General features: G+C 50.2%; 3 protein-coding genes across 7 annotated transcripts; all 3 read left to right on the top strand.

Moving 5' to 3' along the window:
• The first annotated feature begins 4,537 nt into the window (after positions 1 to 4,537).
• Positions 4,538 to 8,437, top strand: LYPD5 (LY6/PLAUR domain containing 5). Its single transcript, XM_036743067.1, has 5 exons — positions 4,538 to 4,583; positions 5,808 to 5,945; positions 7,317 to 7,493; positions 7,948 to 8,094; positions 8,190 to 8,437. The coding sequence occupies exons 1-5, from the start codon at positions 4,538 to 4,540 to the stop codon at positions 8,435 to 8,437; spliced, it is 756 nt and encodes a 251-aa protein (XP_036598962.1).
• A 6,912-nt stretch (positions 8,438 to 15,349) lies between these two features.
• On the top strand, positions 15,350 to 31,274 carry KCNN4 (potassium calcium-activated channel subfamily N member 4). Of its 4 annotated transcripts, none has more exons than XR_005009630.1 (10): positions 15,350 to 16,031; positions 21,674 to 21,769; positions 22,774 to 23,189; positions 24,286 to 24,421; positions 24,733 to 24,843; positions 25,059 to 25,177; positions 25,404 to 25,473; positions 25,795 to 25,959; positions 27,544 to 27,598; positions 30,592 to 31,274. XR_005009630.1 is itself a non-coding variant. In XM_036747040.1 (9 exons), the coding sequence occupies exons 1-8, from the start codon at positions 15,879 to 15,881 to the stop codon at positions 25,954 to 25,956; spliced, it is 1,263 nt and encodes a 420-aa protein (XP_036602935.1). In that variant the 5' UTR covers positions 15,350 to 15,878; the 3' UTR covers positions 25,957 to 25,959; positions 27,544 to 27,692. The 4 variants fall into 4 exon arrangements, 2 of the variants coding, with proteins under 2 accessions (XP_036602935.1, XP_036602934.1); XR_005009629.1 differs by having other exon boundaries at positions 30,487 to 30,822; XM_036747040.1 differs by lacking the exon at positions 30,592 to 31,274 and having other exon boundaries at positions 27,544 to 27,692.
• Positions 31,275 to 33,312: 2,038 nt separating this feature from the next.
• On the top strand, positions 33,313 to 50,520 carry SMG9 (SMG9 nonsense mediated mRNA decay factor). Of its 2 annotated transcripts, none has more exons than XM_036747091.1 (14): positions 33,313 to 33,620; positions 35,531 to 35,694; positions 40,048 to 40,122; positions 40,215 to 40,482; positions 42,920 to 43,017; positions 43,647 to 43,759; positions 45,743 to 45,854; positions 46,518 to 46,613; positions 46,770 to 46,855; positions 47,332 to 47,438; positions 47,518 to 47,625; positions 47,703 to 47,831; positions 48,006 to 48,150; positions 49,416 to 50,520. In XM_036747091.1, the coding sequence occupies exons 2-14, from the start codon at positions 35,539 to 35,541 to the stop codon at positions 49,492 to 49,494; spliced, it is 1,572 nt and encodes a 523-aa protein (XP_036602986.1). In that variant the 5' UTR covers positions 33,313 to 33,620; positions 35,531 to 35,538; the 3' UTR covers positions 49,495 to 50,520. The 2 variants fall into 2 exon arrangements, with proteins under 2 accessions (XP_036602986.1, XP_036602987.1); XM_036747092.1 differs by lacking the exon at positions 33,313 to 33,620 and adding an exon at positions 35,223 to 35,247 and having other exon boundaries at positions 49,416 to 50,518.
• The last annotated feature ends 10,428 nt before the right edge of the window (positions 50,521 to 60,948 follow it).

Here is a 60,948-nt window from a genome sequence, read left to right as displayed (position 1 = left end):
GGTTTACAATCTTACTTTAATCAAACATACATATGTCATTCACTTAGTTCAGGGGGAAAAGCCAGCACCCTGAACTTCAGAGCAAACACAAACAGAAATTACAAACAGAGACAATATAAACAGAGCAAACAACACAAATCAGTCTATCCATAGCAAAACATAGTTACCAGAGAAGCACCAATATCTGGGTTTCTTCAAAGCCAGGAAGGCGGGGCTCTTAACAATGGCTGCCCAGAGTCTAGTCAAATCACACAACATTCTTCCAGTGAGTAAGAGGCCCCAAAGCAAAATGCTAACCTCAGAGTATATATACACTTCTTCAGGGGAAGAGCACTTCACACCTCTCATGACCTAACTAGCAAAAGGGTGTAGGCCTTCCTACAAACAAAGGCAAGACTCAGTCAAAGGCACTTGATTGCCTTAGTGCTGAGAAGCACTTCAAAACAAAAGACAACAAAAAGTCCCACTTTGCTTGCCCTTACACTGAGTCAAGTCCTGAACGTGCTGGGTGACCGTGAGCTGGGGCCTTTCCTTCTTGGGGACTCACTTTCACCATCTTCACAGTGACATGGTTGGGCATTGTCAGTACATACATGATAAGGTCCCAGAGTGACATATTAGAAAGCATGTGGGTTCAAAGGCATAGGGCCTAGGTTCTAATCCCAGATCTGTTGCGGACTAGCTGTGTGACTTTGGACAAGACCTGTCTGGGTTTCAGTTTACTTCTTTGTAATAAAATGAGGGTCTTGGACTAGATCATCCAGAGGTCCCTTCCATCTCCAAACCCTGTAATCCTTTGACCAATCTCAGGCAGCTCTGTATAGGTGCTTTGAGATCTTGTGGCCTGAGAAACACAGTTTTGCAGACTGGATGTTAGAAAATTAAACCTCAGCTAAAGAGGGCCCTGAGTATTCTTCACAGGGGGAAACATGAAGCAGGGAAGCAGCGAACATTTGTCAAATAACTGAATGAGTAAATGTGCAAGCTTTGCACAAAGGGGCAGGGAACTCCTTCTGAGTTGCTTTACTTGCCCCAAGCTTGATGTCTCCTCTGTGGCCAGACTCTGACAGTGACTCAGATTTGGAGGCCCTCAGGCTGGGCACCTGGGAAAAAGGAGAGGGGAGGCACTGCTTGGCTTCTGTCAAAGGTGAGAGAGTCTGGCCAGGCCAGGGCCAGGAAGAATGGGGGTCTGGACCCAGGCCCTGTCCCTCCTTGGAGCCCTAAGAGGAACAAGAAAGACAAGAGGCCACCCTGCCTTCAGGCACCAGTGTCCTTCTCAGAAGCCTCGGCCACCCCTGGCTGCAGCTGTGTTGGTCAGCCTGTCCTAAGTCCAAGAGAAGCCACAACAGCCCTGTTGAGTCTAGTCCTCCCTCCAATCTGTGCGATCTTTGGCAGGTCACTAATTTCCCTGGGACTCAGTTTCCCCCTCTGTCAAATTAGGGGGCTGGACTTGAGGACTCTGTGTTCATGGCCCTATCTATGATCCTTGGGTCAGAAGAAAAGCAGCCCCTCTAATCAAGTCAACAGACATTTATTAAGCGCCTACTATGTGCCAGGCACTGTGCTAAGTGCTAGGAACACAAAAAGAAACAAAAGCCAGTCCCTGCTCTTGAGGAATCTGGGAGAGACCACATGCCAACACCTATGGACAGACACAAGACACACTGGAGACCAGCCACGGAGGGAGGCAATACACCAGCATTCAGGGGAGCAGGAGAGTGTCCTAATGAAAGTCAGCTGTAGAAAACCAGGAACTGGACTAGTCATTCCCCTTCTAACCAGTAGCCAGTGTGCTGGGCGGTCCATGGGATCAGAGCTGCTCTGGCCTTGGGTCACACATTGCTTGTTAGGTATATACGTTATCACTGGATCCATGAATTATCATAAACATTGGTTAACATTTAAATAACATTTGGTTAATTTCTAAATGTCATCAGTCACTGACACTCTAAAGCCAAAAGGCTACTCCACCTGTTCTCCAACCCTGCCCAGTCCCTGGAAGCGTCCCTGACTACAATTAAGTCAGAAGTAAACAAGTCCTTATTAGGCCCTTACTTTGTCCAGGCACTGTGCTATGTACTGTGCTAAGACTGCAAGCACAAGCAGAAAGAAAAAAAAAAACAGTCCCTGCCCTCAAGGAACTTCCATTCTCATGTGAGAAGACAGATACAAGTAGGTATGAACATGAAGGCACCAGAGATCAGAGCTCCCAGCATTGAGATGGAGATAGCATGTTCTTGGAGGACCAGGATGTCCACATACCAATGGGCTTCGGGCCTTGGGTTACACAGGGGGCTTTAAAATGCTCATAGTCTCTGCCTTCAAGGAGCTTATGTTCTACTGGGAGGAATAAACATATTAATAGATAAATGTATGATAAATGGCATGATGGGTGAAAAAGGGAGATTCAGACAAAAATAATAACTGGCATTTAGATGGCACATTCTACATGTTGTCTCATTTGACCCTTACAACAACCCTGTGAGGCAGGCGCTGTCATCATCTCCACTTTACAGATGGGGAAGCTGAGGCAGACAGGAGTGAAGTGGTCTGTCAAGGCGACATCTCATCTAAGGCAACATTTGAATTCTCTTGCATCACCTATGCCACCTAGCTGCCACTAGGCAAAGAAGCTTGGAAACTATAAGGATGGAGAGATGCCTTCTTTCGTCTGGGTGAGGAGGGAAAGTCTCTGGCGTGAAGTAGCACTCTGAGCTGAGCCTTGAAGGAAGAGAAGCCTCTCATTGTCCAGCGATGAGGAGAACAGGTGTCCCAGGCAGGGAAGCCAGCCTTCCTGAATGCAGGAGGTAGAAGAAAGTAAGACCAGATGGGAGAATGACAGTCATCCTGTTTGGATGGGACATAGACTAGCACATAAAGTGGAGCCATAAACCACAGCTGGAAAGGTAGATGGCAGTCAGATTGTAGAGGGCATTATGGTCCAGCCTGAGGGGCTGCTATTTTACCATAGAGACCATTGGGAGCCATTGAGGGTTATTGTCTAAAGGCCCTACAGGGTCAAACCTGTGCCTTTGGAGACTCTGGGAAAGGAGCACAGATTCGAGTTAGGTGACTATGGTTATAAGAGTTTCATCAAGGAGTGATGAAGGCCTGAGCTCAGGCTGTGGCCTTAGGAGTGGAGAGAAGGGAATGAATGGGAGAGGGGTGAAGGAAAAAGTGATAGGGTGGACATATGGATTTGCTATGGTCAAGGAGAAAAAGGGAAGAGCAAAAGGTAGCCCTGAGATTTGGAACCCAAATGTCTGGGAGGAGGAAGGTTTCAAGAGAAACAAGAATTCTGGGAAGAGGGCCAGATTTGGGGGCAGAATGATGAGTTCAGTTTGGGACATGTTGCTTTTTGACACCCCACGAGCTGGTAGAGACATAGGACTGGGGCTTGGAGAGAGGTCAGGAACGGGAATATGCATGTGAGAAATGCGGATTCACATCATCTCTTTGCCCAGCCCTGATGCTATATCCCTAGATCTACCTTAGAGTCCCCTGCTTGGTCCTGGTGGAACCCCTAGGAACCCACCACATGGTGACTCAAGGCTCAGCTCCAACCCTTCCAGAAGTAGGGAGGTTCTGGATGGTGATGGAGCCCCTCTGAATAGGGAGGACTCTCTCTTCCATCATGACCCCAACTGGAGGTACCTATCAGGCAGAGAGTCAGGTGAGTGACATAAGTGCCCCCAGACCATCGTGCCTGGGTCCTCCAGGAGCCAATGGCCTGAGTCAAGGATCCAGGCATGTAGACCCTCAAATCCTCACCTCCACTGACTTCAGGGCAGCAAGCCCTGAACCACATTACTCCAGGGAATGGGGCACACACAGAAAAGTTCCCTGGGTCAGCTAGTGATGATGGAGGGCTTCTTGGAGGAGGCAGGACCTCAGGAGGGTACCAAAAATCAGGACCTAGAGACTGACTGGGAGGCTGTGATGATGGGACAAGGAGGGAGGTGTCCAGTGAAATGCCATCTATATGACCTCAGGTGCATCCATGAGGATTACCTAGGAACGTGGTTAAACAGGGCTTTCCTCTCTCTAGTACAGCAGAGGAGGAGACAAAGAGAAAAGATGGAGATGTCAAGAAGGGAAACAGGAGAAGGAGACAGAGACAGGGATGGAAAGAGGTAGAGAGTCAGAAACTGAGAATCAGAGGAGGCCGGAAATTTTGGAAAGCAGAAGAGAGATTGGTTAGGTGATAGGGACTCCCCCTTGGGGGGCAGATATAGAGGGGAGCCCCTATCATCATCTTAGACCTGAGATAGGGAGGGGAGACCCATAAAGACAGAGCTGCTCCCTAGTTCATAATCCCCCCAGGGATCTCCCAGCCCCTCTTGGCTATTCAGCTTGCTCAGAGGCCAAGGTACCAAACCTCACCCCCGGAGCACCCCTGGAGAAGCCCAGCCCTGGGAGCAAAAGGGGAGGGGAGGGGAAGGGTGGAGGATAAAGGAGACAGGAAAGAGGAGGAGAACCTGCTCCCACACCTGAAGGAGCACTCTTGACACATCCCACTGCCAGCATCTCCATCATCATGATCCTTCTCTGGTCTCTGCTCAGCTTCTCCGTGACACTGACGGGTATTGAACGACTCAGGGTGGGGGTGGAGGGAGGGTGGGCAGACAGGTCCCTGAGAGGGCGGGAGCAGGGGGAGAAGAGGGAGCTCGGTTGTCCTCTGTTTCATCCTCTGTTCAATCTAATCCCTCCTCCTCCAGTCACCGTGGGGCCAGGCTCTTGGAGGCAACCAGGCAGGAAGGGAGGGCTCCTGATTTTCCTCTCTGGCAGACATGGTAATAGAGAAATGCCCAGCCCCGGAGTCAGTGGAGCAGGAGGAGCAGGCTCTATCTCTGTGCCCTTCGAGGTCCTTAATCCCCCCTGCAAGCCTTTTTGTGCCCAGCTGGGAGGAAAAGGCAGGCTGAAGGGGTAGGGAGGGAGAGGGCTCCCTGTGCCCAAGACGAGCCTTTCTTGGGCTCAGTGCTCCTCACCTCTGTGTCTGTCTCTCCTTTCTCTCAGCCTCTGTGCCTCCCAGTGTCTCTACATCTTTGTCTCTGCCTCTCTGATGTCTCTGTCTCTGTGTCTCTGTGTCTCTGAGTCTCAATCCCTTTCTGTGTCTATGCCTGTCTTCATGTTTGTCTCATAGTCTTTGGAATTATCTCGGATTCTGTGTTTTTGTATCTCTGCTGGGGGGAGGGGTATGAGCACATACCATTGTGTCCCGGCCCCTGGGCTTCCCTGGAGTCTCTGAGGCTCCTTGAAACAGTTGACAGGATCAGACATTCAGAGCTGGAAGGGAACTCCAAGGCTATCTAACCCAACTCCCTCATTTTACAGATGGGTAAACTGAGGCATGAGGAATTTACTAAGGTCAAACAGAAAATTTCAAAGGCAGGATTGGAACTCAAGGTGTCTGACTCCAGGGCTATATATCTCTCTGTTACTCATCTAGGAAGCAGGCATGGGATGCAACCAAAGAATAGGGATGAGTGTGACAAAGATGTGTATGGTGAAGGTGGATAGGAAAGGTGACTCATCTCTTGTTTGAAATCCCAAAGGGATCTGCCATCAGCCTAAATGAAGAGAGGAAGGGAAAGGCTTAAGAGAAGGGAAGCAGAGAAAAGACTGGATGAGCTGGTGTGGCCAGTTGCCTCTCAGAATCCGGCAAGGAGATAAGATCAGGGATGAGACAGTAACAGCAGGTCATCCCACAGCCAGAATGGTAGTAGGTCTCCCATCTCAGCTGGGGGCTCAGCGGGTGCAGGGCCCTGTCTCCTTCTCCACTCCTTTGCTCATCTTTTGTCTCCCAGTCACCTGGACTCTTGAGTGCTACAGTTTTCAACGTTTCTATACTGGTCCTTTCGACCTCTCTGGCCTCCGGCTGCCCACTGTGACCTGTCGCCCAGGCCAAGAGGCCTGCCTGGAGGCAGTGACTTCCTTGAGTACAGGTAGGGATCGGGGCAGAGGGAAGGGCTGGGGAACTGGGGAAGGGAAAAAAATGGCCAGGGAGGTAATAACCAAATCCTATCATGTAACTTAGAATCACAGATCTTATAATTTGGTTATCCAGAGTTGAAAGGGACCTCAGCAGGCATTCAGCACAACTTGTTCAATATCCATGACAAGTGGTTCTCTAATTGGCTCAAATTCCTCCAGTGACAGGGAGCCCGTTACCTTATGAAACTTGTTGTTCAGTCATTTCAATTGTGTCCTATTCTTTGTGACTCCCTTTGCAGTTTTCTTGGCAGAAACACTGGAGTGGTTTCAGCCATTTCCTTCTCCAGCTCATTTTACAGATGAGGAAACTGAGGCAAACAGGGTTAAGGGACTTGCCTAGGGTCACACAGCTAGTGTCTGAGGCTGGATTTGAACTTGGGTCCTCCTGACTCGAGGCCCGGTGTTCTGTCCACTGCACCACCTAGCTGCCACCTTATGAAGCAGCCCATCCCAATTATTTGTCAAGACATTCTTCAGATGAGCCAAGATCTTCCTGCAAGAGCTATGCTACCCGTAGTCCCACAGCTGGCTCTTCATTCTGTCCTGTGGGGCCCACAAAAAAACAAGACTGGTCAGTCTTTCTTTCTCATGACAACCCTTCAGGACAGCTACCATGTCTCCTCTGAGCTAGAGATACTTATTCCCTTCTCTCCATCTCCATCCTGGTCACCTGCCCTTGGGCATGCTCCTGTTTGTCAATGCCTTTGCTAAAACGTGGCACACAGAATGGGAGATGTTCCTCCAGATGTGGTCAGACCACGGCAGAACACAGGGGACCATCACCAACACCCTAGTCCTGGACACTAGGCTGCTACTGAGGATATACCTTGGCACACATAGAACTTGTAGATTTCCAAGACCCCCAGATCATTTTCAGATGAGCTCCTTAGCTTCATCCCGAACTTGTGGGGTTGACTTTTTTAAAAATTCAAGTATAAGACTTTATATTGAAGCCTATTAAATTCTGAAAAGGAAAATCTCTTAATCCCTTAGAACAGAGAAGGTCAGAGCTGGGAGGCATCTTAAAGATTATCTAGTCCAGTCCTCGGAAGGGCAAGATGGGGAAATTAAGGCCCAGACTGTATTGCTAGAGAGGAGTGATATATAAAGGTCACATGAGTTGGGAGAGAGAGGTGACCTAGCGTGGAAGAAAAACTGGGTCAGTTAAGGTCTGAGAAAAAAGTGAGTCAGAATGGTAGGGCACTAAGACAGCTTTTGGAGAACATGCCTGAGCAGTAGCATTGCAGATCAAACTTGGATATGAGGTGAAGGGTCCATGGCTCAGTTACATCCTTCCTCCTTCCCCTGCTCCCCATCTCCAGGTTACAGAAACTCACTAACCGTGGTGAAAAAGGGCTGCTCTTATGGGCCAGGCTCGGGGGAGATGTCCTCAGGGGGAGACTCACTGCCCCCTGACTACACCATGGTACGACAATGCCAGGAGAACTTGTGCAACCACCAGATCGAGAGCCACAACAGCATCCCCAACCTCAGCCCAGGTGAAGTGAGGCAGGGGACAGGGCAGCCCGGGAGGCCTCCAGAGACCCAGAAGGAGCTCTGAAGCCCTTTTGTTCATCAACAGAGATGCTGACAAACTGAGCTGGAGGACCCCTTAGAAGGGAGACCAGAGGGTGTCAGAGCTGGGAGGGGCCTTAGGACAGGGAATGTCAGGGCTTGGAGGGGCCCTAGAACAGGGAATGTCAGGACTAAGAGGGGCCCTAGGACAGGGAATGTCAGAGCTGGGAAAGACCCTAGAACAGGGAATGTCAGGGCTGGGAGGGCCTGTAGAGATGATATGTAATTCTAGGTGCCTGCAGTAGGCTCTCATTCCCAGGATATTTGATAGACAGAGTTGGGGATACATGTGAGCAAAGCCACCAGTTTCAGGATCCAAGAACCAATGAGGAGGGAGGGGTCTGCCCTGACCTAGCAATGTCCCCTGTACCTCCCCAGTGCCAGATCCCCCTGAGCTCAGTGGCACTGAATGCTGGGCCTGTGTCAGTACCACTGCTGAGGGCTGTGAACTCTACAACGCCCACAAGGTCAAGTGTCATGAGGGCCAGAGTGTTTGCTACGAGGGTCAAGGCTTCCTGACCATTGGTGAGTAGCAATGGGAGAGAGCCAGTGGGGGAGGCCTGGTCCAGGGAGAAGTCTCATTTTTCCTGCTAACCTCTGCCCTCTTCTCCCCTCCCCAGACAATTTCAACAACTCTGTCTACATAAGGACATGCCACGAGCCCACATGCACTTTTACTGGGGCTGCCACTCACTGGTCAGACAACTATCTCAAAGGGAGCTGCTGTAAGGGGAATCTCTGTAACAGCGTCTCCAACATCCCCAAAGCCCCATCGGCCAATATTGCTAAATCCGATGCACCTTCGATCCTGGCCCTGGCCCTGGCCCTGCCCCTGCTCCCAACCATTCCCTTACTGTTAGGGGTCTGAACAAGTCCTGGCTTCCCTCCAAGCTCAGCCTTTCAGTTTGTGTTTAGAGAGCCTTAAAGACTCAGGCACGGGATCTGGGACCTCTGTATGTTACTAGACCAGGCAAGGGAGGCAGGATGGGGCAGCCCTGATTAGGAGCGGAGAAACTTGGAGACTTGCCAGTTTGGAAGAGGCTTCAGAGACTGCTCAATTCAACCTTTCCTTTTCCTGATCCCTCGAAAGCACTCCTGCCGCCTCCAGGTGAATACATGCTGTGACAGGATCTATCTCCCTAGGCAATCTGGCCCACTTTAGGTGCCGATTATTAAAGTGTTTCTTTGCATCGATGTGAAGTCATGGTTTCTGCAGTTTCTCCACCCACCCCACCCTGTCCTCCCTTACCCACCCCCACCCATCCCCCACCCTGTCCTCCCTTACCCACCCCCCACCCACTTCTCAACCCCAGACATATCCCCACTGCTCCTAGTTCTGACAAACAAGACTGTCCAGTACTCTTCTGCTTGACACCCTTCAGATATTTGAAGTCAGCTGTCTATCACCAGCCTACCACCCCAAAGTCTTCCCTTCTGTAGGCTAAACATCTCCAGTTCTTCCCACAGATCCTTGCTGGCTATGTTCCCTGGACCCCCTGAGGGCCTGATTCAACTCAGCAGTATTCTTTCTAGTGGTCATCTCTCAACTCTCTCAGCAACTCACTAAGACTATAAATTGAAGAGAAGGTGGCAATCTGCCTTGGTGGAGGACATTTCCTCCTTGGGAGCTCCCTAGACCAGTAAAATCCCAAGTCCAACTCCTATTCCAAGCAGAGGGGAGCCTGTAGCCTCAAAGCCACATGTGGCCCTCTATGTCCTCAAGTGCAGCCCTTTGACTCAATCCAAACTTCATAGAACAAATACTCTTAATAAAATGATTTGTTCTATGAAGTTTGGATTCAGTAGAAGTGCTGAACTTGAGAACCCAGAGAGCCACATGTGGTCTCAAGGCCCCAGGTTCCCCACCCCATAACTCTTGAGCATTAAAAAATCCACCAAATATAGGCCAATCAAGAACACATCTCATAACTTATCTGGTAAAGTAATGACAAATTAGGATTCAATTTCCAGAATTTTCACTTAGACCAAAAAAAAAATTTAGATTCTTAAGATTTAAATCTGGAAGGAACCTTTGAGGTTATTACCACTTCAACTTACATTTGAGAAAACCAAGGCTCATGGAGAGAATAGAATTTGATCAAGATTATTCAGATAAAGAACAGAATATGTTTTGATGAGGAATATATTTCAGAAATTGTCCTGTAAAGTAATAAGAAATCAGAGTTTGAAATACAAAATTGGGGAGCATGCCTGGGCCCCTAGGCACACTCTCTCCTGAGATTCCTGAGGGATATTGGGGTGCAGTAGGAGTATATCTGTTCTTTCTCTGTCTTTATCTCTCCTGTCTTTTTATCTGCCCCTAACCAGAACTAGGGCTGGCACACCTTGCTTTCTCCATCTGTAAAATGAGGTTCTTTGCAACTCTGATTTTCTGTGATTGAGTGAACTGATGTCCTTCTTACTGACCTATGTGACAGGGCAGCATGCCAAGTCTGCCCCACCTTAGATCTGGGAGTGCCAATAATTATGATTGAATGCTGCACTTCCCATGGGGCATGTGACACCAGGCAATTGGGCTGGCCAGGGAGGGTCAGAGGAGGGAGGCCTGGGGAAGTGGGAAGCATGTGTCAGTGTCAAGGATAAGTGGAGAAAGGCCAAAACAAGCCCAGAGCCTACAGCTTGAGTCAAAGAACATAGAATGTTATAGCTAGGAGAGGCCTGAAGAACATGGAATATCAGAATTAGGAGGGACTTTAGAAAAGAGCTGAAAGAGACCTTAGAACAGAGAATGTCAAAGGTGGCAGGGCCCTAGAGATAATCTAGTCTGTCTTCTCATTTACAGATGAGAAGTTTTAAGCCAAGAGAGAGAAGAGATTTTATTAAGACTGAGGAGCAGAGCCTGGCTCAGAACCCAAGGCTCGTGGCTCTCCAGCCTAAGTTGCTAGGCATCCAGCTAATAGCTTATCGCCTCAGGGGCCCTGACTTCTTAAACCCTGCCCAATCGGGGACCCAAGGATGAGATCAAACCGTGGTCTATGACTACCCTTCCACTCCCCAGCTCACTCAACATCACCCAGTCCCGTTCTACATCAGGACCGGGGACAGAGCTCTTTTTCCGCCTCCCATGGTCTCAGCACCAGGGACAGTGACAGGGTGCTGGTGGGTCTATAGTAGGGCATGACTAGGGAGTGCTCCCCTCGTGTACACACACACACACACACACACACACACACACACACACACATCTCACTTCTCACCTCTCATCCCCGACGGCTGGCGGGGATGAGGAAAGGCGGAAGTAGAGGCAGTAGTCGTCGAAGTATATAATTCCCCCTCCCACCATCACCACCACTCCCATCCTCCCAGAACTAATAGAAAGACCTAAGGAGAGGTAGGAGACCCAGAGAAAGACACAAATTGATAGAGCTGGATAGAGATTCCGACGCCAACAGAAAAAGATAGAGCCACAAAGCGACAGAGATCTACAGAGAGACTTAGAAACATACAGAGACACAAAAGGAAAGAACCACAGAGGCAGAAAAATTGGAACGGAAACAGAAGCAGAGATTGAGACAAAGATGTCTCTGCGTCTCTACGGGTCTGCAGTCCCTCGCACTATCACCAGGTGGCGACAACAGGAGCAGGATTCGAGGAGCTCCGGCACAAGAAGAGGTTACACCGAGGGTGGGGTTGGGGGAGCAGGACACTTTCCCCCCGCCTCTCCACTTTCCGGATGTCTCGGGTCCCCGGCCCGCCCTCTCCTGGAGCCCCGGGCGTCGCGTGATCTTTCTGCACCCCGCTCCTGTCAAACGCTCCTTTGTCCCCAGCCCTGGGTCGCGGCCAGTCCCGGAGATACGGCCGCTTCTGCGCTGGGGAGGCTGGACCCTGGCCAACGGGAAATCCCGGTCCGAGCCTCCGAGGCTCCAAGGCGTCCGGGTCCTCCAGTCCCAGTGTTTCCTCGGAGACCCAGGCGTCCTTGTCACCCTCCCTCCTCCCCCCACAATCATCGGAGACTCGATTGTCCTAGCTCTTAACGCTCTCAGTGACGATGATTGTCCCCATCCTGTCCTCCCTCCTCCTCGCCTCTCCCCAAAGCGACCTAGGTGTTCTCATTCTCTGCAGACGTATTCCCGCCGGGACCCGAGCATCCGAGCCGCTGAGCGGTGGTCTATGATTCAGCCCACCCCAGCCCCACCCCCCAGTGCAGCTAGAGACCCTTTCTTCTCCCCTCTCCCAAGGGGCGAGGCCCAGGCTGAGTCACGGGAAGAGGCTGACTGAGTCACTGCACACACACCCCCCTCAAGTCCTGCCCCTGGAGGAAAGGGGGGAGTCACACCAGAGCCCCGAGGGGGCGCTATAACTGCCTCTGTCTCGCCTGCGTCTCACTGTTGCTATCCAGTTATCTCTGTATCTCTCTCTCTTTAGTCTAGTTCTCTTTTTCCTTGACTGTGTCTCTTATTTCTTTGGCCTCACTATCTCTGCGTGTGTCTACATCCTAGACTCCAAGACCTGGAGTATACACCTGTTCTATGTCTGTTTGGGTCATATGCTTATAGCACCATAGATGTTTAATCCCCTTCGTTGCAGATGAGGAAACGGGTCCAGAGAGATTAAGTGAAGTCACTTGCCCAGAGTCACTCAGTTAACATCTGAGGTAGAATTCAAATCCACCTATTAAAACGACCTGGGCAGCGGGGGAGAGGTGGGGAAGTCTGAGAACATAGAATGTCCGAAAGCTGGAAAGGATCATGGAACATAAAATGTCCGATCTGGAAGGAACCTCAGAATACAGAATTTCAGACTAGGAGGAACCTTCAAACAAGCTATCACTTCCCGCGCTACTCTTCCTTTTTCTCTTTGACTCTTCCTATTCTTTCTCTCTTTGCTTATGTTTCTATTTTTTTTTTCCAGCATCTTTAACTTTTCCTCTCTCTGGGTTTCCCATTGTCTCTCTAGGTGGTCTCTGGATTCATTTCCCTGCAGTTTCATCTGTGTCTCTCTGTGGCCGTTCTCTCCCCCAATTTTTGTGTGTGCCTCAGCTCTGGCTTTCTCCATGGAGGGGCTTATAAGGTGTCAGAGGAAGAGAAACAGAGTCAGAAACAGAGATTTATGTGTATCTAAGCATCTTTGCAGTGCTTCTGAGTAGGTAAGGCTTTGAGCAGGAGTTTCTGTGCCTGTACTTGTGAGTATGTGTGCATATGCGCATGCGGGAGACTGGGCATGTCTGTGTGGCTCCTGAGATCCTGCCCAGTGGGTGGGCATCTCTCCCAACGGATGGGAGATGGGCAGGGGGAGGGCATTTGGGGGGGGGCTGTCATTCTGGGTGTTGTGTTTGTGTGTTGCTGGGTGTGTCCCTCTGTGTGTATCATGTTCCCTGTGCCTGGCTGTATGGGGCTGGTGTGTGTCATTCTGTGTAGGCTGCTATGTGTCATGTTTGTGTGTTGCTGGGTGTGTAGCATGATGGAAAGGGCCTTAAACAGCTAATCAGAAGTCCTGGGTTCTAGTCTCAGTTCTGTCTCTAACTTGCATTGGGAGCTCAAGTAAGTCAGTAAGTCAATCAACAAGCATTTGTTAAGTACCTACTATGTTCCAGGCACTGTGCTAGGTGGGGAATACAAAGATAAAGAATGAAAGCATCCATGCACTTAGAAGCTTACATTCTATTAATGAAGATTACAAATACAAATGTAAGCATATTCAGAAGAAATACAAATAACAACAAGGTAGTTAGTTCTCTGGGTCTCAGTTTCCTCATTTGTAAAGTGAGGATAATAAGAGTTACAGTACCTACACATGTATACTATTGTTATGGAATCATAGAAACTGATCGCTGGATTTGAAACCTTAGACACTTACTGGCTAACTGACCCTGGGCAAGTCACTTAACCTTTTGCCTTGGTTTCCTCATATGTTAAATGAGGTTAATAATAACCTCATTCAAAGGGTTGTTGTGAGGATCAAATGAGATAGCACACATAAAGTTCTTTGAAACCCTTAAATTGCTTATATCAGTCCTGGCTATTATTACTTTTATTATTAAACAGAGTTTAAGGGATCCTTAGAAATCACTTCTTCTAATCCTACTCACCTTAAAGATACAGAAATTGAATCTTAGCTAGTTTAAATATGAACAGGGATTTCATCCAATCCAATCCTTCATTTTACGGGCAAAGAAATTAAGGCACAGAGAAGTGACATTGCCAATGTCACACAGCCAACAAGGGTCCAAAGTGGTACTCAATTCAAGTCTTCTTGATTCCAAGGATAGCAGCATTCCCAAAAGGCTGTCTCTCCACCCCAATCCATTCTGACTGGGTACAGTCTTTTTGGCAGAGGGTGGGGCAGGCTTTTGGTTAAACTTCCTTTCCCCCAGGGCGCCAGCATTTCCTCTCCAATCAGTCCTCCACTGATCAAAACCACCTGGTTTAACTGCTTTTTAGAAGAAGCATGACACCCCCTCCCCTACTGATGCACCCTGAGTCAAAGTCCTGGTCACCTTGTGCTGGTTCCAGCTCTAGATCTAAGATTCCTTCCATTTCTAAGACTCTGAATTCTAAAGTTCCTCCTTGCTCCTAGAAATGATGTCCTATAGAATAATCAATCAACCAATTTGCATTTATTGAAGACGTACTATATGCCAGGTACCACACTAGATATTGAGGGTAAAAAGATGAAAATGAAACTTTTCCTGGAAGTTATCAGGGAGCTTACATTCAAGCAAGGCAGAAAACATGCATACATAAATTTATACAGACTCTTTAAAGGAAGAAGAGAAACAGAGAGGGAGAGGAATGACACAGCAGCTGGGGGATAAGGAGAGGCTTCGTGCAAAAGGTAATGATCAAGCTAAGCCTAGAAGAAAGTAAGGGTTCTAGGAGGTGGAATGAGGAGGGGGAGTGTTCCAGACATGGATGACTGCCATGCAAAGGCACAGAGAGGAAATGGAAAGTTATGTGTGAGAAACAGTAAGTAGGTCATTGTATCTGGACTATAGAATGTGTATATGTGGATGGGGGAGAAGAATGTGTAAAATGAATGCAAAACTAAGAAGGGTCAGCCTGGGAACACCTTCAGGTGCTAAAAAGAGGAGTTGACAATCTATGATATTCTGTGTTCTTTCTCATACTCTGTGTTCTTTGGTTACTCCTCTCTCTGAAATTCTGTTTTAAGGTCCTTTCAGCTTAAGGGATCCCATAGTCAAGAGCAATATCGTGCGTTCTAAGTTTCCTCCCAGCTCTGACATTGTGTGTTCTAAGACTTTTTCCAAGTCTCACATTCTATGTTCTAAGATTATTTCCCAGCCCGACATGATCCTTTCCAGCTCACACATTCTATGTTCTTTGCTCTTGCCTCTGAGCAGTCCTTTTAAATGCAGACTTTTTTCATTCTTTGCTTTTCAGTGCCCAGCACAGTCCTTGGCACATAGTAGTATTAATAAATGCTTGTTGTTTGAATGAGTGATCTGACAGACTATGATCCAAGGTTTTGGTTTTCTTTTCCAGTTCTAACGTTCTATGGTTCTGCCCTTCGGTTGACTCTGAGTTTGTGTGGGCAGTGTGTAGTGGCCGAATATAAAACAAGGCTAAGACATCTTACTCCTCTCTGCTTCCCCCACTCCTTGGCACTTCCCTGGCCAAAGGAGAGAGGGAGGGAGAGAGGGTGTCTGGAGGCGGGTAGGTCACCCTCAGCCCCTCCTTGTCCCCTCCCTCTCTGGCAGCCACCCGCTACAGTTAGGTCAGGCCCCTCCCTCCCTCCCTGCCCTGTAGGTCTCAGCCTCTGACTGGTACAGAGTACAGATACTGCACCCCAGTCACCGGACCGCGGGCATTTGCAGTTGCTTTCCGACCTAGCACCCTCTCTGTCTGGCGCCTTCCTTGATTCTATGCTTTCTCTAGGCTTTCTCCCTAAACTGTCTCTCGACTCTTTCTGACTGTCTCTGAGAGGTCCTTGGGTTCTCTCTGAGATGTCTTTGAGCGGTTTCTGGGCTATCTCTGAAAGGTGTCTGAACAGTCTCTGGGCTCTCTCTGGACTCTTGTTAGGCTCTCTCTGAGTTGTCTCTGAGCACTCTAAGGGCTCTCCCTAAACTTCCTCTGGCTCTTTCTAGAGCCCTCCTGCTCCTGGTCCCCAGCCCCCACATCCCCACCACTATCACCACCCAGCTCCCTCCTGGGCTCCTTGACTGCGCCTCCAGCTCTCTGGCTCCCTCCCGGGCTCTGGGGCTCCCCGCTGGCTCCTTCCCTAGCTCCCCGCTAGCTCCCGTGCCAGCCCTGGCGACGCTCTGCGCACTGGGTGGGGGCAGCGCAGGGCCCTGGGCACGGGGTCCCCCCGGCCGCAAGGCCCCCAGGCCCATGGAGCTGGTACCAGGGCTAGGCGCCCTGAGGAGACGGAAGCGGCTGCTAGAGGAGGAGAAAAGCCTGGCAGGCTGGGCTCTGGCTATGGCTGGAGTGGGAATCGGGATGATGGTGCTGCATGCCGAGATGCTGTGGTTTGGTCAATGCCAGGTAAATGGGGGCCCAGATCCTGGGGCAGGGGCTTGGGCTCAGAACGCTTGGATCCAAGAGCGGGCAAAATGATCAGGCAGCCTACAATCCAGGAGGAAACCCTGGGAGCAGAACATCTGGGCTCCTGAGGGAGTTGGGACTGAAGATTAAGACACCTGGGTACCTGGGCAAGAACAGTAGTCCTCCAGGGAATCCTAACCCCCTTGCGTTGGTTCCTTGAGATGCTAAAGATACTAAACTTGTTTGGGAATGTTTGATCTCCTTATCTAACGGTCTAACTGTGGGGCGGAACCACTGGGCTGGGAACCTCCCTCCAGATTGGGCTTCCCAACTCCCCGTTATCCTCTAACCAGCTGCCTCAATGACTTCCCCCTTCTGGGGCGGGGGGAGGGGATGGTATTCTTCTAGAAGGTCTGGTGCCCGGGTCCCCAAAGGGAATTGGGATACCTGTTTCCCTGAAGGTTAGCCGTTGGGGAATCCTGAAGCTCTGGTACCCTGAAGGGCAAGGACAGGGCATGAAAATGTCTGGATCCCTGAGGGGTCTGCGGATGAGGGACCATGATGCCCCATCAGGGTAGGGTGGGGCTATGCTAGACTATCAAGATATGGGCCCCTGAGAGTTGAGAATTCAGGGTTGGGGAGGAAGCCTGGGCCTCGGAAGGGTGGGGATTGGTGGGATCAGGATGATGTGGTCCAGGGCAGGTGAAGCTGGGACAGGTCCCTGCAAGCCCCAGGTACATTCCATAGTGTCTAGGGCAGGGAAAAAGAGAGGGAGAGACAGGTCAGAGGCTGAACTGGTAAATATTGCTGAAGCAAATAGGAAGTGGGATAAATAGAAAGTAGGGGAGGGGTAGAAAGGCACAGCACTATGTAGGAAAGAATTAGGAAGAGACCTGGGCAAGTGGGAGGAAAGGACTGAATAGAGTTTGGAAGAGGAATTAGAGACTGGGTTTGGGGAGTGTATTGGAAGCAAAACTGGGGACAGAGTTCGGGGAGGGAACTGGAGGGAGAGTGGGTCAGGGAGAGACCTGGGAAGTCAAATCGGGGACAGAGCTGGGGACATTTGACAAAATCTCTCTTGTTATTTTTGTGACTTAGCTAGTGAGACGCAGAAACAACAGCATGCTTATGTAAACTTCGAATTGGTTCGATGACCAGCTCCAGATTAATGGATCAATGTCAACCTAGAGGGAGGTCTACACTAGAGTTCTGTCCTTGGCCCTGTTCTATTTCATCACTGACTTGGATGGAATCCTAAATGGCACGCTTATCAAATGTGTTGATGGTGTGATACTGAAATAGCTAGCCAACACACTGGATGACAAAGTCAGGATCTGAAAAGATCTCAATGGGCTAGACCTAAAGTCCAAAAGTAATGGAGTGAAAGTTAATAGGGGGTAAAGAACATAGGCTTAAAAGTCACCTTCGCAAGTATAGAAGGGAGTAGTTAAAGTGAATGGCACACTACAATTCAGGGTGAAAAGGATCTGGGGGGTCTTGGCGGACTGAAAGCTTAACATGAGTCACCAATGTGACCTCAAAGCTACCATGATCCTAACACAGAAGCTGTGTCCAGAGTGAGTGAGGGGATACTCTTGCTATTCCCTGGCCAAGTCAAAGCCCATCTGGAAGGTTAGGTTTGGTCTGGGAGACATTGAGAAATCAGAGAGGAGAGTGACCAGAATAACAAAAGCTGATGCCAGGAGAAGATCCGTCAAAGGAACTGGAGAACAGAAGGATAAGAGGAGCAATGATCATTGTCTTCAAGTCTTCAGGGGGCTGTTGGAGATAAGAGGATGAACCCAAGGGACTGATTCCAAGGGGCAGGACTAGAACAATGGGATGGGGGGAGGGGGACAGTGGAGAGAGGAGTTGCAGAGAAGTAGGTTTCAGCTCCACATCAGGAATGGTTCCTAATGATTAGAGGGGCTAAAAAGTAGAATGACTGCCTAAGGAGGTAATGAGTTTCCCGTCTTTGGAGATCATCAAACTGGCTGACCACTTGTTGGGCATGCTGGAGAAGGGATGAGGGTCAGATGAGATCATGGATGTAGAGTATCTGGTAAGATTTCATTCATACCGCAGAGGTTACTTAGTTATTATAGGTCAGGTGTGGGCTGGACTGAGTGGCTGGCCTCCGAGGTTCTATAATCCTGTGACAGTGGTGTGGGGGTGGAGGATAGGAGGAGACAAAGTTAGGGAGAAAGCTGAAGGAGGGAGTTGGAGGCAGACTTGGGGATAGTTAGAGATGTTAGGGGATTTTATAGAGGAAGATTTGGACAGGGGAGTGGAGAGCTGGGAGATGTATCTCCCCTTGGCCCAGAAAATAGAGTGGCTGAGCTGAGGAGATGATCCAAGGTGCTGGGAGTTGTGGCCGTCTTCTCTCCAGCCACAGAGCCTGATAAGAACATCAGGCAAGAGGGTGGGTGGACTGGGGGCCAGGCAGGCACTAGGGGGTGGGGCTGGCCCGCCACCAGTGCCAACAGGAAGCAAGGCCCGGAGTCGACCTACCGCTCCCACGCTCTGGCTCCCACACCCACTGTTTGAAGGGGGTGCACCCCCCACTCCCTCCTCCAGATGGCCTCCCTTGAGAGAGGACCCCCATAAGCATTGAGACTTAGCCCCTTGATCCCTGGAAAACCCCATATGTGGGGCACCATGCTTCTCCCTCTCCAGCTCTGCCTCCTGACTCTCCATGTGACCTTGGGAGACATATTTCCCACTCTGGGGTTCAGTTTCTTCATCTGTAAAACGGGAACATTAAATCTATACAGGCTCTCTATCTCTGCAGAACTTGGAAGACACAGCTTTTCCCAGGTACCCTGGCAGCCTGCCTGAGCCTGCTTTACCTCTCCCTTTTAAGAGACTCTAGCCCTGTTCTTCAGGAAGGGCCACAAATCCTAATACATAAAGAGAGGGAAAGAATCCGAGACTGACTTGGGAAAGTAGAGTGGCAGGGGAGAGAGACAGATAGAAATTGGGCCAATCAGAGAGATGGACAGAGGCAGATGCACAGACAGACACAGAGATGGATGGACACAGACCACAACAGAGATAGTCAGAGACAGAAAGATTGAAAATGTACAGATACAGAAGGATAAACAGACACAGATAGATAAAGAAGTAAACAAATGAAGTAAACAGATGAAGAGAGGGTGAAATCCAGAGATAGACAGGGAAATCTGGAGACAACCAGAAAGACTGAAAACCCGGAAGGTAGAGACCAAGACCAAACTATAGTAGTCGAAAACATAGAGAGATTGGGGGATCAAAAACAGCCAGACAGATGGACTGATGCAGACAGGGAAAGACAAAACGAATGAAACATTAACTGAAAGAAGGAGGTGAAGAGAAAGAGAGACAGAGAGAGAGTCAGAGCCCAAGGCTGAAATAGTCAGGGTTGTAGAGACAGCCAGACAGATAGAAATGGATGGAGACAGAGACAGAATGGGATAATCAAAGACAGTGAATGGTAGTGGGGTCAGGGTAGGGGCTTGGAGACATACACATAGACAGACACAGACAGAACAAAGAGATAGGCATGGAGAGCCAGAGACCCAGAGAGAAACAGAGACTGAAACAGTCTTCTGAAAAATAAGAGCCCATAGAATACATACTGAGACAGAGAGAACAAAGATTGGGAGCTGGAGACAGAGACACATAGAGACACCCACAGAGATAGAGACAAAGGTGGTTAGAGGCAATGACATGGATAATAGACACAGACACCAAGTGGTGGAAGAGATAGAAAGTCAGTGAGACACAGAGTTGGATGAGAGATAGAAGGGACAGACAGAGGGGGCCAGAAGGCAGCCTTAGTGACAGGGAAGGAGGGAGCAGAGCCTGTTCTTGGGGAGGGGTGGTGTTGGGGGGACAACAGCCCCATTGTTCCCTTGAGGAAGGCTGGGACAGGAAGCTGGCAAAGGTTGCCAATCAAGGCAGGGACCAGGGTTGGGCATCTTGGAAAGAAACAGGTGCCACTGCCTGAGAATGTCAGGAGTCTGATCCCGCATCCCTTTCCTTTAAGTGACTCAGGTATCCTGATTCCCTTAGCACCTTGCCCTCTACCCCAGCAGGACCTAGGAGCCCTCATCTCCCCCTCCCCCACAGGGACCTGAACGTCCTGATCTCTCCAGCCCTCTTCCTCGGAGAATTTTTCCGATGTGTTGCCAAAGAGAGAAAATATACACTCAGTTGTGGTTACTGGAGGACTCAGGCTTCCGGCCCCTGAGCCCAATCCGGGCCTTAAGCCAGGCTGGTGGGATGGGCCCTAGAGTGGGGGGAGGGAATAGCTCAGGATAGGGAAGGATGAACTGGGCATGGAGGGAAAGGAGGGGGGGGGTAGGGTCTGGGCACCCCAACCCACAGGGGGGCAGGGTATGTCTCTGGTAAAGAGGGTTTCTAGAGCAAAGTGTTTAAGGCTCAAAGTCAGGAGGTTTGTCTGGGTTTGGGCTCAGATATTTGTTGCACATGTGACCTTGGGAAAATCACTTCCTCATGTCTGGCCTCAGTTTTCCTCATCTCTAGTCTGAACTTCCTCATTCCTAAAATAAGGTCATCAGACTAAGCATCTCTAAGTACTCTTCTAGAGCTAAGGTTTTGAATGAGGGTTGGGATTAAATTAAATTAAATGCTTAATAAATGCTTGTTGACTTAATGGTTTCCAGAGACCCCCAGTGAAGAGGGTGGAGGTTTCTGGATTCTGAGTGATGATTTTTGTGGGTCCCTAGAATAAAGGCTAGTGGTTACTGGATTCTGAATGGTAGTTTTTAGAAGACCCTAGAGCAGAAGGTGGGGGGTTACCAGACTATGAATGGTGGTTTCTAGAGACCTGGGGGATAAGGGGGCAGGGTGCCACTGTTCTCTGGGCATTGAACAGTGGATTTTGAAAGTGAGGCAGCTGGGGGATGGGGGTGGGAGCACAGAATGATTGTGGATAGAAAGAGAAAGGGATTAGAGAGAGGGAGGGGTCAGGGATACAGCCTTAACCCTCAGAACCACTAGGCAGGGACTTCACTGGGTGCTGAATGGTGGTTTTTTGGGCCCCTGAATTTGAGACACTTCCCCAGGAGACAGGAGGAAGTGAGACTGGGAAAGGGAAGGGAAGGCAGAGAAAGAGAATCAGAGACATGTGACTGGTAATGAGGAGGGAAGGGGGTCATTCCAAAGAACCAAAAGTAGAGAACATCCCCACACATACACACTCGCACACATATGGTCCCCTGTACTCACAGAGCACGAGGAAAGACTGACCTGGGGGTTAGAGGAGGAGAGCAATATGAACCAGCCCCCTAAAGGGGAGAAAGGTACTGTCTATGACAGAGATGGGGAACCTGTGGCCTCCAGGCCACATATGGCCCTCTAGGTCCTCAAGTGGACCTAGGACCAAATCCAAACTCCCCAGAACAGATCTCCTTAATAAAAGGATTTGTTCTGTGACGTTTGGATTCAGTCAAAGGGTGGCACCCAAGGACCTAGACCACTACATTTGCCACCCCTGGTCTATGATAACTAGGTGGTAGTTTCTAAAAGCCTCCAGAGTCATGGGTGGGGGTGGGAGGGGAGGAAGTAGGAAGTCCACACTCCTTAGGGACTATGGTGGATGCTGAGAGCTGTCTTTGACCTTCCCCATATCCCCATAGTGGGTTCCCTATCTCTTCCTGGTGAAATGTGGGATCAGCATCTCCACCCTTCTCCTCCTTGGGCTCATCTTGGCCTTCCATGCTAAGGAGGTTCAGGTAGGTAAGCCTGGTGCATCCATGGCCCCTATTCCTGCTCCCCCCAGCCCCTCCCAGCCCTGCCTGGGCCACCTCAATCTTTCCATCCTCCTTCTTTTCTTCCTCCTCCTCTCAGGGGTTTCCCGGCCTGCCCAGACCAGTGACTAATGGGAAGGGTGGCAAGCAAGGGTCCACGCCCTGACAGAGACTCCACTGCCCCCAGGGCCCCAGGCATCCTGTTCTCCAGACTCTATATCATCTCCCCCTCACCCCAAACACACACCCTCCATCCTGTACCACAGCCCTACAGTTCTTTCCGAGGACAGGAGAGGAGAGGAGAGGAGAGGAGAGGAGAGGAGAGGAGAGGAGAGGAGAGGAAGGGGAAAGGGAGAGAGGAAAAGATGAGGTTAGAAGGTGAAGGTGGAGGGGAGGGAAGAGAAGGGAGAGGAAGAAGGGAAAGGGGAGAGGGTTGAAGAGAAGAGGGGAGTTTGAAGAGAGAAAGAGAGAAGAGAGAAAGGAAGAGAAGAGAGGGCTGAAAGGGAGGGGGGCAAAACTAAATAGGGAACAAAAAAGGGAAAGGGAAAAGAGAGGGCTGAAAGGAGAGAGAGAAAGAGAGAAGGAAGATGGGAGAAGTGGGGAGAAGACACGTGGGAGGGTGGAAAGAGGACAGGGCTAAAAGGAGATGAATGAAGGGAGAAGGACGAGAAGGTGGCAGTGGGAGAAGAGAAAGGCCTCCCAAACGATTCATCGCGGTCCACATCTAGAGCTGCCGGGGCGGAGCAGGGCGCAGAGCCTAGCCCACCCCCCCTCCCTTATCTTACAAATGGGGAAACTAAGACCCTCTTGTTCGAGGTTCTCCCCTCCCCCCCCCTCCCCCTGTGACTGAGAGGGCGCTTGGAGCCTCACTCGAGCCCTCCCTCCCTCCTGGGCCCCCGTGATAAGCCAGACTCCAGCTCTTTATCGGAGGTTTGGGAGCTGCCGCTTCTCACCCTTACTCTCCACCCACCCCCCACCCCCGCCCCCAGCTCTTCATGACGGACAACGGGCTTCATGACTGGCGGGTGGCGCTGACCGGGCGCCAGGTGGCCCAGATCGTGCTGGAGCTGCTGGTGTGCGGGGCGCACCCGCCCCCGCTGGGGGCATGGGACACTCCTCCGTGCCTGCTCCAATCGCGCCCTTGGCCAGTCTTCCTGAGCCAGGCCGAGGCCCTGCTGTCGCTAGCCATGCTGCTGCGCCTCTACCTAGTGCCCCGGGCAGTGCTGCTCCGCAGCGGAGTGCTGATCAACGCGTCCTACCGCAGCATCGGAGCCCTCAACCGCGTGCGCTTCCGACACTGGTTCGTGGCCAAGCTGTACATGAACACGCACCCAGGCCGGCTCCTGCTGGCGCTCACCCTCGGCCTCTGGCTCACCACGGCCTGGGTGCTCTCCGTGGCCGAGAGGTGAGCTCCCCACCCTCAGCTGGGGCTCCTGGAACAAAGGGATGGGAAGGGGGGGGCGGGAGAGGGAGAGACCACTCCCCCCACCTGGAGCTGAGAGTCAAGTGTCCTACTAGAAGCCCAGATGGCACTTTGGAGGGACCGCCGGAACTGAGAGGCAGCAACGCCTAAGGGGCCCCAAGGCAGAGTTGGGAAGAAGGAAAAGGGATTTGGGAGTCCCCCAAACCCACAGTCCCTCTGCTGGGAGAGATGGTTCACCCCCTAGATACAGATAGTTTCCATGGAGGTGTTACTCCAACCCTCCCTGTGTGTGTCTGTGTCTGTGTGACACACAGACACAGACACACACAGACGCACAGACAGACACACACACACACACACACACACACACACACACACCCCTTGGGGGGCAGGACAGGAAGAGGACTTACAAAGACATTGCCCTATTCAAAGGAGAGCACATTATGAACCCCAAATGAGAGTTCCTTGTGGTTCTAGGACCAGAGTAGAAAAGGAATAGAAAATCTACTAGACCTAGGGGGCAAGGCCTTCAGCACAAATGTCAGAGACTTAAGCACCTGACTGGGTGATCCCACTGAATTGCCCGATAACTTTGAGTAAGGCATTTACTCTTATTCCTCTCCAATATGTAAAATGGGTGTGAGGAGGAACATTTTCATGGCACCTGTGAGTCCCAAGGGAGACGGATGGCAAGACCCCATCCCTAGTTAATGAGTAGTTCCTAGTCTAGTGGGGAATTGACAGAGTCGAGGATATTAGCAGTGGCCCAGCCTGAGTGATAGAGTCCTTCCAGACACAGGCAGGAAGTAGGAAAAGCAACTTCAGGTGAGCCTTGAAGGATGCAGATCTTAGAGGAGAGGAGAGTAAAGAGACTGGCCCAGGGTCACACTGAGAAGGAGGTATAGCTGGGGGGGAGGGGGGAAGGTGGAGTACCTGAACAGGACTTTGGGATAGTTCAGGAGGTGGGGACATAGAAGGCATTTGGTAAGGCTTCTCCCCCAAGGCATCATGGGAGCCAGGGCAAGGGCCCCAAATTCACCTTCCCCTCCCTGTTGCCCTCTCCCACCTCCCTCCCCAGGCAGGCGATCAATGCCACTGGGCACCTGACAGACACTCTGTGGCTCATCCCCATCACCTTCCTGACCATCGGCTATGGGGATGTGGTTCCAGGCACCGTGTGGGGGAAGATTGTCTGTCTTTGCACAGGGGTTATGGTAAGTTCCCTTGAAGACCATAGGCCTCCCATTCCCTAGCCCCTGCTCTTCTGAGGGACCCAGGTCTTTGCTTATTTGCCTGGATATCAGAAGGACCAGAACAGAGAATATCAGCTGGGAGGGAGCTGAAGTCCTCGAGTCTAACACTTTATAGATAGAAAAACTGGGGCTCCAAAGGGGAAATGACATGGAGAAACTGAGACTAGAATACACAGGTGCAGACACCTTGTCCAAGGCTCCATGAACTAAAATAATCAGACTCCCCCTCCCCCCCACTCCAACATCCTCCTGAACTTTTCTCTTCCTCACAGGGGGTGTGCTGCACAGCGCTCCTAGTGGCAGTAGTGGCCAGAAAACTGGAATTCAATAAAGCAGAGAAACATGTCCACAATTTCATGATGGACATTCAGTATGCCAAAGAGGTGAGGACATCAGCGCCCCACCCCCAAATACCTGCCTCTCCAGCCCCAGATATCCAGCTTTCCCAAATCTCTCATAGGATCCAGCTGTCCTGATCCTCCAGGCCTGACTTAGCCCCCTCAAGGACCCAAGTGTCCTGACACCCCAGCTCCCAGTGCCCTTAGAGACCCAGGAATCTGGGCTCCCAGCACCTACTGAAGCTGTGCTTTTCCAAAAGATGAGGGATTCTGCAGCCCGAGTGCTACAGGAGGCCTGGATGTTCTATAAACACAGTAGAAGGAAGGAGTCTGGAGCTGCCCGGAGACACCAACGGAAATTGCTAGCTGCCATCCACATGTGAGGCCTGGCTGAGGCAGTAGGGGCAGGAGGGGTGAGGGGCAGCTATAGGGGTGTGTGTGTGTGTGTGTGTGTGTGCTCTCTCGCAATCGCATTCAACTTCCTGGGATGAGGATGGGGCTGGGGATGGAGTGAGGACTGTGATGAACTGCAGAGTGCAGAAGCCACGGTATGGAAGGGCATGGAGGTGCCATGAGAACCAATCACTTCACTTCTCTTCATGCAGATTCCGTCAGGTCCGCTTAAAACATCGGAAGCTCCGAGAACAAGTGAACTCCATGGTGGACATCTCTAAGGTAAGGCAGAGGACAGATATATGCAGGGATATTGGAAGGAGTGATACAGAGACAGTGAGATGGGGGATGAAGAGACTAGGAGACAGGAATGGGGAGATGGAGGGATGTGAGTACAAAGGAGTGGGGATAGAGATAGGGGAGACAGAATGATAGAGTACAGGGGAATAGCAATGCAGAGATGGAGGGCCAGAAGGATGAGGGGGAGAGGGATGGAGTATAGAGGGACTGGGACCAGAGGCTAGTGGAAGGAGAAAGGCATCATGGGAAAGCCTTCTTAGCCCCCTGCACCTCTCACCAAGCCCACCTCTTCCCCTCTCTCAGATGCACATGATCCTGTGTGACTTGCAATCTGGCCTCAGCACTTCCCACAGAGACCTGGAGAAGCGAATGGATATACTAGGTGGAAAACTTGACACCCTGACCCAACTCCTCAGTGCAGCCTTAGAACCTGGGCAGCCCCCAGAACCCAGGGAGGCCACATAGTTGGTAAGGAGACTCCTGCCCCCCAGGTTAGGTGCAGTCAGGGGTTGTTCAGCTCCTACAGGAAGGTGGCCCTCAATCCAGTTCCTGAAGGAGGATTAGAGAGGCCAGTGGAGCAGAGACGTCAGCGCCAAGGAGGGGGTGTGGCTTCTGCCCCAGAATTACCCATCACTCAAATCTTACCTTTGCAAAGGCTGGGCCTCCCTCCTAGCCAGCTCTGGGGTGGGAATGGGGGTGAAGCAGAGGGCTTCTCCATTTGGAATCGGGAGAGGGAAGGTGATTTCTCCCAGCCCCTGGCCACTCAAAGAAACCATTCCTCTGTGTGTAGCCATGCCTGACTAAGTCTGACCGGCTCTCTGACTGCATTGTCCCTTCCTCTGTTTTTCTATGTGTGATAAGGTGTTTTTCTTGCCTTTGTCCAAATGGGTGCTTTTCTGTACCTCACTAAGAGTATGTCTGTGCCTAACACACACTCTCTCTCTCTCTCTCTCTCTCTCTCTCTCTCTCTCTCTCTTTCTCTCTCTCTCTCTCTTCCCCTAGGGGCTGTGAAGAGGGAACCTAGTTCCTTCGGCCCCAGGGGGCAAGGCTGGCCATCCCCTTTCACTTTAGCAGAAGCATTATGGAGGAACCCAAGTCCAGGGGAGTCCCTCTCTCCAACAGCTGCTAGAGTCCCTGGCTGGGCCAGGGGTACCCCTGCTCACCCAAGCAAAGGAAGGGGTGAATTTCAAAGCTGCTACAGGGCTGGGGAGTCAAGCAACCCAGAAGCTACAGACCACAGGCCTTCTCCAAGTCACACCAGCAACTAAGGAGGACAAGGGGAGACTCTGGGGAGGAGGGAGGAGCTGGGGGCCAGGTTCCTGGATCCCTGGAAAGGTGGGGGATGAAAGGGCCATAGCTCTTAATACTCCCTGGAGGCCCTGATGCCTGGGTCTGTGGAGTAGGAGGAGGCTGGGTGCCTAGATTCCCTGCTAGAGACAAGAGGCTGAGAGAGCTGGTTCCCCCAAGAACTGAGAGGGCTGGACACATAGGTCCCTGTCCTCAGCAGCTGCTGGACAGTGAAAGAGCTAAAGGGATCAAGTGTCAGAGGTGGGGAGAGGCTCCTAGGACCAACAAGCTGCTAGGTCCACGGAGGCCCGGGGCACCCCCTAGTGGGGACAGCAAAGGGAAAGTGGGCAGCCTGAGCCCCTGGAGGGGAATCTGGCAGGAGCTTTCCTGCTTTCCCCCTTCCCTCCTCCCCCAGCCCCACTTTGTAATAAAAGTTAATATTACGGAACAGAGAGATGTTGCTCCTTCCTTCAAAGCACTTCCGGGCTCCCAATGCCAACAAAGACCTTGTCTTTTAAGGGCAGAGGCAGCCACTGACTTACTGAGTGACTTTGAGCAAATCCCTTTGGGCCTTGGCTCCCTCCTCTGGAAAATGAGGGGGCTGGACCCCCTAACTTCCAAGGTCCCTTCCACTCTACGTATGATCCTGTAACACTAGCAATATTAAAGTACTAAATTAGGTGTCAATGTAGATAGTCAAGCTCAGGCTGGACGAAGATACAGTACCAGAAAGCACTGTGCAGTCCTGCCCTCTCCTCTTTACAGGTGAGGCAAACAATGCCCAGGGCTTGCCCAAGGTCACGCATCGAGTGCTGCTCAGGTAAGGGACTGAGCTAGATATTCCCCAATGTCCCTTCAGCTCTATGAAATGATAGAAGGGGAAGAGATTTGGAGAATCATGAAATATCAAAAAATGAGTACAATGTCATTAACATATTACAGTCCACTTGGAACAGGCAGGGGTCACCCATATTGGTCAAATTCTCTGAAAGAAAAAATTAAGACCTGAGTCTGGTTTCACCTCCAAATGGAGACTATCATTAAATCAACCAAGGTTCCTGAGAAGGGAGTTAATGAAATAGACCAATGAGGGTGTTGGGTTGGACCCAAAGGTACCCCCATTATTTGCCTAAGTTACCTCGCTAAGATGAGGTCTCTGACCTCATCTGTAAAATGGACTAGGTGATATCAAAGTTCCCCCCCCATCTCTGAAACTCTCAGTTGTAAAGAAAACAAGGGAGAATGAGTAAGATAAGGACAAAAGTGAACAGGACAACTGAGAACATCAGAGGAAGGAGAACATGGAAGTCAAAGGTGGGAGGGACCTTCGAATATCCAATATCAGAGACCCTCTAATCTAGTATCTTCATTTTACAGATATGACGGCCAGAGAGGGAAAGTAAGGTGCTTAAGGCCACCCAGTAATTTTTGTTTGTTTGTTTTTTTGCAAGGCAATTGGGGTTAAGAGACTTGCCCAGGGTCACACATCTAGTGTCTGAGGCTGGATTGGAACTCAGGTCCTCCTGACTCCAGGGCTGGTGCTCTAGCCACTGAATCACCTAGCTGCCCCTCATCAGTAAATTAATAACAGAACAGGAGTTAGACCTTAGGGAAGGATTGTCCTGCCTTACACCAGCAGTGGGTGGAAGTTACAGAGGCTGATTTCAGTTTGACATCAAGAACGGGACAGCTTTGGGAGCCAGTGGGGTGGGTTCCCCCAACCAAAGTTGAAGGACCACTTCTTGGCTAAGCTGTAGAGGGTTTAGTTGGTCCAGGACAAAGGTTGTTAACCTGAGGTCTGGGGATAGATTTCAGGGGGCCCATGAACTTGATGAGAAAAAAAAATCTTCCTTTCCACTAACCTGTAGCTGAAATTTAGCATTTCTTTCTATTATAAATGTAGGCAGCAAATATTATTCTAAGGGATCCATAGGTTTCACCAGAAAGAGGTCTATGACACACACAAAAAAGATTAAGAAAAGTCAGAAGGAATCTGAGGTCTCTTCCATTTGTAAGATTCTGTGAATTAGGGAATTTACAATGTAAACGGGCTTCCCTCACTTTCTGCCCTGCTTTTTACTCTGCTCTCCAGGGCCAATCAGGGCAAGTCTAATCTCTTTTTAGTATGTCTACCAATCAAATACTTAAAGGCAGGGATCATGTTATGCCTCCCCCCTCCCCACATTTCTCTTCTCTTTTCCAAGATAAAACATCCCCAGTTCCTATACAAGATTATACAAAGCAGGAAGGACCCTGTGAACAAAGAGTATGGGACGTAAGAGCAGGGAGAGGAAGAATTTTAAGAGACCATCTAGCCCAATCCTTTCATTTTGCATGTAAAAAATCTCTGAAGCTCAGTGGAAAACTCACTTTCCTGAGGTCATCCAGTAGATTAAGGCCAGAACTGAAATCAGAACCCAAGGAAAGATCACTCCACCCCATGCCACCCCTTTGTTTTCCTTGGCCCCAAGTAATCAGTTTTAGGTACTAAAAGCAAATACAGGCTTGCTGTTAGGGAAAGGTTCCTAACAAGGAGTGCTGGCCCGGAGTGGATGGGCTGCCTCCAGATGGAGTGGGTGCTTCCTCACTGGAGGCCTTCACATCAAGGCTGGAGGACCACTTGTTAGCAAGGTGTATTGTAGAGCAGAGGTGTCAGACATGGACCCCCAGACTGCATTGTGCCAAATGAATCTGATCAAAATGTAACTGAGAAACATTTAACAAAATACATAGAAATATAATATGTGGTTTTCTAAGTCAGAGTATACCCACAGGGACCCTTGCATAGGGCTGAGCTGCCCAATTTCTTTTTCAGTTGGACACTTCAGGCCGTATAAGGTTCAGGTCTGTCTAGAATGACAAGATTCTGTTCCTCCTGTGTAAGCTCTCAGGACTCAGCTTCCTGTTCAGCCCTCAAGGCCAGGCAGATCAAATCTAATCTCTTCTCCAAGTGACAGAGATGACAACCCTTCAAGTATCCAAAGACGGGGCTCACATCCCTCCCTAAGTTTTCACTTCTCCAAACCAAACAGCCCCAGTTCCTACACAAAATCAATCAATCCACAGGCATTTATTAAGTTCCTGTTATGAGCCAGACATCTGTGATAAGGGCCGGAGATACAAATAAAATAAATAGAAAGGATTTAGGAACCCAGACTGTAGAGCAGGAAGAGCCTTTTGGACAGACAAACATAAGATGTCAGAGCCGGGAGGAAGCTCAGGACCAACCAGCCCAACCTCTCCATTTTACAAGTGAGAAATCTGAGAAACTGACTTTCCAAGTAAATGAATGACAGACTAGGAATAAGAACTAGGGGAAAGATCTAATCCATGCCACCCTCCATCCCCAGCCAAGACTTTCCCTCTTTTCCCTAGAAATGTTTACTTTTCAGACTATGGCCTCCCCACTTTACCCAGCCCTAAGTTATCAGCCCAGTATCTCTAGGGCACGCCTTAGAGATAACCTGGTCTCCCTGGACAGTGGCCAAGGGAAGGGATTTCAAGGATTACTGGCCACCTTCTTGGCCCCCTAGAAAATGCCATCAGCTTCCACGGCACCTGCCACAGAAGGGCTCCCTACTGTGCGCCACCTTCTAAAGTCCCTCCCAGCTCTGACACTCTATATTCTAAAGCCCCTTTCAGAGCCAATCTGTCAACTGCCTTATTCATCGGCATTTTCTCAGTCCTTATCTTTTGACCTCTCTGCAGCCGTTGACACTGCCGGTCACTCTCCTCCCAGACATGCTCTCCTCTCTGGGTTTTTCTAACACCGATCTCTCCTGGTTCTTCACCGTTTCTGAACACTCCATATAGGACTCCTTCACCAATTCTCATTCCATACGATGACCACTAATCAGGAGTATCCTCCAGGGGCATGCTGGTGCCAGCTTGAACTGGAAAGAGCTGATTGTTAAATTTTTATGGAGAACATCGGCAAGCACTACAAAATCAGGGATTGATCTATCATTTTGTTCATTTCTATACTTAGGGAAGTGATGGGAAAACGTTAATATGAATATTAAACTTAAAAGAATGTCATTCACACTTTCCCCTCCCGACAATTGGTGGTTAAATCTTTCCTAGCTCATCCCTAGCCAAGGCTTTGTCCTGGGCCCTCTTTTCTTTTCCTTCTATTCTTTCTTCCTTGGTGATCTCGCCACCTACCAAGGGTTCAATTATTATCTCTATAGACACTTCCCAGTTCTAGATATCTGACCCTAGTCTCTCTCCTGAACAGTAGTCACACACCACACCATCTGCATCTTGGGCGTCTCAGATCCGGTGTCCCATTGGCATGTCAAACTCACTATGTTCAAAACAAAACCCATTACCCTCCCCCTCCCCCCAAACCATTCTTTCTTTCAATTCTCCTATGACAGTGGAGGGCACCCCCATCCCACAGTCACTCACACCTGCAACCTGTCATCCTCAACTCATCACTTTGTCCCCTCACATATCCAATCTCTAAGTCTTCTTGTTTACATCTTCCTAACATCTCTTCCACGCCCCCTTCTTGTCTCAACTCACACAGCTTCAACCCCATTTCAGGCTCTTGAAATAGCTTTCTATTTGAAAGAGGCTTTATTGGTCTTTTTTCACATTACCATCCCCTCCCCGCCCCCCCCTCACAGTATCACTCTTCCTCTCAAAGACAGCCATTTGATACAAATAGTATTTTTAAGGGGAAAAAAAGGGAGGGGGGATCTGCACAACTGAAGAATACACCGAAAAAGTCTGAAAATATACATAATGTTTGTGGACCTCCCGGTTCTACAAAGGGTTGGGAGTGTCTTCTCACATCTCTTCTTTTGAGTCAGGCTTATTCTTCAAAATTTGGCAACATTCACTTTTGATTTTTACATGTAGTTGTTCTTTCTATTTACTAAGATTTAAAGATGGCTTTACAAGAGTCATCTTATTGTATCTTCACAACAATCCTGGGAGGTAGGTGCTATTATCATCCTCCTTTTACAAATGAGGAAACTGAGTCCAACAGCTGCAAAATGACTTGGCCAGCAGCACACAGGTAGTATCTCAGGCAGTGTTTGAATGACGGTCTTCTTGACTCTAACCTTAGCACTCTATGCCCTGCCTACATAGCCTGACTGGCTCTCAGCCCCACCCCCACCCCCCCACTCTTGAAGTAACTTTCTAAGAGGTCTTTCTGTCAGAATTCTCTCCCCTCTCCAATATAGATCCTCCACTCTGCTACCAAAGAGCTTTTCCTAAAGCGGAGGTCTGACCATGTGACCTCCTACTCGGTGAACTCCAGGGCTCTCTTTATAAAACTATCAGTTTGGCATTTATTGCTTTTTATGACCTGGCCCTTTCCTGCCTTCCCAGTCTTTTTACACTTCAGTACCTTCCCATTCTATGATCTCCTCACACAAAACACGGCTCCACCCTCCAAGCCTTTCTACTGGATGACCCCCACACCAGGAATGCCCTTTCTCCTCACCTCTGACTCTTAGCTTCCTTCAAGGCTCAGTTCAAATACAGCCATTTGCAAAAAGCCTTTGCTATGTGTGTGTGTGTGTGCATGCGTGTGTGCGCGTGCGCGCACCCGTGAACATCCCAAGTCCCATGGCTAGTGCTTTCCCTCTGAGATTACCCGATTTACACTGAATTTATCTTGTATACGTCCCGTTATTTACATGTCTCCCCCATCAGAATGTTACATGAGGACAAGGACTTTTTGCATCTGAATCCCCGGCACTTAGCACTGTGCCTGACATGGAGAAAAAGCGTAACATACGCTTGTTAATTGTCATTCCACGTTCTCAGACCCCTCCCAGCCCTGACATTCCCACTCCCTAAGGCCCTCCCAAGTCGGACACGCCATGCTCCAAGGTCCCGTTTCAGCTTTCCTCTATCCCTCCCTAACGCCCTCAAGATACAATTATGTGCATCTGTCCCATTAGATTCTAAGCACCTTACATTGTATCTTTGTATCCCTAGTGCTAAGCATGGGGTCTCAAGTGGAAGACCTACACATTTAATACTTCTTCAATGAATACATAAGATAGACTGTCAGGTCCGGGAGGGGACATAGAACAGGGGATGTCAGGGCTGGGAGGGGACCTAGAACAGGGGTGCGTCAGGGCTGGGAGGGGACCTAGAACAGCGGATGTCAGGGCTCGGAGCTTCCTGCAAAGCCAACTGTTGACACACGAAGGAACCGAGGACAGGGGTGCAGGTGAGAAGCCATTCCCCCAACCATGGTCGTGACCCGCCCTCAGTGACCCGGAACGCCTCCGTGCTTAGGTCGGTGTACAAGTGAAGGCGGTCCGTGGGTCGCGCGCCCCGCACCGGGGTTATTCGGGAAGGCTTCCAGGAGGAGGAGTTGAGGAGGGGCTTCATTCAGAAGTTCATCCTCCAAGGCCCTTCTAATTCCAGATGCTTTTATTTGGTGGCCGCCCCCCACCAAGGTACCCAGGGGAGGAATTCAAGCCCGTGCGTGACCTGTCACCTAAGACAACCTCCCAGCCCCAGCCCCGCCCCCTCTGGAGCGCAGGCGTAGTGAAGCCAAATGAGAACAGAGCAGAGAAAGGGCGGGGAGCGACACACAGGAGAAGACCAGGTGGACACATGCGCAGTTCCTCAAAACTCGCGCACACCCGCCATCCTCAGCGCATGTGCGATGACGTCACTCTAGCGACAGCGCTCTCTTCGCCGTCGCTCCCCTTCTCCCCCCCTCCCTTTCCTCCCGCCCCCCGATTCCGGGACTCCAGCAGCATCGCTCCCCAGCGTTTTCCGTTGACTTGCCGGTGACGGGCCCCTTCATAGCCCAACGCAGGAGAAGCGCGCGCCCCGGTCGTGGCGCCATTCAGCGGCCAGCTCAGGTAAGGGACAGGCGGCGCGCGGGCGAAAGGGCTCCTCCTACCGCGGGCGCGCGCCAGGCTCCTCCTTCTTCCTTGGGAGCCCCCCCAACGTACTCCCGTCTCGACCAATCAGAGGCCAGCTCAGAGAGGAGGCCCCGCCCTTTCCCAGTCCGCCTTGGAGCCAAAAGACCAATCAGAGGCCACCTCAGGGAGAACCGCGCCCCTATCTCGCGCGCGCCTAGGCCCGAGCGCCAGCGAGCCAATCAGCATCCACTTCAGAGCGAGGCGCGCGGACGAGCGGACTCCACCCACCCGGCACGTGCCTGATTCCGACCTCCCGCCCCCGTTAGCTTACCTCTCCCCCACCTTTGCTGGCAGCCCAACCCGGAAGTGATTGCGAAGGGGACCACCATCCCCTTACTGTCCGCTACACTCCGGCGGGGTGGGGAGAGGCCCGGGTCCGAATCTCGCTTCTGACACCCTGTGGGTGACCTCGGGCAAGTTACTTAATGGCTGTGGACCTCAGTTTCCTCATCTGTAAAAAGCCTAAGGGATGGTGGCTAACGATATGTCAAGTTAACAAGCATTCATTAAGCGCTCACCGAGTGCCGGGCTCTGTGCTCAGCGCTGGGAACACAGATAACCGCTGGAAGAAAACCAGCACCTGTCACTCTAATGGAAGCTAAGGGGGGAGGGGCGCAGAATGGCTGTGGCGGGACGGGATGGAGAAGGAGGGTCTGGGAGGAAGGGCCTTCGGGGTAGGGTGCCCCAGGGTGGGGGGGGGGGGTGAGGGGTGGGAGATGAACCCCTATTGGGGAGGGGGTCCCTCTGATGATGCCCCAGCCTGCACCGCTTGTGTCACGTGTCATATGGCAGGTGGTAAGGGGCTGTCACTATAGCAACCCAAGTACAGGCCTGGGTGTAGAAGGGATGCCCTGTGGGTGTGTGTAGGAACGGAGACCACGGCAGGGTCCTTCACATGAGGAATACGGAAGAGGCCCTGGTTACGTGAACAAAGGGAGGGTACCCCTCTGTCATTTGTGAATCGCCTAGGTTCCTCTGGGACAGCCCGTATTATTTGTGGTTGTTCAGTCCTTTGGGTCTTACTCCTCCTGACTCCATCTAGGGTTTTCTCGGGTAGCGATATTGGAGTGATTTTCCCTTTCCTTCTCCAGCTCATTTTACAGATGAGGAAACTGAGGCAAACAGGGTGGAGTGACTTGCCCAGGGTCACACAGCTAACACGTGTCCGAGGCAGGATTTGAACTCAAGAAGATGCATCTATACAGAGTTATACTATAATTATGGCTCCTCGTAATTCAGTAACCATTTAAGTGCCTGCTGTGTGCCGGGCATCGTGCAGGTGGTGATGGATGTTCAGATGTACTGGGAGTATCTTGAGAGCTTGTGAACTTCCCGAGGTAGCAAAGCTGGGCCTGTATGCAGGTCTCCTTCCTCCTGCACCATCCAAAAGCATATGTTAAACACCTACTGTGGGCCCGGTCCTGCACTAAGCGCTGGGGATATAGAGGAAAGCAGAAGACAGTCCCTGCCCTCCAGGAGAGCCCAGCCTAATGAAGGAGACAGCACTAGCATGCTGGTACAAGAGAGGGTCCCGGCACATGATGAAGTCCAAAAGTACAGCCAGGTAGAAAGGCTGAGATGGTCGCCCGCCTTAAGTAAAGGATCGGGGAGGAGCTCTCCGCTACCCACCTTCGCCACCCCCAGGGCAGGGGGTGCCAAGGAGATGGGCGCTCTGGGCTGATGTGACCTTGAAGGAAGTTGAGGTCCCAGAGCTGGATTTGGTCTGAGATTCTTAGAGCTGGGTGATCTCTCATCTCAGTGCCCAGGTCAAGGAACCTCTGGGGTTCTCTGGGAGCCCTGCACACTGCTTCAGGGAGGACCCCCAATTTTCCCTCTTTTCTCCCTAGGCAGTGCCATGTCAGAGTCTGGGCACAGCCAGCCAGGACTCTATGGGATAGAGCGGCGGCGCCGATGGAAGGAACCAGGTGCTGGGGGCCCCCAGAACCTGTCTGGGCCTGGGGGTCGGGAGAGAGACTATGGAGCGCCTTGGGACCGAGATCGAGAGAGACGGGTAAGTACCCATGTGTGGAGGGCCCTGTGTGCCCGATGGAGGCATCATCTAGTCTCCAGAGACCCCCAGACCTGTGCTCAAGATGGCGGGAAGTAGGAGACCCAACTCCTGCCCTAGGGACCTCGCAGCAGCTAAGAGGGGCATCATTATCATGGTTCCATGGGTCACTGTGGCCAAGAGGAGAGAAATCTGCTGTGGGCCAGGACCTGTGCTAGAAGCTGGAGGTCCAAGGCAAAATCAAAGTAGTGCCTGCCCTGGGGAGGGCAGCACTGGCAGTGGAGTATGTGTCTGCAGATTTAGATACAGGCACAGAGAAGTGAACACCAAATGCACAAAGTAAATGCCAAAGATATCCAGAAAGGACCAGGGGGAGAAGCCCAGAATAGGAGGTGGATCTGGGATTCCCGGGGGATGGAGAGGCAGCCTGTGTGCCCCCCAGGGGCAGGAGGTGGAATGTGGAGAATGGGGAGTAGCTGGAAGGCCAGCTGCCTGAGGGGGAGGGATGTGTCCAGACTGGAAAGGTGGACTGGGCTTGATTGTCTGGTATGTGAGTCTGTATCTTATCAGAGACACCGTAGGGAGCCCCTGAAACTTTTAACTTTAGGAAGACCGGGTTTGGGGCGCCACAACTGGGGAAGAGTGTTAGTAATTTGGAGAGCACCGTGAGGGGCCACCAGGACAGTGGAGGAGAGAAACTTCCCAGGACTGTCATGTGCCCCTTCAGCTCCCAGGGACCATTCAAGGAGCACAGAGTTAGGCTTCATCTGTGGTACTGACATGGGCTGCCGTCCCAAGGATGGGCTGGAGGCTTCGAGAGGAAGTGATGAAGGAATGAACGAAAAAGCCTTCACTAAGTGCTGACTGTGTTCCCAGAACTAGCCGGGCTACATCCTGGGGTTAATGGTAGAAGCAAACAGGACAACCCTTGTCTATGGGGAGCCTATACTCTAACTGGGAAAGACTCATATTTGGGGAAGTGGCTGAGATGGGGGAGCGGAGCATAGAGCCTCAGGGCACATGACAGACACCCTGACCCTCCAGGAGCTCCAGGCTCTAGGGGGCAGAGCTAGAGGAGTTCTGACGGGTGGTCTTTGGGTCAACCAGGGCCTTCCCATAGAAGGGGAGGGCTCCCCATCAGGGGTGTGAGGTGCAGGAAAGGGCCACTCCTTAGAGAAGGTCACACACACTCAGATCTGCATGTCCATAGACACTCTCAGACATTCAGATACACACATAGATGGACACACACACATACATTCCTTCATACACACTCAGATGCACATCCAGGCTTAGACAAGCTCATTCACTCACACGTGTAAATCACACACTCAGGCACACACATACATACATTCACACACAATCAGATACACTCATACATACACACATTCATGCACACACTCATACACGCTTATTTCTACACACACACTCAGGCACACATATACATATACACACACCCAGATACACTCGTACATGCACACGCTCACACACACTCATTTATATGCACTCACACTCATTCCCACACTCAAATATACACATTCATACACACACCCAGACACTCAGACAAAGAATGTAAAGGACTCTAAGGCACAGACTTTCAGTTTTGCCTAAGGGCCAAGCTGGGCACTCATTTCTGGAGATACAGATACAAAAACAACACAGCCCACCCCCACAAGGAACTTGCCTCTTTTGATCTATAAATTGTCTTATTCTCAATTTAAACACCAAAAAACGAGCATTTTCAGAAACAGAGAGACCTCCAAGAAATCTTGAATCTCTGATTCATATACCACATGATAAGATAGCCCTTCATCAATGTGTCTTTCCTTCATTCATGCTTGTTCCTCCATCCCCCAGTTACCTGATGACCATCTCAGCCCTCCCCCCCAACTCAGCCTCATCCCCCTTCAACTCCTCCTTCAGGATCAGGATGCCTGCTGTGTCCCCAGTATCCTTCTCCTCCTCCTTCCTGCCCCCAACCCCTGCTTCTGTATTGATTTTCACGTATTTCTGTGCCAAATTGAGATCACCCGGTGCCCACCACCCACTTCCTCCTCCGTGTCTGTCACTCTTCCTCTCCCACTCCCCCTTGATGAGAAACCACAAGTGCCAGCCCCTTCCTCCCACTTTCTATGCCAGTCTGTTCCTCCTTTCTCCTTTTTCTCCCCTCTCCCAACCCTCAAAACAGAGCCACCCCGCCGCAGGACCCACCCAAAATGACCTTTGAAGACATTCAGGCTCCAGGGGGCCCTACAACATGAGCCCAGCACCAACACCCAGCTCCTTCCGGTGGCTCTGGCCCCTTTCTGTATTTTCCAATCCTGCTCAGTTCTGGTTTTTTCACTAGGAACACATGGCTGTCATCCTCTCTCTGATCAAAAGTTCATTTCCCCTTGGGCTCTGTGGGTCCATCGTTCTTGGGTGTGATCCTGGGCCTCTGCTTTTTGCCTTGGGCATCATGTGTTCTCAGGAGACTGTCTGGATCTGGCAGGATCCTCTGTGCCTGGACGCCCTTGTGGACACATGCACATCTTTCCCCTGACATCCCAGAGCCTCCCCTGCTGGGCTTCCCCCAAGCGGTGATCTGTGGTTTCCTTGTGTCCTGACTCTGCCCTCGGTTCTAAGGTCAGGGCATTTCCATGTGAGATTTCTTTTTTTTTTTAATCTCTCTTTTCATTTTTAGTTTACAACACTCAGTTCCACAAGTTTTTGGGTTCCAGATTTTCTCTCCCTCTCTCTCCTCCCCCCTGTCCCCCAAGACAGCATATAATCCAATGTAGGTTCTACACATACCTTCACATTGAAATTATTTACGTAATAGCCCAGTTGTAAAGAGGAATTATAGCCAATGGAATGAATCATGAGAAAGGAGAAATGAAACCAAAGAAGAAAGCAAAAAGTTTGCCTCAATGCGCATTCAGACTCTGGATATGCACAGCTTTTTCCATCATGAGCCTTTTGGAGCTATCTTTGAACCTTGCATTGATGAGAGAAGCCAAGTCTATCAAAGTTAGTCCTTATAGATACTGTGTGTCTGTAATCGTGTATAATGATCTGGTTCTGCTCCCCTTGCTCAGCATCAGTTCATATAGGCCATTCCAGGTTATAATGAAGTCCATCTGCTCCTCATTTCTTATAGCACAGTAGTATTTCACGTGAGATTTCTTGAAAGACAACGCCAGGGCTATTTCTTTCTTACCATGATTTTCAGAGTCCGATGGTTGTTAAACTAGTCTCCTCAGCCTGTTTTCTGGGGGAGTCTTTTTTACATCAGACATTGGCTTTTCTTCTGTGTTTCCAGCATTTTGATTCTGTTCTAGATTCTGGCTCTCGAGAAGTCATTGATCTGCATTTTGTTCGTTCTGGTTTGCTGGGATTCCCTGTCTGGGCTGTGACTACTTCCTCTCCTTCCGTTTCTTTCCCCTGGAGCTTTTGTTTTTCATCTCTTGACTCATTTCTTGTAGGCATCCACGTGGTCCTTATGGAAATTGCATTTTCCTTTGAGTCTCTGCAGTGTTGTTAACAATTGTTCAGAATGGTTGGTGTTTGCCTTGCTTTGGCCCTCTTTCCAGCTTTAGTTCCCAACCTGGGTCCTTGTCCCCTGGCCAGGTTCTGACCCCTGCTGCCCTTTGGGGCCCTAACCCCCTATGCCTTGGGTTCTGGTGCTGACTGCCACTTAGGCCCTCTTTGGACCCTTCAAGTTCAGGAGCCACCTTGGGATCTTCAGGGCCCTCTGGGGCATCTCAGGACAAGCCTTTGGGCCTGGGCAATCCCAGTGTGATCTCTCCAGGGCTCCTGCCTCTACCTGCCACCTTGATCACCATTGCCTATAGGTTCCTGGCTGACCTTCTGTGCACTTCTGGGGTGGAAGGTGCCACTCCCTCTAGTTTCTTATTGAGTTTCTCAATTGTTATTCAGTCTCAGGTTTTGGCTGGAGTGGGCATGTGAGGGCCGGGTAGTCTGCCTCCATTCAGGCAGCTGCCTTGGCCAGAAGTTGGGCAACCAACTCCAATGGCCCAAAGGGGATGTTGGCCATCACCACGATGGGGAGGAAACTAAAATGGCCATCCACTAACACACCCAGATGATTTGATCACAGTCCTCCAGGAAAGGAGGGTGGGCTCTTCCCCACCCATGGTGCAGTTTGAAGGATAGAGCTCCAGGGCAGAAAGTGGCACACTTTCCCCACCTTCCCTCTGTACCACATGCATCAGGAATAAGTCTTCTCCTCTGGAAGGGGAGGAGATAGTTAAGGGGTAGGAAGGAAAACTCGTGGTATCAGTGCAGGGAGAAGGGCCTTGATGGGTGCCCCAGGTCCTTGAGCAGGGCTGGAGCTCTCCTCCTTCGCTTCCACAGGATGGCAATGAGGAGGCAGGGACATCAGTCATACAGAAGACACCAATCATTCTCTCTAAGCCTCCAGCAGAACGGGTAAGGTCACAGGGAGGGTGGGGGAGGCAGGACATTGTTGGGGGCTGGAGATGAGTGACCATGGTCACTCCAAGCTTTTTTTTCCTCTGCAGTCTAAACTTCCACCCCCCCCAGCCCCGGCTCCCACTGCCTCACAGGCCCCAGCTTCTCTGGACAAACCTATTGTCCTAATGAAGCCTCGGGAAGAAGCCAAGGGCTCGGCCAGTGGGGCAGGAGCCCCACTCCTTGAAGGTGCCACACCGCCCCCCCCTGTGGTCCCCGCCCCTCCCAAGGGGGAGAAGGAAGGCCAGCGGCCCACCCAGCCAGTCTACCAGATACAGAACCGGGGCATGGGCACCACGACACCTGCCGCCATGGACCGTAAGTGGGGGGCTTCTCCTGGGAGCCAGGGCCGGCGAGGTTCTGGGGGGTAATGGTGTAATGCTGAGTATAGAAACATGTGCAAATGCAGGAGTCCTCAAAACAAAGCAGAAGCACACATTAAAATGGAGGAAGGCATAATCTTTAAATAGGGCTGAGCAAATACTAAATGCAAAAGATTTCGATTCTGGAATGAAATGCCAGGCCCTGAAGTGCTGCAGGCTGCGCCCACTTGTGCCCAGTCACACCTGTAAACACTGTTCAGAAGCAGAAGGGTGGTTCCTAGAACAGATGCTTAAATGATACGGGGGGGCAGGGGGCAGTCATGTCCTTAAATTGTAAGAAAAACTCCCAAATCCCCAAAGAGGGTCATTTGCCATGACGTACCAGTAGGCCCCTGGACGCCAAAGGGCTCCCTCCATTTCCACATAAGCAGACGCTCAAACCTTGGGGGACCCCCTCCACAGTGCTGGGGGCTCCCTCCCTCTGCTGAAGGGCATAGCAGAGGGTCCTTTTCATGCTGTGTCTGATCCAGACTCTTGATAGCTAGGACCTTGGTTTTGGGGGTACAGACAGGGCTAAGATCTTCTCAGCACAGGGCCCCCCCATTGCAGAAGCCCCTGTCCTAATGCAAGGGGCAGCTGCCTGGGGCCCCGAGAGGGCCAATGGCTGAGCAGTCCTGCAGAGGGTGCACTTCAGAAACTGGACGTCCTTGGTCCAAGGCCAGTCCTCCCTCCACTTCTCCTCCAGTATTGTCTCTGATGGGGAGACACATTCTTTTTTTTTTTTTTGCCATATTTGCATAAGCATTTTAATTTTTTAATTTTAACAGTCCAAATAAAAGTCAGCTAGATAACATAAGCCCACAATTTACAGCCACTTACATAGATGCATGAATAGCAAACCTCACAAGAATGTCAAAGTATTTCAACTTTCATGGAGTCGACTATTTAGATGTGACTGATAGGTCATAATTTTAACATTTGCATATGTAGGGGTAAAGAAAAAAAAGCTATACAAACTCATAAGTGATATTAGAACTTTTAGGTCCTGGAAGGACTAGTATAAAAATGAGCACAGAAGTAAGATGAAGGACAGGCAAGAGGGGATGAGGTGGGCAGAAAGAAAGAATGCATTATTTACCCAATGGGATTTCAGGGCTCATTTTAAAGAGTTTTATACAGAAGTCTTTTCCCAATTTAAATTTTTTGGAAGTAATGTCTCAGGAATGTTAAAAGTCATGATCAGTGCTGGAATAGGAAAGGAATGAAGTGTGCTGTCACCAAAGGCATCCCTATGGTACTAACGGAATTGGAGGGGGTCATGTAAACAACTAAAAATGCCAAAAGATGAAGGGGTAGCTTGGCTGGATTAACTTAAAAAATTAATAATTATAACATACATGAATTGTCTTTTTTTAAAGTAGTTTAAGGGAGACTACATTCTTAATGATGCATAAGGTGCCCTTCATACCCGGAGTGGCGTTTAAATGGCTGGATCCTCCCTAGGGATGCTAATGTGGAAACATTCCGGTCTGAGATCGATGAGATATTGAAATGGGAAGGGGGGAAGGGGCAGCAATTCTCTTCAATGTCCAGCCAGGAAAGGCACGGGCTTAGAGAGTCCATGAGAGGGTCTTAGGAGGGTCCTGGGGTCCTGCTCCACGCTCTAGCAGCCAAGCTCAGTGCCAGTCTTGTCTGAACCCACATGCCAAACATGGGCCTTCTTTGTAATTTGTAGACATGGAACCCTATTGTGCTAATAACCATGCCCAGTGTAGGACACACAAAAATAAATGTTTAAAAAGGATGAAACCGGATTGGATTGTGGAGGAGATAGGAAGCCCCTGGAGACACTGGCATGTGTTGCTGAGTCCTTTGGCAGTGGAGGGGAGGATGGGTCAGGGGGAGTGGTGCTGAGGCCTGTGAATGGAGGGAGATGGCCAGGAGGAGTCCAGGAGGGCAGGGGGTGACAGGCAGGGTAGTGGGGCCCTCCCTCCACAGTGAGAGGGAGGCCTTGGCTGCAAAGGTGCTGTTCAGCCAGGCCCGTTCATCCTGGGGGATGCCCCAAAGGTAAAGGGAAAGGCTGGGCTCTGCCTCACTAGTTACTGCCCTCTACTGGGATGTCTGCTGCGGTGATGAGGGCCCCGGGGAGCCTCAGTTAGGTTACCTGCTCCCCTCGGAGCTATGGAGCCTAGGGAGAGGGAGAGTGGGGAGAGCCAGGGAGGGTTGGGGGCTGGGTTAGAGACAAGTCTTCCCATCTCAACACCCTCCTTCACCCCCAGCTTGGGGTTATGCTGTCTCAGTTAGCATTTATTAAGTGCCTGCTGTGTGCTCAGTGGTACAGACAACAGAAAGGGAGAAGCAGCCCTGCTCTCTGAGAGCCCAAGAGGCCCCTGGTCCCGGTGACAGGGTCCTAGTTTTCTCTCCCCTCCCAGCTGTGGTGGGCCAGGCCAAGCTGCTCCCCCCAGAGCGGATGAAGCACAGTATTAAGCTGGTGGATGACCAGATGAACTGGTGCGACAGTGCGATCGAGGTAAGGCCTTAGTCCCATGCCCCGTCCCCGTGGGGTGGCAGCCGAGCTGCTGGGGAAGAGTGAGGGGCCTATCGAGGCATGGGTCAGAGAGCACAGGCCTCCACAGCCATCAGAGGTATTCAAGTCAGGCCTGGGCGAGCTCAGGTCAGGGCAGGTTGGAACAGATAGTGTGGGAAGCCCTGAGAGTTTGAGCTGGCTCTGTCCTAACATCTCTTAGCACTCATCCTTCCACAGTGATTTGTTATAGCTCAGAGGTGGCCCTTTCCCAAAGTCTGTGGGCAGCCAGTCTAGCCAGGGCTGGGGAGGCCCGTGCCAGGGGGGCCCTGCATGAGGAGGGAGGGTCATGGGCAGGGGGCAGCGGTGAGGAGTCTGCCCCTTCTTCGTCTCATGGACTCCTCAGAATCATGTTTGTAAATGCATAAAATGCAATAGGCTTACAAAGGAGACCAGTTAGATCAAGACAATTAGTTTTAAGTGTTTTGAAGTTAACAGAGCCCAGATTCTTCTCCCCCACCTCAGTTTTGCCCAAGGCTCCACGGCGCTGTGGTCCCCACCTCTGAGCCACACCCCATGCCCTTCCCAGGTTCCCCAGGGGGCTGACACTGTCCTGGGATCTGCTCTCCCCACAGTACCTGCTAGATCAGACGGACGTGCTGGTGGTAGGGGTCCTGGGTCTCCAAGGAACAGGCAAGTCAATGGTCATGTCCCTGCTGTCGGCCAACACTCCTGAGGAGGACCAGAGGTGAGGTGGGAGGGGCAGCGCCTGGGTCCAGAGCTCAGGTACCAGCTACTTCTCTGTCCCCCACACCAGGCCCACTCTGCCCATGGATGGCTGGCAAGCTGGGCCAGCAACCGGGGCTCACTCCTGTCTGCTCCCCGGCCCTCACCCCAGATGCCCAAGAGGTCACCTGTCACAGAGATTACCCTGCTACCTCCCCACGTGGAGAGCCCAGACCCAGATCAGGGCAACCAGGACTCAGAGCCCACCTCCCACACTCCCTGGGGCAAGTCCCTGAGCCTCCGTGTTCTCATCTGCAAAGTGGGAAGATTTGTCCCTCCAGTGCCTACTTCCTGGGGCTTTTGGGAGACTCGAGGAAGGCTATGAGTGAAACCCTTGGCAGACGTGATGTTCATGTCAGCTGGTCATTGAAAGGCAGGCCTCCTCCCACCTCCGGGACCATTGCCCTAGTCTGAGGTCTTCCCACTCCCAAGCATTTATTAAGCACCTACTGTGTGCAGTCACCCTGCTAGCTGCTGGAGATGCAGAAACAGTCCCTATCCATGGTCTTCCCTGGTCTTGTTTTATTCTCATATTCTCCCTCTGTCTCTCCTTCTGCCTTTGTCTCTGTCTCTCCTTCCCCTCCCTTTCCCTTGCTCGCTCACTCTCTTTCTCTCTTGCTCTCTCCCTCTCTCCCCTCCTTTGTCTCTGTCTCTTTCTCTCCCTCCCCCCTCTCTCTGTCTCTGTCCCCCTCCCCCCTTGTCTCTGTCTCTCCCTGCCCTGTCTCTGTCTCTCTCTGTCTCTCCCCAGCCCCTGTCTCTAACTCTCTCTGTCTCTCTACCCCTCCCCCCTGCCTCTGCCTAGTGTCCTTCCTTCTCTTTGCCTGTCAAACCTGCCCATATTTTTGGGCCCCTCTCTGCCTCTCTAAGCAGCCATCCCTGATCCCAGCTGGGTCTTTGCCCCTAGTGCTTTGCCAGCCCTCAGGGACGCGCAGCGTCCTGTGCTCCCAGGTCAGTCTCGCCTTCCTGCTGGCCTGAGCCCTGGTCAGTCCTAGGCCAGGCTGAGCTAGGCTTGATGTTTCTCTCAGCACAGTCATGCGGGTTGGCACACAGTAGGCATTTAATAAATGTTCCTTGAATCAGTCAAAGGAGGACCGGTATGCAAGAGGGGCCAGTGAGGGAGCCAGCATGGATCTGAACCCCGACATTTCCTTGGGCCCTGCCCCTTTAGATCTCGTCTACAAGAGTGGAGGTGGAGACAGTGTCTACCAAAGGCCCCTTTGAAATGGCACAGGTGACCCTCAGGAATGAGGAGGACTCTCCGCCTAGACCAGCTTCCCTCAGCTCCTCTCTCGAATTTCTTCTTCATTGGTCCAGGCCAATGTTGTAGCCGGTTCTCTTGCCCCTATTCAAAGACCCCTTCCCCCCCACCCCACCCCTGGCAGGGGAGCTCAGCAGCTCTCTCTGGATCCCTCAACATTCACATGGCACCCTAAGCCTGGCCCAGTGCTTTACCCACATTATCTCATTGAGCCTCACAGTGACTCTAATCCAAGTATTGCAAGCCCTATCATCCCCATTGTACAGATGAGGAGCCAGACTCAGAGGTCAAAGGGCCTGCCTACGGTCACGTGGAGTGAGTAGGTGTCAAAAACAAGGCTGAAGCCCAGGCCGCCACACAGCCCACCACAGCCCCCTGCCCCTCCCTTGTTGCTCCGGGCTGCAGAGGGCTGTCCCAGCTCTGGGTCTCTTGACTTGCCTTCTATCTGGGACTCTGTCATTGGCAAAAAGGCAGAGCACAGATCCTTGGGACACTCCCCTGTAGACCTTCCAAGCTAACACCGGCCCATCAGGGGAATGACTTCTCTTTGCATCTGGCCTCCCATCCAAGGGCTAGTCGGCCCATGGGGGACCCAGGGCCCTTCATGCTCATGGGCAGGGGAGGGATGAGGAGGAGGGCACTAAGGAGTGTCCGATGGGAGGGAATCCGGTCCTCACCTCCCTACAGAGCGTACGTGTTCCGGGCCCAGAGCGCCGAGATGAAGGAGCGCGGAGGGAACCAGACCAGCGGCATCGACTTCTTCATCACCCAGGAGCGCATCGTCTTCCTGGACACCCAGGTAGGGGCCCCCCGCTGTCCAGCTCACACCCCCACCAGCCCCTGGGTCAGTCAACGTGCAGAAAAGGGAGGATGGAGGTCAATCTGACCACTTATCAGGATCAATCAGGCCCAAAGGGAGAATCCTCAGCAACCGGTCCTGCTGCCTGAAGCCGGCTTCCCCCAACAGCTCCCCACCATGCGCTCCAGGGCTAGGCTGCACAAGGCTAATGCATCCTCCACCTGGGAGCCCCTCAGACCATGCGTCCTCAGCTTCCGCTCCTCAAATGTGGCCCCCAAACAGAAGACAGGAGAGCAGATGAGGTGGGGGTGCGCCAGAGGGCAGAGGCTATGAACGCCAGGCCTCTCATGTCTGCCCTTCCGAGGACCCTTCACCCCTTCCTGCAGCCCCTCCTCCGCTTCCTGCTGCGGAGCCCCCCTCATCCTTTAAGGCCTTCCCTCCCCAGGGCCCAATGAGCAGAGCACCAGATTAGGAGCCTGGAGACCGTGGTCGGAGCCAATCAAGGCCATTATTAAGCACCCATTGCGTGCATGGCTAGGGGCGTGGGGGCAAAGGGTGAAACAGTCTTTCCTTTAGCCTGCTGGGCACGGCCCCTGTCCTCGGGCTCAGAAACCTTCCTCCTGCTAGCGCCGGGTGACCCTGAGCCTCTTCCCTCCCCCCTAGCCCATCCTGAGCCCATCTATCCTGGACCACCTTATCAATAATGACCGAAAATTGCCCCCGGAGTACAACCTCCCCCACACCTATGTGGAGATGCAGGTGAGGGCCTGGGGGGCATCATCCGGAGGAAGCGGGGGAGGAGGGTCCTGGGGGGGCATCATGGGGGGGGCGGGGGGCGGTAATTGTCTGGGGGAACCCGGGGAGAGGGGAGGCAGGGCCTTGATCTAGCTGAACAGCTCCTCTGTCTGTCTCCAGTCCCTGCAGATCGCGGCCTTCCTCTTCACGGTCTGCCACGTGGTCATCGTGGTGCAGGACTGGTTCACTGACCTTAGTCTGTACCGGTGAGAGGGCAGGGGACAGGAAGGAGGCAACAGACGGGGCTGGACGGGTTGGGGGAGCTACTGGATCTTGGAGTCAGGACACCAAGTTCAAATCCAGACACAGGTACTTCCTATCTGTGCGCCCACGGGCCAGCCTGGGCCACAGCTTCCTCCTCTGTAAGAGCCACTGAGGAACCACAGTGGAGTGGCTGGAGCGCTGGCCTGGCAAAGCGCAGCGTCTCTGTTGGCCTCTTCTGTGATGTGGGGGTAAGGACAGCCCCTCCCTCCAGGCTTGTCACGTGATTCAGACAAGGCAGTGTTTGTCTGATCCAAATAAATTGGGTTCCACAGCCAACGGTCCCAAGACCATCTCAGTGTGAACCTCTCAGTGGTTGAGAGAGGAAGGAGATGCTCTGATGCCTGGCATGCCCTTGGGTGCTGTCCGGCTATGTGGCCCTAGGCAAGGCGGCCAGCCTCTCTGCTCTCCCCCCACCCAGGTTTCTGCAGACAGCAGAGATGGTGAAGCCCTCCACTCCCTCCCCCAGCCATGAGGCCAGCAGCTCATCGGGCTCAGATGAAGGCACAGAGTACTACCCCCACCTGGGTGAGGCAGCCACACATGAGGGAAGTGAGGGCGGCTGCTCCTGCCCAGCCCAGGGGTCTTACCCAGCATCCCCCCTCAGTTTTCCTGCAGAACAAGGCCCGTCGTGAGGACTTCTGCCCCCAGAAGCTTCGGCAGATGCACCTGGTGATCGACCAGCTGATGGCCCATTCCCACCTGCGGTACAAGGGTAAGGAGCAACCCTGGGCCTGTCCCTAGAGCCACCTCAGCCCCACCTGGCTCTCACCCAGGGTTGTCTCTCCCCAGGCACTCTGTCCATGCTTCAGTGCAACGTCTTCCCAGGCCTGCCCCCTGACTTCCTGGACTCAGAAGTGAACCTCTTCCTAGTGCCCTTCATGGACACCGAAGGGGACAACGAAAGCCTGCCCCGAGCAGGTACCAGCTGTGGGGACCCCCGGGCTGAGGGGCTGCTGGCCTGAGTAAGGGCAGCTGAGGGGCTGCCGGCCTGCAGGGGTGGCTGCCCAAGGCAGTGGGCACTGGGAGATCCCCAGGAGGAGAACGGCAGAGGCACCTGGGTCAAGACTTTCACCTTTTCCCTCCGACCCCCAGGCCCAGGCTCCAGCCCACTCTTTTCCCTTCTCCCCGGCTACCGAGGCCACCCCAGCTTCCAGTCCCTGGTGACCAAACTCCGTAGCCAGGTGATGTCCATGGCACGGCCGCAGCTCTCGCACACCATCCTCACCGAGAAGAACTGGTACGGCCATTGGGGAGGGGAGGGAGGGCTTCTGCTGGCTGGTGGGCCTGTTCCATGGGCAGTGGCCTGGGTGCTGGAGGCCAGGGAGCTTACCTTGTACCCTGAGCAAAATTCGAGAACGTAGAAAAGATTAAAAGGATGGTTTGAGCACATTTAACAGGGGAGGCAGTGATAGCTCAGCCAGCCTGGCCTGCTTGAGAACAGGGCGGGGGGAGGCAGAACAACCAGCCTCCCTCTCCTTACCTGCATGAACATGCCAGGCGGAAGAGCACCCAGATTTCAGTAGAGCACTGAGCAGTCTCCCCGCCCCCAAGCCATCCTGGTGGAGGCTTGGGCTCAATATGAGCCCCCAGGGTTCTCTCCAAGAAGGCCAGTGTAATCTTGGGCACCTTAGAGCAGCAGCAAGCTGGGACGAGGGGGACATGGTCCCAGTGCCCTCTGCTCTGGTCAGCCTGCGTTGGGTGCATAGTGCTTGGCTCTGCTGGCCGCATCTTTAGAGGTACTTTGGTGGGTGGAGCCCCTTGGCAGAGGACTAGAACCATGACCTTGGGCCAGCTAACAGCGCCAGGTAGGGGTGGAAAAGCCTCAGGGGACATGAGCTGTGTTGAGGTGTGTGTGGGGCCATGATGAGACGTGTGCAGGGCCCTGTAGAGGCATGTATGGTACTGTGTTGAGGCATGTTTGGGGCCATGTTGAGGTGTGTGAGGGGCTGTCCACAGCAGAGGGAAGAGGGACAGAGAAGCCCGTGTGGGCAACGACTTCAAGCAAGTAGGAGGGCCCCAAAGGCCAGCTTTGTGCAGCCCTTGGGCTGCTCTCCAGGCCTCTGTTTCCTTGTCACCTCTGCCTTGCCTCCTTCCTAAGGCTGCAGGGAAGGACCACGTAGGAAAACAAACAAAGCTCTGTTTCTAAGGGATTCTCCCCTCGGCCTTCCTCTTGGATCCCACAGATCAGCTTTTGGGCTGGTGGTTCCCCAGGCCCTTCCCTGACTGCCTCGGGCCCTCAGGACTTTCAAAGCCTTGGATAGTTCCCAAAGGGCTTTCCTTGGCCCCTTTGAGCCCATCAGCCACCCCGTGAGGTAGCTCATTGCAAAGATGAGAAGAGTGAGTCTGGAAACTCACTGGCTTCCCAGTAAGATCCCTGGGCTGAGAACGCTCCCCTCTGGCTCTGGAGCTGTGATCTAGAGGTGCTTCGTAAGGTCCCCCCAGCTATTGTTCTCTGATGGGCTCTCCCCCCATGATGCTTGATGCCTGTCCTCTTCTGCCTAGGTTCCACTATGCTGCCCGGATCTGGGATGGGGTCAAGAAGTCCTCTGCTCTGGCTGAGTACAGCCGCCTGCTGGCGTGAGAGTGTACGATGAGGGTGGCATGCAGGGCTTCCTGAGTTCCCGGGAGGACAGTGGGTCCCTCCTTTCCCCCACCTCCAGCTGCCGTGTGTGAGGATGAACACACCAGGCACCCCCGGGGCACAGACAGCAGCAGCAGGAGAGCCAGGGGGGATTCAGCTGCTCAGGAGACATGGGGGCAGCGGAAGGTTCTCAGGGGTTGGTGGAGCCTGGGGCTCATCTATCCCCACAGATGGAGGGAGGAAAGTGGCTAATTTCCAAGACCAAGTGAGAAGCGGGGCCCCTCTCCCAGCCCCCTGTTCTTGGGATAGACAGCTAGACAAGGCGGGGAGCCCTGAGCTCCCGTCTTCCGAGTCTTGTCCCTGTGATGGCCAGGGCCAGCGGTGCCCCTGTCCTCGAGGGCTCCTATGCTGGGTCAGATTTGTTGGTTAATAAAGATGGTAACACAGCACTGAGTAGGCTTCTCATTCTGAGACACTGTCCTCTTTACCTAGAGTTGACCGGGGCCTGTGGGAGACCAGGCCTGGGCTGGAGGGGGGGCTCATCAGCTTGTCTGTCTTTGCCTTGATCCCCAGGCAGCAGTTCAGGGCTACTGCCCGGGGAGGGGGCTGGGCCAGAGGCCAAAAAGAGGTCAAATGGCCCCCCCCCGGGGGGAGGGAAGAAGGGTTTGGGGCCTTCTGAGTGCAGATAGCAGCATGGGGCTCAGCACACAGTAAGCACCTAATGTTTGTGGAATTGAATTGTTACTCATTGTATAAACAAGTCAGTGCGGGTGCTCCCTTTGGTAATCATATGTCATGTCACTGTTATAGACAAGCAAATTGTGAATTCAAGTAGCCTTGGTCTTCACCCATGTAGATGCTACTAACTTCTCACATAGGTTTTAGGAATTGACGCATGTGTTGTATTGCTTACATAAACTCTTTAGGAAAGTAAATACAGTTAAACAGGGAGATTTTCTGCATGTTAGGAGTTAATGCATCAGTTATGAAATAAACTATTAAATACAGACAGACAGAGCCAATAGCTTTCATTGTCATATGGACTGGTTATTGTAATTTGTGTGTGTGTGTGTGATGTTATTGCCCACGTAAAATGTGTGTTCTGTCTGTTTAGACAGATTGTTCTAAATAGGGTTCGAGGAGAGCTCCTGAGAGACCATTCCGGAATCTTAGCCACTTCTCTCCCAGGGACACTAGGTCCTACCTGGAGTGGAGCCGGAGAAGGCACCATGAGGCTAGCGATTCTGGTGTCCTCTCAGAGAGGATGCTGGACTAGCCTTATAACTCTCTGCTCCCCTAAATATCGCTGATCTAGGAGACTGCAGTTTGGGTTTTTTTTAAGTTCAAGCCAGTTTCCTTGTCGCTGACGCTTAAAGGGAGAGGTCTAACCCCAAGCTTATACCTACAGGCTTGACTCCTTCCCACCAAATGTTAGTTACACAAAAGATCATCACAAGTAAATTCATTTATCTACCTAGATGGCAAATAGAAGTTGGGGGATTTATCCAGATGGGGATACACCAGACGATACACCGAGTGAGTGACCTCTTTGGGAGTGAGAGGTTTCAGCACAAACCTATCCCATCCTTGAGGAAATTTCCCAAAGGCTCTAGGAAGGTAAACTGGCAAGCAGGCATGTGGAGGTTCCAGCTTCTCAACACATCTGCCATTTCCCAAAGTCTTCCATCATTAGAGGCAGCTGATAGCACAGTGTGTAGAGCCCTGGACCTAGAATCAGGAAGACCTGAGTTCAAATGTGGCCTCAGACACCTGCTATGTGACCCTAGGCAAATCAACCTCTGCCCCAACCTCCTCAACTATAAGACGGAGATGATAATGGTATCTACCTCTTAGGTTGTTGTGAGGATTAACTAAGAATATTTGTAAAAAGCCCTTAGTGCAGTGCTATATATATTCTATATATAATATATAATTCTAAATATATCTACATTTTTTTTTGTCCCAGCAAATGAATAGCACACATAGGGAATAAATGCTTATTCCCTTTTCCTTTCCCATCCGCTCAAAGTATGTCTCCCTTGAGGTAGGAATGAAGAATATCTCTTCCCTCCAAAGCTCTCCCACTAATTCCACCCTTCATGCAGGCAATAGAAAGTAATTCCACCTATTCAGAGACACACTTGAATGGGTTCATGACTTAGGAATAAAGGCTGATAATACAAGCAGTTTGGGAGAGTAAGGAATAGTTTACCTATCAGATTTATGGTAAAGGAAACAATTCATGACACAACAAGAGATAGCATTACAAGATGCAAAATGGATAATTTTGATTATGTTAAATTTAAAAGTTTTTGTAAAAAAAAAATGCCAATGCAACAAAGATTAGGAGGGAAGCAGAAAACTGGGAGAAAATCTTTGCGACCAGTGCCTCTGATAAAGGCCTCATCTCTAAAATATACAGGGAACTGAGCCAAATTTATAGGAATACAGGTCATTCCCCAAATGAGAAATGGTCAAAGGATATGAACAGGCAGTTTTCAGAGGAAGAAATTAAAGATATATATAGGCATATGAAAAAATGCTCTAAATCACTACTGATTAGAGAAATGCAAATCAAAACAACTCTTAGGTACCACTTCTTTCCTGTCGGATTGGCTAACGTGACAAAACAGGAAAATGATAAATGCTGGAGAGGATGTGGGAAAATTGGAACACTGTTACATTGTTGGTGGAGTTGTGAACTGATCCAGCCTTTCTGGAGAGCAATTTGGAACTATGCCCAAAGGGCTATAAAAATGTGCATACCCTTTGACTCAGCAATACCACTTCTAGGGCTGTATCCCAAAGAGATCACACAAGTGGGAAAGGGACCCAAATGTACAAAAATATTTATAGTGGCTCTTTTTGAGGTAGCAAAGAATTGGAAATCAAGGGGATGCCCATCGATTGGGGAATAGCTGAACAAGTTGTGGTATATGAATGTAATGGAATACTATTGTGCTATGAGAAATGCAGAAGATACAGACTTCATAATAACCTGGAAAAACCTATACAGTGCTGAGTGAGGGAAGCAGAACCAGGAGAACATTGTACACAACCACAGATACATTGATTCTGTGATGACTAACCTTGATAGACTTGGCTCTCCTCAGCAATACAAGATTCAAAGACAACTCCAAAGGACTCATGATATAGAGAGCTATGGAGTCTGAATGCAGATTGAGGCAAACTGTTTGTTCTCCTTTCATTTTCTTTTTTTCCTCTTTTGCTTTTTGTTTTTTGGTTTTGTATCTTCTTTCTCATGATTCATTCCATTGGTCATAATTATTATTTACAACTTGTCTATTGTGTGAATAAGTTTAATGTGAAGTTATATGTAGAAGATATATCTGATTCCATGGCGTCTCGGGGAGGAGGGGGGAGGGAGAGGGAGAAGAAAATCTGGAACTCAAAATCATGCAGAACTGAGTGTTGTAAACTAAAAATAAAAAATCTTAATTTAAAAAAAGGATAAAAAAGAATATCAAGGGAATTAATTAAAAAAAAAAAGCAAAGGGAGGTGGCCTAGCAATACCAGATCTCAAACCATTTTACAAAGCAATAATTATCAAAATTATCTGGTACTGGCTAAGAAATAGAGTGGTGGATCAGTGGAATAGATTTCATACACAAGACACACTAGTAATCTAATATTTGATAACCCAAAGACTCCAGCTTCTGGGATAAGAACTGACTATTTGAAAATAACTTCTGGGAAAACTAGAAAACAGTATGGCAGACAAATTCCAGAGCTCCCAGATCAAGGACAAAATACTGCAAGCAGCCAGAAAGAAACAATTTGAATATTGTGGAAACACAATCAGAATAACCCAAGATCTAGCAGCTTCTACATTAAGAGATCGAAGGGCTTGGAATACGATATTCTGGAGGTCAATGGAGCTAGGATTAAAACCAAGAATCACCTACCTAGCAAAACTGAGTATCATGTTCCAAGGCAAAATATTGACTTTCAATAAAATAGAGGACTTTCAAGCTTTCTCAGTGAAAAGACCAGAGCTGAATAGAAAATTTGTCTTTCAAACACAAGAATCAAGAGAAGCGTGAAAAGGTAATCAAGAAAAAGAATAAGAAAAAGAAATTGCAAGGGACTTACTAAAGGTGAACTGTTTTGTTTACATTCCTACATGGAAAGATGATGTGTATGATTCATGAGACCTCAGTATTAGGGTAGCTGAAGGGAATATGCATATATATATATATATGTATATATATATATATATGTATATATATATATGTTTATATATATATATGTGTGTGTGTGCATGTGTGTGTATGTATGTATATATGTATGTGTATATATATATATGTATATGTGTGTGTATATATAGAGAGAGAGAAAGAGGACAGGGTGAGTTGAAGATGAAGGGAAGATATCTAAAAGAAATAAAATCAAATTAAGGGATGAGAGAGGAATATATTGAGAGAAGGAGAAAGGGAGAGATAGAATGGGGTAAATTATCTCGCATAAAAGTGGCAAGAAAAAGTGGTTCTGTAGGAAGGGAAGAGGGGGCAGGTGAGGGGGAATGAGTAAATCTTGCTCTCATCGGATTTGACCTGAGGAGAGAATACCATACACACTCAATTGGGTATCTTACCCCACAGGAAATAAGGAGGAAGAAGATAAAAAAGGGGGGATGATAGAAGGGAGGGCATATGGGGGGAGGAAGTAATCAAAAACAAACACTTGAAAAGGGACAGGGTCAAGGAACAAAATTGGATAAAGGGGGATAGGTTAGGAAGGAGCAAAATATAGTTAGTCTTTCACAACATGAGTATTGTGGAAGGGCTATACATAATGATACACATGTGGCCTATGTTGAATTGCTTGACTTCTTCGGGAGGGTGAATGGGAAGGGAAGAGGGGAGAGAATTTAGAACTCCAAGTTTTAAAAACAGATGTTCAAAAACAAAAAAAAAAGTTTTTGCATGCAGCTAGAAAATAAGATACACAGGCAATGGGGTGTAGAAATTTATCTTGCCCTATAAGAAAGGAAGGGAAAAGGGGATGGGAGGGGAGTGGGGTGACAGAAGGGAGGGCTGACTGCGGAACAGGGCAACCAGAATATACGCCATCTTGGAGTGGGGGGAGGGTAGAAATGGGGAGAAAATTTGTAATTCAAACTCTTGTGAAAATCAATGCTGAAAACTAAATATATTAAATAAAAAAAAGAAAATAGTATGGCAGAAACTAGGCATAGATCAACATCTCACACCATATAACAAGATAAGGTCAAAATGGGTTCATTATTTAGACATGAAGGGTGATACCATAAACAAATTAGGAGAGCAAGGAATAGTCTACCTATCAAATCTATGGTGAAGGGAAGACCAAACAAAAGATAGAGAACATTATGAAATACAAAGTAGATATTTTTGATTCCATTACATTAAAAAGGTTTTGCACAAACAAAACAACGCAACCACATTTAGAGGGGAAGCAGAAAGCCAGGAAACAATTTTTCAGCGTCTCTGATAAAGGCCTCATTTCCAAAATATAGAGAGAACTGAGTCAAATTTATAAGAATACAAGTCATTCCCCCATTGATAAATAGTTAAAGAATAAGAACAGACAGTTTTCAGATAAAGAAATTAAACCTATCTGTAAACATGTGAAAAAATACTCTAAATCACTATTGATTGGAAAAAATGCAAATTAAAAGGCTCTTGAGGTACCACCTCATCTGTATCAGATTGGCTAATATGGCAGGAAAGAAAAATGATAAATTGAAGCCGACCAGCAGCGAGCTAGACCCCTACAAAAAATGCTGGAGAAGATGTGGGAAAATTGAAACAATTTTTGGTGGAGTTGTGAGCCGATCCAACCATCCTTGTAAGCAATTTGGAGCTTTGCCCAAAGGACAATCAAATACCCAGCAATACCATTACTAGGTTTATATTCCAAAGAGATCATAAAAAAAAGGCAAAGGACCCAAATGTACTAAAATATTTATAGCAGCTCTTTTTGTGGTGGCCAAGAATTGGAAATTGAGAGAATGTCCATCAGTTGGGGAATGGCTGAATAAGTTCTGTTATATAAATGTAATATAATACTATTTTCCCATAAGAAATGATTAGCAGGCGGATTTCAGAAAGTCGAGGAAAGACTTGTATGATGATGCTGAGTGAAGGGAGCAGAACCACTATGATTGACTTAGCTCTTCTTAGCAGTACAATGATTTAAGATAATTCCAAAAAACTCATGATGGGAAATACTATCCGCATCCAGAGAAAGAACTAAAGAATTATGGAGTCTGAATGCAGATCAAAGCATACTATTTTCACTCTTTTTTAATGGCTTTTCATCTTTTGTTGTTCTTTCACCACATGCCTAATGTGGAAACATGTTTACGTTATTGCACGTGTATGACATATCAGATTGCTTGATGTCCTGGGTAGGGAGGATGGCAGGGAGGGAGACAAAAACTTTGGAACTTCAAATCTTACAAAAATGAATGTTGAAAACTATCTTTACATGTAAATGGAAAAAATAAAATACTATTTACAAAAGGAAAATAAAATGGAAATAAAATAGCAAAAAATAAATAAATAAACAGTCACACCTGAGGAGCACCATGTGGGTGGTGGATGGTGGATGGATAGATAGGTAGATTTGAAGATGAAAGTAAGACAAATGTAATCGATGCAGTGATCAACTGAATCTCTGGATAACCAAGGACAAAGAAAGTTACCCACCTACACACACACACACATACACACATACGAGAGAGAGAGAGAGAGAGAGACAGAGAGAGACAGAGAGAGACAGAGAGAGACAGAGAGAGACAGAGAGAGAGAGAGAGGTGCAGTGTGTCATAGTGGATAGAAATCCAGCCTGAGTTGAAACCTGGGTTTAAATCCCACCTCTGACATAATGCCTGTGTGACCCTGGGTAAATTTCATGCCTGAGGCAACTCTCTGGGACTCTACAGAATTCAGCTTCCAACTCCCTTCTAGCCCCACACAGACCCCTGACACACTGGGACAAATCCAAGGGTGACCCTCTGTGGATAATTGACAACCTATATTCTTCCACTCCATCCCAGGGAATCTGAATCCCTGGTTCCCGTGGCTCCAACTCCATGCTCCATCCACCACTAACCACACCCTTGTTCCCATTCCCCTCAGCCCAAGATCCCCAAACTCCCACTCTCAAGCTGCCTGGTCTACTGTGCCCTCTGATGCCTGCTCCACGGGTAACAAACCCTTTGCATTCTTGCTCTCTGCATCTTGCCCTCTCTGTGATCCAGTTCCCCCACCCCCACCACTGCCAATGGCATGGCTTCCCTCTTCAGAACTGCTTACGCTTTCATACCCCCCAATTCATTAGTCATAGTGGGGCAGTTGGAGTACTCATTGCTCCCCATTACCACTCCCAAACACTACTTCTACCAACATCATTCATTAACCTCGTGACCTTTGAGGTTCATTTGATTTGTATTTATCACCCAATTAATATTCTTGGAGCTGTTGTCCAAAGAACACTCTCCTTCCTTGATGAGTTCAGTGCCTGGCTCAGTCTTTCTCTTCTCCCCAAGTCCCCTCATCTTAGGGGGCTTCAACATACATATAGACATTCCCTCAAATACCCAAATCCTCCCCTTACTCATTGGCCATGACCTACACCACAGCTACACACAGAGACCAGAGATGGTTGTAGCCTTCATCTCATCATCACCCACAAGTGTTCCACCTCCATATTCATGAACTCCAAAATTCCTTTATCTGATGACAATCTTGTTATTCCACTTCCCCCTCCAAAACTCCAAGTCCTGTTTGTCCTCACTACAACCTCCAATCCCACCTCCCACACACCCCTCAGTTCTTTCCCAGGCCACCCCCCTGCACTGGCTGTATCCTCTTCCCTTCCTCATCTTGACCCCCTTGTGAACCAGTTCAACTGTGCGCTGTGGTCCTCTCAAGTTCTTCCCCTCTCCCTGCCCCTTGCCCTTATCCCTTTGAAAAGGTTTCTTCTAAACCCCAGCCCTGGATTAATCTCGCCTTCTGCTGCCTTCACTTCCACTCACATGCTGCTGAACTAGACTGAAGAAAGTCACTCAACTGTCCTGATTCAAAGGTGTCATACAATTACAGAGTCGTTACAAAGGTGTTAGGTAATCTCAACTGGACCCTCACTGCTGAAAGGCAATCCTTTTACACAGCCCTAAGCATTTCCCTGGGCAGCTAGGAGGGCCATAGTGCATAGAGCCCTGGGCTTAGAATCAAGAAGACTCACCAACCTCAGACACTTACTAGTTGTATGGGCAAGTCACTTAATCCTGTTTGCCTCAGTTTCCTCATCTGTCTCCATTATCTTTGCCAAGAAAACCCCAAATGGGGTCACAAAGATTCGGACACAAATGAACAAAACTGAAACAAATGAACAAAATATTTCCCTATCTACTCTCCACAGTGGCTCTTCCAAAAGTTTTCATCCCTCCTTAAACCCCCATGGCTGCCTCTTCCTTCACCCTTTCAGTTGAGAACCTTGCCTAATATTTTGCTGAAAAAATCGGGGCCTTTCACTGAGAGCCCCCTCTTGTTCCCTGTTCCTCGTTTCCCATCACTCAAATGTCTTCTGCCACTATCTCTCTCTTCATCCCTGTTTCACATGGAGAGATGGTCCTCCTTGCCAAGGCATAATCCCTTTACCTGCATGGGGTCCCATTCCATCCTGTTTCCTCCAACAGATTGCCCCTTCTACCATCTCACCTTCTCTTTTCTTCAGTCTCTTCCTGTCTATAAACATGCCCACATCTCCGCCATCCTCAAAAAAAAAATCCTCACTTGATTTGTATATCCCCCATAATTATGTCCTGTGTCTCTCCTCACTTTGGTGGCTAAACTCCTTGAGAAAGCTGTCAACAATTGGCTCTTCCATTTCCTCTTAACTCTTTGCCATCTGGCTTCAATCTCATCATTCAACTGAAGCTGCTTCTCTCTAAAGTTGATCTCCTCATGGCCAAATCCAATGGCCTTTTCTCGGTCCTCATGCTTCTCCCCCTCTCTGCAGCCTCTAACACTGTTAATCCCCCTCTTCTTGATAGATACTGGTTTTTCCCAGTCCCTGCCTATCTATCCCTCTGCCTCCTTTGCAGGATCTCCACCCAGGTCACACCCGATAACCACGAGTGTCTCACAAGGCTCAGTCCTGACCCCTCGGATCTTCTCCCTCTATATTTTTTCACTTAGTGATATCATCAACCCCCAGGGTTTTAATTATCTCTACACAGATGACTCAGATCTACTTAGTCAGCCCTAACCTCTCCGTGGACCTCCAGTCTCCCATCTCCAATTGCCTTCTCAGGTATTTCAAAATGGATCCCCTTCTGACATCCTAAACTCAACACACCCCAAACGGGACTCATTACCTTTTCCCCAAAACCTCCTCTTCCTCACTTCCCTTTTACTGTCCCAGGTAGCATGAGTCATTTGGGCTCACAACCAGGCTACCATCCTCGCTTCCTCACTCTCACCTCCCATACCCGGTCAGTGGTCATGTCCTGTCCTTTCTGCCTTCACAATATGTCTGTACACCGCCTTCTCTGACACTGCCACCACCTTGGCACAGACTCTACCTCCCACCTGGACTGTTGCAGTAGCTGCTGGGGGATGGGGTCTGCCTGCCTCAAGTCTCTCCACACTCCAGTCCATCTTTTCCTAAAGGGCAGATCTGTCCATGTCACCCCCCTATTCAGTAAACTCCAGGGGCTCATTCTATCGCCTGCAGGATCAAATATAAAATCCACTCCTTGCCTTTCAAAATCCTTCAAACCTGGCCCTTCCTACCTTTCCAGTCTTCCTACACCTTATCCTTACAACACCCTCCCATCTCTATGATTCGCAGATTGTCTTCCTTCCTGGTTTATTTTTGGGGGGGGGGGAGGAGATACAATACTTCATATCCCAACTCCAAGAATTTTCATGGGCTATTCTCTAGGCCTAGAATACTCTCCTTCCTCATCTCCACCTCTTAGCTTCTCTGGCTTCCTTCAAGTCTCAAGTAACATCCCACCTTCAATCCTCCTCCCCCCACCCTGGGACAACTAGGGGGCACAGTGGACAGAGTGCTGGCCCTAGAGTCAGGAGGACCTGAATTCAAATTCTGTCTCAGACATTTAGTAACTATGTGACCCTGCGCAAGTCACTTAACCTCAATTGCCTCAACAAAAGAAAAAACCTCTCCCCAGTCTCTCTTAATCTTGATGATTTCCCTCTAAATCTACCCCCAGCATCTCACTTGTTTATACATAGTTGTTTGTATGTTGTCTGTCCCCAATCAGGCTGTGAGCTCCTTGAAGTTAGGGACTGACTTTTGCCTTTCTTTGTAACCCTGGGGCTTGGCACAGTGCCTGACACATAGTAGGTGCTTAATAAATGCTTGTTGACTGACTGATTCATATTGGAAGAAGGTGATTCATCACAGGGAGTTCCCTACACCTATGATATTACAATTCTGGACAGAAAGCAAGAAACTCTAGGCAAGTAAATACAATGTCTCACACAGGCAAGTAAATACAGTATCTTATTACTATGTGAGTAAATTATACCTATCCATTAGCAATGAACACATGTTGAGTTGTTTTAGCCATGTCCAACTCTCCATGACGACCCCATTTGGGGTTTTCTTGGCTAGGATATTGGAGTGCTTTGCCATTTCCTTCTCCAGCTCATTTTACAGATGAGGAAACTGAGGCAAACAGGGTTAAGTGACTTGCCCAGAGTCACACAGCTGGTGTCTGAAGCTGTGTTTGAACTCAGGTCCTCCTGACTCCAGGCTGCTGCATCACCTAACTGCCTTGACAACGAACACATCTCTTTTTTTAAAATGTTTTATTTTTTCCCAACTACATGTAAAGACTATTTTTTTGAGGGGGGAAGGCAGGGCAATTGGGGTTAAGTGATTTGCCCAAGGTCACACAGCTAGTAAGTATGTCAAGTGTCTGACATCACATTTGAACTCAGGTCCTCCTGACTCCAGGGCCGGTGCTCTACTTGCTGTGCCACCTAGCTGCCCAAGACAATTTTTAACATTCATTTTTTAAAACTTTTGAGTTCCAATTTTTTTCCCTCCTCCTTCCCAGAGACAGTAAGCAATTCGATATAGGTTATACAAACACATCTCCTCATTAAAACCCCTCGTTTTAGTTAACAAGTTAGTTAACAAGTGCCTTCAGTTGTTATGTGAGGAAATGATGACCTGTCTATGTTAGGAAATTACACCAGTTCTATTCATTCGATACCCGTGGGACTGATGCCACCTCCTGGTGAAGAGGCAGTCTTGGCTTGCTCATGGCTCCTTCAATGGAGCCCGGGCTGGCCCAGGTCCTCCGGAGCTGGAGAGGCTTGGAATCCAGCCCCCACCACAGACAGGCTGGCTCTCTCTCACCCAAGGGCCAACCTCACAGAGAGGAGAAGCTGGTCACGAAAGTCACA

Source organism: Trichosurus vulpecula, chromosome 2, assembly GCF_011100635.1.
Source record: "Trichosurus vulpecula isolate mTriVul1 chromosome 2, mTriVul1.pri, whole genome shotgun sequence".
NCBI classification, from domain to species: Eukaryota; Metazoa; Chordata; class Mammalia; order Diprotodontia; family Phalangeridae; genus Trichosurus; species Trichosurus vulpecula.
The sequence above is the reverse complement of the archived record's forward strand: the minus strand, read 5'-3'. Positions and strand labels throughout refer to the sequence as shown.

Coding starts and splice junctions, on each gene's coding strand:
- SMG9 (XM_036747091.1), top strand. CDS start 35,539: ATGTCAGAGTCTGGGCACAGCCAGCCAGGACTCTATGGGATAGAGCGG. Junction 43,018..43,646: donor GGTGCGACAGTGCGATCGAG/GTAAGGCCTTAG, acceptor CTCTCCCCACAG/TACCTGCTAGATCAGACGGA. Junction 47,832..48,005: donor CGAAAGCCTGCCCCGAGCAG/GTACCAGCTGTG, acceptor TCCGACCCCCAG/GCCCAGGCTCCAGCCCACTC.
- LYPD5 (XM_036743067.1), top strand. CDS start 4,538: ATGATCCTTCTCTGGTCTCTGCTCAGCTTCTCCGTGACACTGACGG. Junction 5,946..7,316: donor AGTGACTTCCTTGAGTACAG/GTAGGGATCGGG, acceptor CCCCATCTCCAG/GTTACAGAAACTCACTAACC. Junction 8,095..8,189: donor TCAAGGCTTCCTGACCATTG/GTGAGTAGCAAT, acceptor TCCCCTCCCCAG/ACAATTTCAACAACTCTGTC.
- KCNN4 (XM_036747040.1), top strand. CDS start 15,879: ATGGAGCTGGTACCAGGGCTAGGCGCCCTGAGGAGACGGAAGCGGCTG. Junction 23,190..24,285: donor GTGCTCTCCGTGGCCGAGAG/GTGAGCTCCCCA, acceptor CTCCCTCCCCAG/GCAGGCGATCAATGCCACTG. Junction 24,422..24,732: donor GTCTTTGCACAGGGGTTATG/GTAAGTTCCCTT, acceptor TCTTCCTCACAG/GGGGTGTGCTGCACAGCGCT.